This window comes from Lolium perenne, chromosome 5 (genome assembly GCF_019359855.2).
Source record: "Lolium perenne isolate Kyuss_39 chromosome 5, Kyuss_2.0, whole genome shotgun sequence".
In the NCBI taxonomy this organism is placed as follows: domain Eukaryota; kingdom Viridiplantae; phylum Streptophyta; class Magnoliopsida; order Poales; family Poaceae; genus Lolium; species Lolium perenne.
The window spans coordinates 132,090,143-132,151,953 of NC_067248.2; the positions used below are offsets into that span (position 1 = coordinate 132,090,143).

Sequence of the window (61,811 nt, forward strand, 5' to 3'; positions counted from 1 at the left end):
ATGGGAGGCAGAAAACAGGCTTTGGAGGCTGAGAAGAGAAAGCTAGAGTATGACATATACGATCTACTTCAAGTGAACTTTGCAATCAAGGACAAGCTCAAGAGGATCAGGGCTACTTGTGAGGAGTGATGAATGTGATGTCGACGTACTGTATGAGAATTTGAATGTGGCCTAAGTACAATCTGTAATGTACCCTAAGTACCACTCGTAATGTACTCAATTTGAAGTGCCAATTGTGTTGTTTCTTGATTGAACTAGACCAATGATTATACCCTGGGATCATAGTATGAGGAGATGATTGATCAGAACCTATGACATGACTTAACATGACCAAGCCATTGCTTCTGTTCAAACACCTCCTACACAGTGACAGAGCCAGGATATTAATTATGTGTAGTCATGCTAAAATTGTGTAGTCAAATACATGTATTTATATAAATTTTTAATTATTTTTTACACACTTTAAGCTTGTATTGCCAAAAAACTGTGTAGTCAAAAGACTACACAGACTAAATGTGGCTCCGCCACTGCTCCTACATATGTCCTCAATGTATGAGGCCTCTGATACCCTGCTTTACATGTTTCTGCTTCTTCAGTTCTGCATTGGCCAATGATTCAACTATGGCAGAACGACAAATATGGTGTTGCCCTCAAACTTAGTCATGTGTGCCGTATAACTAGCACACTAGACTTAGTTTGGGGACAGTCTCTCTGCCTGCCATGTGATCCTACATATGAGGCCTCGTTTTGCTATGTCTGGTGCATTGGCCAATGATTCAACAAAGGAACAATGGAAGGCAAGGCGGTGGCCTCAAACTTAGTCATGTGTGCCACTGTCCTAGCATACTACACTTAGTTTGTGGCCACTCCCTATGCCTGCCCTGTGAGCAACCGTATGAGGTCTTACTAATGTTATCAACGTCCGTTTTCATCTACACTACTTGTGAGCACGCACACCTCTAATTGCTTGTGTTCTTCTGGCAGACTGATAAGATCATGCTTGGGTCACCTGCTGAGGTTCCCGGCGAGGGACCGGAGAAGATGCGTCAAGGAAGGCCGGCTAAGGTCGACCACTTCCACGACGAGCCAGGGCCAGACCACTTCCTCAAAATATCTTCAAGCCCACCTTCGGCCGCCTCACGATCCCTAAAGCTTTCGTCAAGTGGTTTGGAGAAATCCCTTCCAACATCATCGTCACCACCAACACCGGATGCAACTAGAGGATGACTACGAGGAGAGAAGGCGATGACGTATTCATCGACCAGGGATGGTCGGCCTTCGCCGTCGCCCATCAGCTAAAGGTAGGCCAGTTCGTCACCTTCAGAAGGGTGTCCTCCTTGGAGTATAGTGTGGTCATCTTCGACCACACTTGCACTAAGGTGGTGACGAGGTGCCCGTACCATGGCGATGACACCAGGTGCGTCGTCTCCGAGCACCATGTCTGAAGCTAACCTGGTGTCATGTCGTGTCTAGTTGTTGCTCGTGTCTAGTGTGTTGAACTATGATCCTGTCTGCCGTCTCCAGAACTATGATCGTGTCTGCAAATTGTTGTGCCGTGAACTTGTGTCGTCTATGATCACTGCTAAGTTATCTTTCGTCTATGATTGTGTTCTTATTTGTTCTTCCTTGTGCTGTTGATCGCTGGTAACCTTACCACTGAAGGGAAGAGGTTACCGGAACCGGATTATGGGTTGCAACCAAACAGCAGGGGCGCCATTCTGGGCTGCTACAAGGCCTGAAAACCGATCTACCAAACGGCCAGAGTCCAAATCTCCACGGGCCGAAAAATCTCCGTGGAAGCCACCAAACAAAGTCGCTTTTATGGCCCATGACCCGTTTTGAACGCGCAGGGGCTCCTTCCCGCTGCGCCAGTCCAGGAAATCGGCCGAGGCAATCAATTAAACGCGCCCTTACCGAAATCGTTAAAAAAAGGCCGACCTTCGCGAAGGGAAGGCAACTCGCTCCGCACGCGACAAGTGGCGCGCTGTGGTGGCAGAAAATCGCTGGGAAGTGGTCTCCCTGCTTGCCACGTGTCGCAAGGGGAAGGAAGGTGGGGATGGGGGAGGAGAGAGAAGACTGGGTTGTGTCAGTTTTTCCCTTTTTCTTTTAGATTCGTTTTTTTAAAATGAAATATCTTGAGAACCGTAAGTCCAAATTGCGAACCGTTTTCACTTTTGAGATCCTCGTGTCGAGATCTTCAAAACTAGATCCCATGTTGATAGGTTTGGAAATACTTTTTTTTCGTACTTCCAATAATATTATGTTTGTACCTGTGGTGTGTACCTAACTGTACTCGTGTTTCAACTGATAAGTACTTCTGTTTTTAGTGTATTTGGTGCAATTTTCCCTTTACTTGCTAACTGTACTCGCCCGTGTGCGGGACTGTACCTGTATTTACGCTCGACTATACCTGCTTGTGTGCGCCACTGTACTTCTGTACATGTACTTACTTGTGTTCACGACTGTACCTGCTCGTATGCGCGTTTGTACCTGCTCGTCTGCGTGACTGTACTTGTACTCGCTCGTGTGTTCAACTGTACCCGTGTGTTGTGCGTGACTGTACCTGCTCGTGTGCACGACTGTACCTGCTCGTGTGCGTGACTGTATTTGTACTCGCCTGTGTGTTCAACTGTACTCGTGTGTTGTGCGTGACTGTACCTGCTCGTGTGCACGACTGTACCTGCTCGTGTGCGTGACTGTACCTGTACTCACATGTGAGTTCAAATGTACTCGTGTGTTGTGCGTGACTGTACCTGCTCGTGTGCACGACTGTACCTCCTCATCTGCGCGACTGTACTCGTGTTGTGTCCGTAATTGTACCTTCTCGTATGCGCGACTGTACTCTTGTTGTGCGCTTGTACCAGTAGTTGATAAATTAGGAAAAGAATAACCCTGGCTCGCTAAATGCATGCCTGATGTAATCGTTCCACGCTCGTGGGTGCATTCTTAGCTGGTCGCGTACTCGTTCGATCGTTGGCCGCGCGCGCTGGCTGGACGCGCGTACTTGCTCGTCCGTGCGGGCGTACTCGATGTGCAGCATGCGCTCGCTCGCGGGGCCTGGTGGGTTGACTCGTTCCCGGAACGTTTACCAGATGTGTAGCGTGCGTACTCGCTCGCTCGCGGGGCCGCGTGGGTTCGCTCGTTCCCGGAACGTCTGTCCTACGAAGAGTGGCCCTTCGTAAAGGTTGGTCTTTATCTAGTGGTACCCCGCCCTTACACTTTTCCTTTTTTTGCGTTTTCTCAACACAGAAAAACCCAAACTAAGCGGCGTTGTATGTCCAGCCAACGCAGAGGGGAGGGGCTTCCAGCTGCAACTGACCTTGTCAATGAGCTACTCGGTCATGAACGGCAGTGGCGCTGTAAACAGGCGAAATCTCTATTTTACGGGGTCACCGGAGATGCAGCCTGAAATACTACTGGGAAAATAGCCAAGCTTAATTCAGCTCAACTCGACAAAGCACAACGCCAGAAACTATTCCACTTGGCGGTTGAAGCAACGCTCCATTCTCAGAGAAGAAGTCAAATTCCCTTCTTTTTTGCGCCGGCTAGGAACATCCTAGAGCATGTCATGTCCACCATACTACCCCAGTTTTTCCTCTATATAAACTTGTCAAGACACCCATGACTGCAAGACACTAACGAGCAAGCTTCAATAGCAGACAAGTAAAAAAGTACGAGGCTTCAGTAGCAGAGCAAGATCATCAAGATGGACCTCCGTTCTCTCCTCGTGCTGCTCCTCGTCTGCCTGGCAGTCCATCTTGAGGGCGCGAACGCCCAGTATGGCAGTTCCCCAAGCAATGGTGCCGCAGGGGTTGCCGGCGCAGGGTACTCCTCTCTAGGCATGGCCACCGCACTGCTCGCCGTCGCAGCGCTCATTTTGAACTGAAGCTTACCTGATCTTATGCTTGCCTTGCTAAATGTATTATGTGCCAAGTACTATTGTTGTGAATGTGTGATGTTCTTGAATAAATAATGGGGATTGGATGTCCGCAACTATGGACGCGTTTGGTAGCCTGGGTGTCCCTTGGCTCGCATAGGTCTAGCAATTTCGATCTGTTTGGTTGTCTGAACTCACTCGCGTTTTTGCATGGCACGAGTCTTAAAGCACCCGAAATAGTATGGGCGATCCTAGCGGGCCTGTCCTGTTCTCGCCGCTCCTTGGCTCGACGGATGCAACCGCTACACGTGCTCTTGGTTACACTCAGTGTCCCTTACACTGCTCTACGCACCCTCTTTTCAAATCAACACAAACATACCCCGAATCAAAATAAGTTGTACACGAAAAAGATGTGTGTCGATGATATGAATCAATTCCCACAATCGGTTTCGGGTTTCGTCGGTCGTAAATCGTCAATTTCGTGTATGAAGTTTTAAGCGAATATTTCCAAATTCGTCGCACACGCTCAACTGTTTGAAATTTTCTTTGAGGAGTAGGTTCACCTTACCATTCCGCGTGATTTTCATGTGTCGGTACGTGGTTGTCGGTCATGAGGAGGAACATGGTTCTCCTGCTCCTCCTCCACACTGGAAGTAGCGGTAAATAGTCTCCATTGATCGTCGGAATGTGCTATGGATCACTCTAAACCTCTGGTTGCGACCCACAACATGATGAGACAGTCCTCTCTCTCTCTCTCTCTGAACGTTTTGATAAGTGAATAGAAGGGGCTCTTCTCATCCGAAGCATCTGGGTTGCCTCTACATCGTGCAGTTGTATATGTTGTTTAGGTTTGTCATCCTCTCCTGATCTTGTGGTAACATTGAATTGTAGGTGAGACGAGGAAAGCCAACACACCTGACTACTCTATTCTCTAGTAGAAGGATCGAGGCCTAAATGATCGCGATGAGTGTAGCGGCGTGATGCAGAAGCTGGATGTGCTTGTCCTAATCAAATTGATACAGCCCCGCTCAAGGACGGCACTACATCATGGCCAACTTATCCCCCAAGTGGAACGAGGACTCGAGCCCGAGTGCAAACTACCCATGACTAGGTGAACTCACTCCTCTCTATGCTTGACCTAGACACATACCCGAATGGAATGCTACCTCATGTCAACGCTCCATGTGTCATTAGGTACATGGTTCATCAAGGATACGAGGAGGAGGAAGCCCCATTGCTCATGGGAGAAGAAGAGAAGATCAAGGGAGAAGAAGGGAAGAAAGAAGAAGGGAGAAAAGAGGAGAAGCAGGACCGGCCGCCCCAGCCGGTCATACCTGCCCTTACCGCAGAAGCCTGGCCGGAGACCAGGAACATGAGCCGGTCGGATCGGCCCTGCCAGCCGGTATGATCGGGTCCCCCTGGCCGGTCTGACCGGGCTTCCCTGGCCACGTCTACAGCAAGTCCAGGAGCTCGGGCCGGTCATACCGGGTCCCCTAGCCGGTCTGAATGGGTGGCCTCGGGCTGAAGCCCTTTGACCTCATCTCAACCATCCATTTAGTCATCTAGGGTTAAGTTAACTTGTGTGTAATGTCCCTTATGCCCTTGGACGAAATCTGAGCTATATGTATCTCATTCCCCTCCCCCAATTAGGGTTAGACAAGATTTGGCTTAAACTACTTTGAGATTTATCTCCCTAGAACTATGTTCTTTGTATCAAGGCACTCTTGAGGGATTTCTACTCTTCATGGACGATTCAAGGCTACCCCCTATTTCATCCAAGTTCTAGTTGGATCTCCATCACCAATCTCTCACTTCTTAGATTCTACCCAAGGGTCTATCTAAGAAGTGGTACTTTTGGCTTGGTTTAACCTACCACGGGAGTAAATTTGGTTTGTATTGGGTTGTGTGTGTTTTGATTTGAGTTTTTGTGTGTGTTCTTCCCCTTTCCCATCCACACACTTGTCAAGATTCTCCCTTGACAGATCATCTCGTATAGATTCAAGAGTTGCCGTGGCAGCCCCTAATCTTCTCATGTGATCCCCACTGTGGCACTTTAATAGTTGCACAAAAATCATCAAAGGGAAAGTTGATAGTTTTATTGTAGATTTTATATTGAACCATGGGGTTAGGTTGGGACCAATGGAATTCAAAATCCTGCACAACTGACATGGTTAGTTTTGCATATTGGTAAGGTTCACCAACAACAAAATCCTCTAACCCTGCATTAGAAATTAGATTTTGAACATCCTGAAAAATTCCTGCACTCTTCATGAAATCGGTGCATGGATAGTAGGAGGGAAATACCCCCTCTTCATGATGGACTCTCATAACGTCATGCACCTCCAATTCATGTTGGTTGAGTTGGTGTCTATTCCACTCCATTTTCTGAAAATTTTCAACAATCATTATAAAAGTTGATTTTGAGACATATAAATGAGGGAGACTACTATAGGAACTTGATAGAGTACTAAACATGCTCAAAACTAATTTCTACAACTTAGAAAAATCATGCAAACTCACTTAACATGTCACCTACAACAGCAAAATACTCAAGATATACTCAACCAAACAAAATTCTATTTGGATAATCGGAGGAGTCACATACCGGAGAACAAATGCCTCAAATCTCAGCAGCAAAGATGGGCTGAGCAAGGAGATCGAAAATCTCGAGCAAGAATAGCAAGAAACTCGGGTTTGAACAATGGTGGTGCGTTTTCCCGTGGAAGAGAGTGGAGTGGTAGGTGGATGATCGAGTGAGTGGAGGGCCAGGTGGGGCCCTCCCCACAGGGTGGCGCGCCCCCCATGCTGGCCGCGCCGGCACATGGGGTGCAGCCCTGGGGTGCCCCACTGGTCAGCCCCAGGAACTCCCAGGTTGCAAATTTAAAAATAGGACCAGTGGTAATATTTTTGTAAATTTTTGAAAACTTCGAAAAATGCACATTTATGGGTGTTAAAATAACTGTTTCAGGGCAGAGAAAGATTTTCAAAGTTTTAAGCAACTAAAGTATCTTGAAAAACAAGTAGTATTACAGAAAATAAAACAAGTGTGGAGAAAGAAAGAAATGTTGTTCAGCTCTTCCATGCATTTAAAATGTACTTGTTAACAAGGTTGATCAAATCTTGCCACCAAATAAATTTTACATGACATAAGAAGAAATAAACCTCAGATCAATCAAGTTACCTTATATTGTATTGATATGGACCCAATCATAATATTTTGATATCCTTCTTTAGGCTCATATATAGGACAATCAATAACCCCCACTTTGATAGTTCTCAAATTAGAAATTGTATTAACTCCATATACTTTATCAATCTTCTTGGGAAAACAAACATTATGCTCCTTGTCATCAACATTGAAAGTAACTTTTCCTTTATTGCAATCAATAACAGCCCCTGCAGTGTTAAGAAAAGGTCTTCTTAGAATAATAGACATATTATCATCTTCAGTCATTTCCAACACAACAAAATCAGTTAATATTAAGCAATTATTAGCAACTTGAACAGGAACATCCTCACATATACCAACATGAACAGCAGTAGATTTATCAGCCATTTGCAAAGATATATCAGTTGGTATCAACTTATCTAAATAAAGTCTCTTGTAAAGGGAAAAAGGCATAACACTAACTCCTGCTCCCAAATCACATAGAGCAGTTCTAACATAATTATTCTTGATGGAACAAGGGATAGTTGATATACCTGGGTCTCCCAGCTTCTTTGGAACCTTGCCATTGAAAGAGTAATTAGCAAGCATAGTGGAAATCTCCTCATTAGGAATCTTCCTTTTGTTAGAGACAATATCTTTCATATACTTTGAATAAGGAGGCAATTTAATAGCATCAGTCAAAGGGATTTGCAAGAACAAAGGTTTCATCCAATCACAAAATTTATTATAGTGTTCTTCTTCCTTTGATTTGAGTTTCTTAACAGGAAAAGGCATTTGCTTTTGAACCCAAGGTTCTCTTTCATTACCATGTTTCTTAGCAATGAAATCTTCTTTAGTGTACTTTTTATTTTTAGCATGCTTTCCAGGTTCATCTTCAACATCTTCTTTATCAGAAACATCATTCTTATCATTATCTTTATCATGTTCATTACCACTTTCAATTTCAGCATCAGAAATAGAAATACTATTAGGATCATTAACAGGCTCAGAAGATTCTACAATAGTTTTATGTTTCTTCTTCTTTTTTCTTAGAAGGAGCACTAGTTTCTTTAGTTCGTTGAGAATCTTGTTCAACTCTTATGGGATGCCCCTCAGGATATAGAGGATCCTGAGTAGAAACACCACCTCTAGTTGTTACTTCATAAGCATGTTTTTCTTTAGAAGTATTTTTTAACAAGTCATTTTGCACTTTAGTGAGTTGATAAATTTGAGTTTGAACCATATGAAAATGTTTAACAAGCATCTTAACATCATTGGAGGTTCTCTCCTCAATATCATGCAATTTATTAATAGCTTGATAATTTTCCATTAAATGATTCTCTACTCTCATATTAAAGTTATCTTGCTTAACAACATAATTATCAAATTCATCTAAACATTGATCAGGAGGTTTTGAGTAAGGAATATCTCCTTTATCAAAGCGTTGAAGAGAATGTACCACAATTGTGGATGAAGTATCTTACATAAATATTCTATGGGAGGTAAATTCTTCACATCTTCATATTTAATACCTTTTTCTTTAAGAGATTTCTTGGCTTCCCTCATATCTTCATCATTTAATTCAATCATACCCCTCTTCTTCAATATTGGTTTTGGGGTTGGTTCAAGTGTAGTCCAATCATCATGATTTTGGATTATTCTAGCCATTAATTCTTCAGCTTCGTCTGGAGTTCTTTTCCTGAAAACACAACCAGCACAACTATCCAGGTATGCCCTAGACTCAATGGTTAGTCCACTATAAAATATATCAAGTAAGTCATGTTTTTCCAAATCATGTCCAGGACGAGCTCTAAGAAGAGAGCAAAATTAACCTTGCCCAAGCTTCAGGCAATTTCTCTCCATCTTCCTGGTCAAAACTATAAATTTTCTGCAAAGCAACATGTTGAGCACTAGCAGGAAAATATTTTCGAAAGAAAACATCAAGCAAACCACTTGGACTATCAATAGAATCAGGAGGCAAACTATTATACCAAGTTTTAGCATCATACTTTAATGAGAAAGGAAAAAATTTAGCAACAAAATAAGTACGCTTCTTGATATCATCAGGAAACAAGCTACTCAAAGTAGAAAGCTCATTCATGTGCTCTACAGTACTTTATTTTTCAGTACCACAAAAAGGTGTTTTCTCAACAATAGATATATGAGATAAATCAAGAGAAAAATCATAATCCTTATCCTTAATGTTTATAGGAGATGTGGCAAATTTAGGATCAGGAGACAGTTTATATCTAACAACATGTTGTGCAAGAAGCTTTTTAATGTTACTTGCACCAGTAGTAGCATTACATTTATCAATAAAATCATCATCAAGTTCCACATAATCTTCATCAAGATCATCACTAGAGTGTTCAATAGACTCAGGTGAATTAACAGGTGTAACAATATTTTCATTAGGAATTTCAGTATTTTTAATTTGTCTAGACCTAGCAATTGTAGCATCTAGAAAAGGACCTAATGAACCATTATCATCAAGAACAGTAGAAGCATCATCAAGATTATAAGAGGAATTTTCAGATTCAACAGAACTACCAGCATGTGAAGCTTGTGGTGGTGAAACAAGTTGACTTATCACAGATGGTGAATAAAGAGAAGCAGAGGTACTCAGAGTTGTACCTTTTCTTGTAGTGGATGGTAATATGGCGAATTTAGCATCGCGAGGTTTACCCATGATGGAGGATTTGCAGCGAACAATATCAATTCAGGTGAACTTGCAAATAAAGCTTTGCTCCCCGGCAACGGCGCCAGAAAATAGTCTTGATGACCCACAAGTATAGGGGATCGCAACAGTCTTCGAGGGAAGTAAAACCCAATTTATTGATTCTACACAAGGGGAGCCAAAGAATATTTGTAAGCCTTAACATCGGAGTTATCAATTCAGCTGCAACTGGAAACAGACTTGCTTGCAAGAGTTTATCAGTAGCAACAATTTTATAGCAGTAGCAGTAGTGAAATATAAGCAGCAGTGTAATAAAGACAGCAGTAGTGATTATAGTAAACAACAAGATTAAAATACTGTAGGCATAGGGATGGATGAACGGGCGCTGCATGGATAAGATAACTCATGTAATAATCAAGACAAGTGACATAGGCATCCCAAATGGGCCTGCCGAAGATAGTACCCGGGGTTTACTGAAGGCCCACTACCCGAAGAATAAGAAGATTCGGGAGCCCAAGATATATCAAGGAAAGTCAAGAGTTGTAATAGGAAGTGTTATTTTGTAATCTGGCGGGATGAGTTAGAAACCGTCCCGGACTCTGTAATTTGTACTACACGAATCCCTCGGCTCCACCTCCTATATAAAGGGGGAGTCGAGGGACGAGGAGATCATCGAATCATTATCTGCAAACCCTAATTTTCATAATCGTCGAGTACTTTTCGGCTGAAACCTTCGAGATCTACTTGCCCTCTACTTCTAACTAAACCCTAGCCTACAATCCATAGGCATTGACAAGTTGATACCTTGTCAATTGGCGCCGTCTGTGGGGACTAGAGGCGTAAGGATCTGATCTCGATGGCACGTTCAAGATCTTCGACATCATCAACTGCAAGCAATACAATGGATCGAGGTAAACAGGTCGCTGCTGGTCTTGTCGATTTTGTTCCTCACCCACCCTCCCGTTTGGATGCATATGCGTATCTGGCGGAGCCCATGGAGATGACGTTCGGAAGGTTTCACTTTCGCGTCGAGAAGGAAGGATCGTATCGTGTCGAGGTTCCGATTTCGTCGGGATCGTCGAAGGTCGATTCCGATTTTTCAAGCTATGCGTCGTCAACCGAGTCAGGAGAAGAAGAAACTTCGGCGACACGCTACATCAGCACCAGAACAAGAGAGAAACTCGCCAAGATCTTCAACGACATGTCGTTTGAGTCATCTGCGGACTCATATATAAGCGATGGCTCAAGCGATGTCGACAGTTACGACTTCATCGACAAATATATCACAGTGGGCAAGGTCTTCATCAATCTAAACGATGATGCCACCAAACCCAACATAGATCTGAGTACAAAGTATCATCAGATTTATGCCATTGAAGAGGAAACATCTGAGGCTTTCGACAGTTTGGGAAATCCATACGTCGATCCCTCCAATCTGCGCCAAGGCCTGGGCAACAAATACGTCGGGCCAGAGCCGCGAGATAGAGTTCAACTTTCACAAGCAGCGTGGGACAGAGCCGCGAGAGCTATGAACGGTACAGAACCAATGGCTACCACGGCCACACCAGAGGAATTGCAAGCATATCAATATAGGCTCGCACGAGCTGCGAGGGAATTGGAAAAACAGACAGCTGAGTTGAACAGGAGAAAGGAAGCAGCTTCTGCATCCAGCAGGAGAAGGGCAGATCAGAGTCGACAATCTAGAACTTCGGGTGATAGCCACAAGGAGGCTCGGAACAGAGGAAGATCAAGGTTACAACACATACCCGAAGCAGAAAGAGAGCACTTGGTTCAAAACCTCGACATGTCCTTTATGTCGATAGACACAAGAGGAAACATTATCCCTAAGACACCAGAAGCTGGGTATATGGCGACACAAGCTTTTATCCTCGCGTCTAAACCACCTCCAGGTGATCCAAGGGAAACACTATACAATATGGCGATAGCAGGAGTTGGAGCTATGGGGACAGCGTTCGTTTCAACGCCTCCCGAAGGAACAGCAAGGCAAAATAGTCCACGACCTGCAGCAGCAACGGCGGCAGCCCCTGAAGGACCAAGTGGAGCAAGAGATACGGCAGCACAAGCAAGAGTCGACAGAGCACGACAAAGCAGAAGGGATCATCGGCAATCTCCGGAGCTTAACGAAGAAGATATGTGCGGCTTGCCATGCTTCACGAGGAGAGTCCGAAAAACTCGAGTCCCTTCAGGATTCAAGCTACCCGACAATTTCAAAAAGTTCGACGGCCTTCAAGATCCAGAGGATTGGCTAGTCGACTATTTGGAGACAGTGAAGCTCACGGGAGGAACCAGGGCAACAGCCATGCAAAGCATTCAGGTGCATTTGAGTGGAGCCACACGATCATGGATAAAGAAACTCACTCCAGGATCTATAGACAGCTGGGAAAGTTTCGAGGACGTGTTCGTCAAGAACTTCAGATCCACGTGCAAAAAACCTGCGTCGTTAGAGGAGTTGAGAGCATGTCGACAAAAGCCAGATGAGTCAATGAGAAAATACATTCAAAGATGGAATATCATCAAAAACTCGGCAGAAAATATATCTGACGAGAGAGCAATAGATGCGTTTGTTGCAGGAATCAGGCGTGGAGATTTTGTCGAGGACTTGGGGAGAACCAATCCAAGAACAGTATCTGCGTTAATGGAGATAGCAAACAAATGGGCAGATGGAGAAGATGCTGTCTATAACAAACGACACAGGTCGCCAGAAGAGGACCGGGGGCGAAACTATCAACCAAGGCGACGATTTCCTCGGCAGTACCAGAACTACGACGCTCCAGGACAAATTTCGGCAGGTTTTCGGACAAATACAGGAGGAAGCAACAGAGATGATTACCAGAGAAGCAATGAACAGCGAGGTGATAACAGGGATGATTCACGCAGCAGGCAAAATAGCGGGCCCAGGTTCCCAAGACCTTTCGTGTCCCCTGAAGAGATGATGAATGGACCGTGCCAGATGCACTTTTTCCTCGACAAAGAACGGTAAAAGACAGTCGGGGCACTTGCGTAAAGACTCGTCGAAATTTTCGAGCAATGTTGCGGTATGTGAAACGCTAACGCGCGGGCAGCACAGAGAAATCCTCGAGAACCTAGAAGCGAGATTCACTTGCCGCCTCCTCCCGCGATCACAGACGACAATCGGCATCAGCTCAGAATAGCGGCAGCACCTGCACCACCACCTTATGTTGATCCTAACTCCAATGGAGCAGTGTCGATGATTCAGAAGGGAAGGCCGTCCAATAGAGCTCAGAAAGTAATCTCACGATAGGTGTTTATGGCAGAGAAAATGCCTCCACCAACAGTTGAGTACCTTAATTGGTCGGACAAGATATCGGCTTCACAATAGCGGATCATCCGCAGCAAGTTCCTCGACCAGGGGCGATCAGCACTTATTCTCGCCGAAGTTATCGCGGGATTTGATGTCTCTCGAGTGTTCATAGACGGCGGCAGTAGCTTAAACCTTATGTATGCAGATACATTGAGGAAGATGAACATATCCTTAGCAAACTTGAAACCAACAGACACAAGGTTCCACGGCATCACACCGGAAAAACCAAGTTATCCATTGGGGAAGATCAATCTCGACGTTCAGTTTGGGACCCGCGAAAATTATAGAATCGAGAAGCTCGAATTTGAAGTCGTAGATTTTCCGTCACAATACCACGCTCTGTTGGGACGACCAGCATATGCTAGATTTATGGCGGTGCCACACTATACATACCTGTTGTGGAGGTTGCCTGGGCCAAAGGGACCAATCACAGTCAGAGGAAGCTTTGCCTTAGCCGATAAATGCGACAAGGATTTTCACCGGCTGTCAGAAACTTTCGGGATGCAAGCTGAGTACTTGGCGTCAAAAAGCATGACTGATTACGACGTACTACCAGACGTTGGAAGGCCAAACAAAGAATCAACTTTCAGTACCGAGAAAAATTCAAAAGAAGTGCAGATTCACCCGACAGACCCGAAAAAGACGACATCTATCGCAAACGACATGGATATCGCATAGGAAAGCGCGCTCATCGAGTTCCTCCGTGAGAACTGGAAAATCTTCGCATGGTGTCCAGCTGACATGCCAGGAGTACCCAGGGAACTTGCCGAGCACCACCTAAACTTGGATCCAGTAGCGAGACCAATCAAACAACCTTTGCGGCGTTTCTCGGAACCAAACCGCAAAGCCATGCTGTCAGAAATTAATCGACTACGAGAAGCTGGTTTTATCAAAGAGATATTCACAGAAGCCACATGGGTAGCAAATCCTGTGCTGGTGCCGAAGAAAAACACTAAGGTCCTTCGCATGTGCGTCGACTTTACGTGTCTCAATAAACATTGTCCAAAGGATCACTTTCCCCTCCCGAGGATCGATCAAATTATCGACTCCACGGCTGGATGTGAACGTCTTTCCTTCCTGGACGCATATTCTGGTTATAACCAGATCAGATTGAAAGTAGAAGATGAAGTAAAAACCGCGTTTATTACACCTTACGGCGTGTTTTGCTACAGAACAATGCCCTTTGGTCTAAAAAATGCGGGAGCAACATATCAGAGGATGATGCAGAAGTGTTTGGCGACACAGATTGGGAAGAACGTGCAAGTATACATCGATGATGTCGTCATAACATCAAAAAAGGGGGCAACGCTGATCGAGGATCTCAAGGAAACCTTCGACAACCTTGATAAGTTCTGCCTCAAACTGAACCCGACGAAGTGTTCTTTCGGCGTCCCAGCAGGAGAACTTCTGGGGTTTCTAGTTTCAGCAAGAGGGATCGAAGCAAATCCCGATAAAATACAAGCTATCGTAACAATGAGGAAGCCAACAAAGTTGAAAGAAATACAACAGCTAACTGGGCGAGTCGCAGCTTTGAGCAGATTCGTCGCTAGGCTGGGTGAAAAAGCGTTACCATTCTACGCTCTGATAAAGCAAGGAGATAAATTCCAATGGAACGAAGAAGCCGACAGAGCTCTCGAGGATTTAAAGCGCACAATCTCGACACCACCAATTTTGGTGGCGCCAAAAGAAAGGGAACCTCTCCTGCTGTATATCGCAGCCACGCCCCAAGTGGTGAGCACGGTGCTAGTTGTCGAAAGAGAAGAAGAAGGAAAACTCCACGGCGTGCAAAGGCCAGTATACTTCGTTAGCGAAGTTTTATCACCCTCAAAACAAAGGTACCCTCAGTACCAAAAGATAGCATATGGAGTGTTCACAACAGCACGAAAATTACGCCACTATTTTTCGGCACACCCGATCATAGTGGTCAATGAAGCTCCCTTGTCAAATATATTGAATAACCCAGAAGCTACGGGTCGTGTCTCCCTTTGGGGAATAGAACTTTCCCCTCGGGACATCACGTATGAAAAAAGAAAAGCAATCAAGTCGCAAATACTGCCGGACTTCATTGCAGAGTGGATGGAGTTGCAAAATACAGGACCTCCAGACTTGTCGAGAACCTGGACCATGAACTTTGACGGGTCCAAAAGACTAGAAGGAGCTGGCGCAGGAGTAGTACTCATATCACCTGAAGGCGACAAGTTAAAGTACATCCTTCGGATGACGTTCCCTAACGCATCTAACAATGAAGCAGAATATGAGGCTCTCATACACGGGATGAAGATGGCGAAAGCCTGCGGTGCAACTCGACTAAAAATCTTTGGCGACTCACAGTTGGTGGCTCAGCAAGTTATGAACCAATGTGACGCAGTCAATGATAGCATGATGGCATACAAGGAGGTGTACAACGAGCTCGAGAAGTTGTTCGATGGATGCGAAGTAAATCATATTAGTAGATTGAGCAACGACGAAGCCGACGTTCTTGCAAACATCGGGTCGCAATGCCTTGCAGTCCCGCCAGGTGTATTCTGGGAAGAGATAACAGAGAGATCCACCAAGTCGACAAAATCAAAAAAGAAGGAGAAGAAACCCTCGGGGGCTACCAAGGAAAAGCAAGAGGAAGAAGAAGAAGATCAGGACCTGGTCATGGTGATACAGATACCGTGGATGCAGCCGTACATATCATACATCCTCAGGAAAGAAATACCCGATGATCCAGTTGAGGCAAGACGAGTAATTCGACGCTCCAAAGCTTTCACGGTGGTCAAAGGAGAATTGTATAAGCGAAGTATTTCAGGCGTCTTGCAAAGGTGTGTTACACCCGAAGAAGGAAGAATAATTCTAAAGGACGTACACGAAGGAATATGTGGCCACCACGCGAGTAGTCGAGCTATTGCAGCCAAGGTCTTTCGGGCAGGATTCTACTGGTTGACAGCAACCGAGGACGCCAAGGACATAGTAAGAACTTGCGACGCGTGTCAAAGGTTTGCCGCAAAACCTCACTCTCCAGCAGCAGAGCTAGCACCAATACCATTGTCATGGCCCTTTGCTCAATGGGGACTTGATATGGTGGGAAAGTTACACAAATCCTGGCCAGGAGGAAAGGAGTATATGCTAGTAGCTATCGACAAATTTACAAAGTGGATAGAAGCGAAGCCGATAAATTCACCAGACGGAGCATCCGCGGTAAAATTCATAAAAGGCCTCGTTTTCAGATTTGGAGTGCCCCACAAAGATCGTCACGGAACAACGGAGTAACTTCACATCCCACGAATTCAAGGATTATTGCGAAGAGGTGGGTATCAAGTTGCACTTTGCGTCAGTTGCACATCCTCAAACCAATGGGCAAGTCGAGAAAGCCAATGGCATCATCTGCAATGGCATCAAGAAACGCTTGTTAGGACCACTGGAAAAAGCTCGGCATACCTGGCCAGAAGAATTACCAAGTGTGTTGTGGAGCATCCGAACAACACCAAACACAGCAACACAGGAAACTCCGTTTTTCTTGGTTCATGGAGCAGAAGCAGTACTACCAATCGAGATAGAGCACAACTCTCCACGTGTCGTCGAATATGACGAAGAAGTGTCGAGAAAAGCACTAGAAGACGACGTGGACGCACTTGATGAAGCCCGAGACGAAGTATTGTCTCGGGTAACCAAATACCAACAGGACTTGAAGAATTACCACAGTCGACGTTTACGGCCAAGATCTTTTCAGGTGGGAGACCTAGTTCTTCGGCTCACGCAAAAAGTCATGAAAAACTCGAGTCACCATGGCTTGGCCCTTACATTGTCACGGAAGTAATCGGAGGAGGAGCATACAGGATAAAGGACAAGAAGACAGGGGTGGAGGAGCCAAACCCCTGGAACGTGGCGCAACTCAGGCGGTTCTACGCCTAGAGTCGAAATATAGTCCTTGTAAAACTTCAATATACTGAAACGCCCGCGAGTTTTCAGACGCACTCTTTTCCTTTTTTGGGGCACCGAGCGGGGCCGGAGAAGGTTTTTAATGAGGCGGGCTCGCGGTGCTGCAATATAATAAAGATAGTGTCAATATACCTTTCTCTTTATCGACATGTTCAAAGTCTTCACTCCGACGAATTTCAATATAGTCCATCAAAAAAGAAAAAACCTTGCCTTGGTATTAAAATACCTCGTGAGTCAGTAAAAATACAAAATAGTACTCAATAAAGAAGCTCGGGGGCTCATATTCGCCATAAACATATAAATGCCTTGTTCAAAACCTCGCAATATATAAATACAGTAAAGAGTCACCGAAACACTCGGGGGCTAGACGAACAGAGAAATATAATGATTGCTTTACAATATAGTCATGGATTACAAAGAAGAAGTATCTACAAGAGGAAAATAACTAGTCTTGATTCAATATGTCATCAAGAGTAACTCTGTTTTCTTCAGGAGCAGCACCAAGAAAATCGGCATAATGGCCATCGGCAAAAAAGTCGGCGTCCATCCGAAGAAGGTCCTCAATCATTTCTTCGGCTATAGGCGTAACCTTCGTGTTAATCCCGTCAACACCAACTCTTCGACGTTTTACCTTTTGATGAACTTTCGCGACAACTTGGGTAAGGTCAAGATTCGAGTGGCAGATCTGGAGCATGATAAGAGCAAATCTGGCGCCAGCTACCAGTTGAGCTTTGACAAAATCATGGATACTGCGAGCATCCTTGAACCTTTCCATCAATTCAGAAAGAGTTTTTGGTTGGACGTTCCGAGGAAACATGGAGTTGTAAACCATGGACAAGGTCTTGGTACAGAAGTCAAGGAAATCGCGAGTTTGAGAGGTGCGATCTTGAAATCTGACAATTTGGCGGGTCCTCTCTGGGGTAGCCCAAAACAAAGAACCATGGTCCAAGGAAAGATTAACAAGGAGGTTTGTCCTAGCATTTACCCTCTCTTCCTCGGCAGCAGCATCAGTAAAGGCACCTATCAGAACAAAGAAGTGGAAACCGTTAAGAGACAATAGCATGAAGATGAAAGATATCAGAGGATGAAACAGGCATACCCGACATATCTGCACTGGCTTCATTCATTAATTCGAGCATGAAATTTTCTCGAGTAGTCGCCTTTTCAGCCTCAGAAGCAGCAATTTCCTTAGCAGCCACGGCCTCGCGAGCTTTTCAAGAGCAACTTTTTCGGCTTCAGATGATTTACGAGATTGCTCCATCATCACAAGTGTTTGCTTCTTCGCATACTGAAGTTGCTGTCGAAGTTCATCCAGTTCTTGAGACAAGGTATCGTCGACAGGAGCCGTACCAGCAAAAGCTCTCCTCGCGCGAGAAGAAGAAGGCGAAACATTGGAAGGAGCGGAAGATGGAGTATAGTTATCAAATATCAACTGAAATTTAAACAAGACAACATCAAACAACAAGCAAAGATAGAAGTTTTCATTAATCTCTTGGAATAATTACAAAGGCATTACAGTGGAGCTAAGGAAGTACGTGTCGCCAAATGACTACTTTGGCGACAAGAGCAAAAGAAACAGAAAGAAAAACAGAGGCATGCAACTAGACCTCCGGCCTTGACGAGCTAGGAGTCGACGATGGCTTAATCCCGAGATAGGCCAAGATCTTCTTTGTGTTGGGCTTGGCTGCCTTAATCAGCGACTTCCACCTTGACTGCTCTATTTGCTCGGTGTCGCCAACTTTCATCCAGTCAATAGTCTGTCGACTGTCAGCAACCAACGCGACAGTGTTCTCAACGGCAACCTTCATATTTTCTTGGCGCATCTTCAGTCCAAGGTCTTCCGGTGTATTGAACATCTTGGCAAGGTTGAGGAAAGTCGCAGGCTCCTTTTTCTTCGGGAAGAAGTAGGGGAACAATGCCGACAACACTGCGCTAGCATTCGACACACCTTCACGAATCTCGGATCCATGAAGCTCCAGATAGGAAAGTGCGTCAAGGACAGGGTCATTGACAGGATTCGTCAGATCAAAATCCTGGTTTGTTTGGGCTGTCAAGGAAACAAAGCATTAGTGAAAAGACAAGAAACAACGATTCTCATAAAAATAGAAGGGATCGGCAAAATTGCGAAAGTGCGGCGACTCTGAGTTTTCGGGCGCTTGAGGATTCCTTCTTCACGAGAAGCTTGCGCAGCTTTGTGCTCATCCAAGGCAGTTGTAGCATCCTCAAGTTTTTTCTGCAGTTCCTCGACACCAGCAGCTTTCGCCTTGGCTTCATCAGCTTCGGCCTTGGCTTTGCTAGCAGCGAGTTCGGCTTTCTTGCGAGCCGCCTCACTTTGCTCAAGTTTTCGAGCAAGTGCGTCGGCGCGTTCGTTGGCCTCTGCAAGTTTCTCTGTCGAGATATGGAAAAGAGAGAGAAGAAAGATCAAAATCGCGAAAAGCAACAGGAGTAAAAAATCAAGGAAAAACAGCAAGTATAAAAGTCGTTACCTTCGGCTCTATTAGCATATTCGCGGTATCCAATAAATTGGGAACCGATGCGGAGAAGATCTTTGATCATAGGCTGTTCAAGGTGAACACAGCAAGAGAAACATCGGCATGAAAAAGAGAAAAGGTGTGAAAAAACAAAATAAGGAAAATATAGATGTCGACAAGCTTACATCATCTAAGAGCAGAGTCGACGAACTGCCCAACTGAGGGGCAGGTTCAACAATCTTTTCAACCCTTGTCCTTTTTGGTGAAGGAGCAAGGGGGCTTGATGGTGGAGTAGTGGTGACGACGTTTTGTTGAGGAGGCGAGGTTTCTTCTCCTTCAACTAGCGTGTCTGAAGCAAGTACAGTACGTGACGTGCTTGTCCGAGGAGCCACGTCAGTAGTTGGTACTTCTTCCTCGTCATCACTGTTGATCAAAAAATCGGCAGCATAAAAAGCAAGACAAGATAAATATTTCGAGTACAAAAAAAAAAAAAAAAAAAAAAGGGAGAAATAAAGACGACTTACGAGCTGACGAGGGATTCAACATAAGGATCGTAAGCTGCCTTCGGATGAGAAGGAACAACTTCTTCAGCCTTAGAGGTGCCAGAATCCTCGGCATCAGTCCTTTTCCTTTTGTTCCTTGGAGAAACAGCAGGAGGAAGGGATTGCGTCGACTCACTGGCTTCAGACTCAACTTCTTTTTCGTGAGAAGCCGCAGATTTGTGAGAACCCGCGACTTCACTTTCAGGAATAGAAGAACCTTGAGTATCTTCGGCAACGATGGCCTGTTCTTCGACTTCTCCACCCTCCGGAAGAGGAGGAAGGGAGGTCATAGTAGGATGGTTCTGTAAAAAATAGTGACCAAAGGAAAATTAAAGAGATGACAATACAACGAGATGCAGAGAAAGTGCGGAACAAGATAAAAACTCGGGAAGACAAAATACCTCGGGGAGTGGATTGGCGGAGCTGTACGGCTCCACGCGACAAGAGGAAGGAATTGGATCTTTGCCCAGGCGAGAAAGTCTTCGAATCAACTTCTCCAAGTCCTTGGTGGAAAGATCACCGGAGATTCTGTTGGCGTCATTTTTACCAGAATACGTCCAAAGGGGATTTTTGCGAGCCTAAAGAGGCTGCACTCTAATCCTAAGGAAGTAGGCAGTGATTTGAACACCAGACAGCTCTTTGCCTCGAGTGTTTTGAAGCTGACGAATACGAGACATGAGTGCCTCTGTCGTCTTTTTCTCTTCCTCGGAAGCTTCGGCATCCCAGGAGCGGCGGCGCTGAATCCTGGCACTTCCGTCGAAAGGAATTATGTTGTGCTCAACGGAGTTGGCGCTTTCTTCGTGAATGTAGAGCCACTTTTTGCGCCATCCTTGGACAGAATCAGGAAACTTGACGTCGAAATAGTCGACATCAGTACGAACACAGATAACAACGCCACCTATGTTATAAGTGGCGTTGTGAGAGCCATTACGGCGGAGGCAGAAAATGCGTTTCCACAGAATCCAATTAGGAGGAATTCCGAGGAAGCATTCGCAAAGTGTGATAAAAATGGAAATGTGAAGGATGGAATTGGGGGTCAACTGGTGCAGTTGAATCCCATAAACGAAAAGAAGGCCGCGGAGGAAATCATGAATTGGGGCCGACAGGCCGCGGATAAGGTGATCAACGAAACTAACCCGATACTCCATTGGAGGATTGGGGTAGCTCTCCTCGCTAGGAAAGCGGATGGCGTCTTCTTTCTTCATGAGGCCAAGCCTCTTCAGCGTATTGACATCCTGGTTGGAGATCTTGGATCTCTCCCACTCAAGATCTTTGGCGGCCATCTTGGATTCTGGCGTGCTGTGGCGAGTAAGTCGTGTGCGCGGTGGCATCAACGGCAATGGGCAAAGCAGTGATCGTGAGTGTGGAAGAACAGAGAGAGTTGGGCGCAGGGGAAGCTTTGCGAAGAGAAACAGATGTGCGGCGCAAGCGAGGGAGTGCACGGAGGTTGAAGAAAGGTTTATATAAGAATCGGGTGAAGCGATGAACCGTTGGATGAAGAAATCGTGTGGTGACAGCAAATCTTCTAGATAAAAGGGTAAAAAGGTATTTTTACTGAGATAAGCGTTACCGTACGTGCGCCAGGAAAAGCGGAGGACGTGTGTCCCCCACTTGCACGACGTGTCAACGTGGAAGAAGCAATGGACCCACAGGGCAGAAAAATCACGACTGTTAAACAGAGATGAAGTAAATTTGAAGCATGCCGACAAGAATTCGAAAAGATTGGCGATAAGAGGAGTTATTTGAATACTTCGGGAGCCTTTGACCAAATACAAGTTTTTGCCCAAATGCTCGGGGGCTACTTCGAAAAAAAAAGTAAAATTTCGATTATGGCAATATAGAAAATGTTGAGCCTACAACCAAGCACAAGTCCTTGGCTGTAGCCTCGGGGGCTACTCCCATCGGGAGCGCTGTTCGCGCACCCGAGAGATAAAAAAAGAAGAGAGAGATCATATTGGGAAATAACGACAATATAGCGACAAGGTGGACTAAAATGTCGAGCCTACAACCAAGCACAAGTTCTTGGTTGTAGCCTCGGGGGCTACTCCCATCGGGAACGCTGTTCGCGTGCCCGATGAAATTAACAAAGGAAAAGATAGAAAAGCAAGAGAGTATATTTCGAGTTATAATTAACTCTACATATACTCCCATCGGGAGAGCAATATAAGTCATATTTGACTCGATAAAATGTGCCATTCCAACAGCCGGAAAAGCACTCGACAATATATTCTCAGAACACCAAAGTTGCGATCAATTTCTGAATGCCGCAAAATTTGCGAAGGTAAGACCCCAGATCCGTTCTGCTGGGCGTGGCATCGCCAAAGACTGCGCTCTGCTGCTTTTATCCGTATCAACAGATACGAAGAAAAATCCTAACGGACGCGTTAGGTACCCGATAAATTTGACTGGGACTCGACAGAATGGTAAGACCTTAAGCGGCACCTGTCGACGTTTACACCAGTATCCCGAGATCATGTCCAGGGACGTGATCTTGAAGTAGGTTTTTGCGGATTGCCACCAGAGCAGTTAACTAGTACCTGATCCGTCAGATGAACTAGCCCCAACTACCATTATCCTTGTACAATATAGAATTTTATATGAAGAAGTATAAAAAGGTTAAAGCTTTTGAATAAAAATAAACAGTGGAGATTTTCCCTGATTCTACGATTCAAGCAAAATCTCGGGGGCTACTGACATAGGCATCCCAAATGGGCCTGCCGAAGATAGTACCCGGGGTTTACTGAAGGCCCACTACCCGAAGAATAAGAAGATTCGGGAGCCCAAGATATATCAAGGAAAGTCAAGAGTTGTAATAGGAAGTGTTATTTTGTAATCTGGCGGGATGAGTTAGAAACCGTCCCGGACTCTGTAATTTGTACTACACGAATCCCTCGGCTCCACCTCCTATATAAAGGGGGAGTCGAGGAACGAGGAGATCATCGAATCATTATCTGCAAACCCTAATTTTCATAATCGTCGAGTACTTTTCGGCTGAAACCTTCGAGATCTACTTGCCCTCTACTTCTAACTAAACCCTAGCCTACAATCCATAGGCATTGACAAGTTGATACCTTGTCAACAAGGCATTTGCAGATAATAATAAAACAGTATCCAAGTACTAAATAACCATAGGCATGTGTTCCGTATATAGTCGTACGTGCTCGCAATGAGAAACTTGCACAACATCTTTTGTCCTACTAGCCGGTGGCAGCCGGGCCTCTAGGGAAACTACTGGTAGTTAAGGTACTCCTTTTAATAGAGTACCAGAGCAAAGCATTAACACTCCGTGAACACATGTGATCCTCATATCACAGCCTTCCCATCCGGTTGTCCCAATTTCTGTCACTTTGGGGCCTCGGGTTTCGGACAGCAATATGTGTATACAACTTGCAGGTAAGATCATAAAACAATGAATATCATCATGAATCAATAACATGTTCAGATCTTAAATCATGGCACTCGGGCCCTAGTGACAAGCATTAAGCATAGCAAGTTGCAACAATATCATAAAAGTACCAACAACGGATACTAGGCACCATGCCCTAACAATCTTATGGCTATTACATGAACAATCTCATCCAATCCCTACCATCCCCTTCAGCCTACAGCGGGGATTTACTCACACATGGATGGGGGAAGCATGGATGGTTGATGGAGAGGCGTCGGTGGCGATGATGGCGATGATCTCCTCCAATTCCCCGTCCCGGCAGGGTGCCAGAACGGAGTTTCTGATCCCAAAATAGAGTTTTCGATGGCGGCGGAGTTCTGGATGTCTTCTGGCAAATTGGCCGAACCCCCCTGCGTTTTTAGGTCAAAGACTTTCAGTAGTCCAGAGGGGAGCGTCAGGGGCTGGTCGAGGCGGCGTCCCCATATGGCGGCGCGGCCCAGGGGCCCATCGCGCCGCCATGTGGTGTGCGCAGCTCGTGGCCCCCTCCGTCTCGTCTTCTGGCTCCGTAGGTCTTCTGTGAAAATAGGCCCATTGCAATTATTTCCGGGGATTTTCCTGAAAGTTGATTTTCTGCACAAAAATAAGACAGTAGGGCAATTCTGCTGAAAACAGCGTTAGTCTGTGTTAGTTGTATCCAAAATACATAAATTAGAGGCAAAACAGTAACAAAAGGGTTCGGGAAAGTAGATACGTTTTGGACGTATCAATCATCAACCATTAACCTTTCACTTACACCTCGTAGTATAGGCACCTCTCCCCATGAGCTTGGCCTCCCGGTGATAGCCAACTGTTATCCCGGGAACTGCACAAGGCTTGGGTCGTACATTCACCTCTTTTCACGTCATTTCACTTTGAACGGAGGCAGCCTCGGCATAACCTCTATGACGCTTGTTTAGAGGGAACCCATACTAAGACACATAAATTTCCAGCTAAAGCCTTACCCATAATCAGGTATTGTGGGGGTACTCAAGAATTGGAATGGTATCGCATCCAACTCAATCATCAATTTTTATCAAATTCGCCAAGTCATTCAAGTCACATTCACCTTCAACATCTTTCAATGGAATGACTCATTCATTCCAAGGTTTTCAAGTCAGTTCAAAACACATGTTCCCATCTAGAGTAATCAATTTTATTTTTTAGCACTAGCAGCTAGTCATGAGGGGTGCTAACTAGCTTTGATTGCTTTAGACTAAATTTGATGCTCTTGTGCTACTCTAGACCAAGTGAATCATGAATCAAAAAGTAACTTTGATAAATTAAATTCAATAAAACTTGTAAAGTAAAGACTTGGGATAGGGCCATTAAGCATAAAGTAAAATGGGGTGATGCCTTGCTCTTGTAGAGCTTTGCACTTTGCAAGAATATTAGCTTGCCTTGGTTGGTGTATTGATCAAAGTGGTCTTCTTCTCCTTGGAAGTAGACCTCCTCCTCCTCTTGATACTCCTCGGTACTAGCGTCTAAAAACGAATACGATGTACACAATCACCAAGCAAAACTTAAAGGCTAGACTAAGCACACACATGAGTCACACAAGCTAGGATAGCATCACCATATTAGTATTATTTTGGGTTGACTTTGGTTTCTTCTTAAGAAAAATAGTATCGTCTCATTACAAATATTAATTAAGATTTCTATTAACTTCTTTGGAGAAATAATTTCCTCTCATTGAATCTTGTTAAGGTTTAATTTCCTCATATGATAATATATGAACTCATGTTGACCAAGGTCAACACTTCATAATCCTCATTTGGGAAAATGATTTAAATGAGGTGCTACATCTCATGCAATTTAATACTATCATGTAAGTGATTTAATGTCATCAAATAATTTAACATGAGATTAAGTAGACCATGATTACTACCTCATGTTGAGTTACTTGAGACAAGATTTAAATGAGAGAAAAGCTCCCATACATTTTAATAAATAATTTTGATCAATTTAAATGAACTAAAAATAGCCATAGAGCCATTATTTAATCTAGACCATGATCATACAAACAACTATGTCATATTCTTACATATTCTGATAGAAAAAAGGAAATGTGATTTTTCAGAGTTGGAGTCAATCAAAAAGCATTTTTAGTTGATTTTTAATAAATGTTTGAAGTTTGAAAAGTCCTTGACTTGTTATTTTTATCACATTAATTCTACAACTAATTTCGAGGTGAGACCAGTGGGGTTGGAAAGAGCTTTTCACAAGATTTCCATCAATACCAAATTCATCAAATTTGATTGGGTATATTTGATTCTATTTAAATTTCAAAATGGCATCTGTGAGCATATTTGATTTAAACCAAAAAATCAAATTTGAACTAACTGGGCTGGCGAAAAAATTTAACGGGCCAAAACGAGGGAGAGGAGGTTGGGCTGGCCCAGCTACGCGTCTGGCGCGAGCGGGCCACCTGACATGTGGGGCGAGGCTGTCAGCGAGTTTAACTCACCGAATCGGTACGATGCGTGCGAGGCGTTGGATTAGACGAGGATCTGACGGTGGAGCGTCATCATCGTCATCGGCGAGAAGCGGGTGCTGGCACGGTGGAGGTAGGGGGTCGACGGCGATCCTGGGCTCCGGCGATCGACGGCGTTGATGTAGGGCGATGTTGCGGACGACGGCGAGGCGGCTGGTGCTGACGGTGACTCCAATGGTGGCCGAAATCGACGGCGCCCTTCTCAGCACCGCCGCAGGCTCCGGCGATCGATTGGATGGCTACAGTGAGGATTGGAGAGAGGAAAGAGGTCGAGGGAGCTTAGTGAGATGAGAGGAGGTGAGTGGTGTGTGAAATCCGTCGCGGGAGGGCCTCCTTTTATAGCTCCGGAGGGAGGCTAAGGCGCGGGAGTGAGGTCATCGTCGACGACACGTCTACAGGGGAGTTGGTGGACTGGCGATGACGCGCGCGAGTTGGCGGAGTCAGTGAGGTCACGCAGCGCTTGACGGCTGTGAAAAAGAGGTAAGGACGAGGGCAGGAGGGTGACAGAGGCGCTCAGTACCGTGGCGGACGTCGGCGATGCGGTCGTCGTCTACATCGTTCCCGTGGGCTAGTGAGCGTGTCCATGGCGTTGCTGAGGTCACGCGGGTCCTTCTGGCGCAGAGAGAGAGAGGGGAGGGGTCAACGGAGTTGGTCGGGCGACGTCGTGCCAGTGCGCGTCTGTGGCGCTCGCCGTGCACGCTCTGGCGTGGCATGGCACGCCTGGGCGTGTCTGGGCGCCGCGTGTTCTGGGGCGTGTCGGCTTCTTCTTGGCTCGTGAGCGTGTCCAGCGTGATCAGTACGACCAGGGGAAGGTGAAGGACATGCTGATGCAGGGTTGAGGTGAAGGGAGAGGATGATGGCATGGTCATGCCGTGCTCACCTCGGCATGGCCATGTTCTGGTCACCATCGCCAAGGTACTGTGGTACAAGTGCTAGGCTTTGTCTCCTGGGTGCTAGAGGGTGTTAGTGATGACCTCAGATTGAGGGTTGAGGTGATTACATGTTGGATATTGCAATGTATGTAGTTGGTAGAAGGGTGCACACCACCTGTTCGACACAATGGTCGCATGAACTCAAGTTTTAAATTTTTGATTGAATTTTGGTGGGTTGTAATCATACAATATTTGAAGTCTACTGGTGGTGGTGGTGGTCAAATTTGAGTTGGTTTGCAAAATCTCAAAATGGGTATGATCTTAGTTTTTTTTCATTGTTGATACTTTGCTTGATCCTCATTTGAATTTGAGCAAGAATTTGCAGGGTGGTTTTGAGCAAAGTTATTCACCTTGATGTTGTCTTGGATGAGGTGCAAAGAGTTGGCAAGGTTTGGTTTAGAAATCTCTAAATAACATGGCTCAAAGTAGGCATCAGGTTATAAATGCACATGTGACCATTAGTGCATGTGAGTTGCAAAATCATTTTATTTTCATTTTGTTTTAAGTTTCTTTGATTCCAAACATGTTTATAAGTTTTTGGTAACCATCTCCAACCAATGGTGCAAGTCAAAATGGTCTAGGTTCAAGATTTGCAAAAATGGCATAAACCATATGTGAGGTTTTGTGATTTTCTAATTTTATTCTTTTCTTTTGGTTTTTGCCTTTCTTTGTGATCACCAGGGATCAAGGGTAGGGTTTTAGTATATTGGTAAGAGTTGCAAGCATTCATCATGGCAAGATCACACAAATGCACACACACTATGCATAGCACTATATGCCAAATTAAAGTTTTTGTTAGTTGCTAAATTTGAAATTTGGAAACCACCATTCTCATTTATAATATTTTTGGGATGTTACATTAATTTAAACTAGATGAGATACTCCCACACAAATTAAAAGATAGCACTCCCTCCGGCCCCATTTAATAAAGGGGGATTTAAACTAGACATTGCACATTATGTGTATTTTTTAGAATCAATTCTAGACAATCTGGGTATTATGGAGGTCTGTTTGTTTCAGATTCTAATTTCACAGTAGCTAGAATCCAAGAATCAAAAATTTAAGCCCAAACAAAGGGGTACTAAAATGTATGGGTAGCAATAATTAAATCGTTGAAAAGGGAGTAAGAGAACTAGTTTAGTTGAGGAATGACAACACCTTGATTTTGGATCCAGCAGCAGGAATTCATCTATCAGAAAATGTCTTAGTCAACACTCAACAACAAGAGATGTCCACAACTCCTGAAAATACACAGACATCCTGGTTAGAAATTTAGTACACCAAATAGACCTACAAAACATAGTCAAAACAAGCACGAAAGTGAGGATTTTTCACATAATCGATTGGCGAGTGGCTAGATGCCAGGCCTGAGGACTGTACTCCTTCTCCAATCCCCGTTTTCTAGCAATAGACTGTTTGAGAACGATGTTTAACGTGAGCGAATTAGTAGATGGAATCGAATGGATAATATTTGTAAGCGAGGGAAGGGAGAAGAATCTGGAAGGCTCACCGTGCCTGCTAGTGTGCAAGATGTGATCTTGATCATCGATATTGGGGGCGCCCTTCTCCACCATTTTCGGGGCAATGAGCAATCAAGCAGGAAGGGGATTAATGGAGCGGCGAAGGCGGCATTGATTTTGGTAAAATAAAGCTGGAGGCAGAGCTGAATACGCTGCGTGCGTGAAGTTGAGGAGAAATGCGATGGTGAGTCTAGATGCCGTGGTGGGCTTGGTCAATTGCGTAATTCCCACCACGCATTTTTGGGTATGTGCTGCCCATTAGACTACTCATAGTGGAGAGTAAGATAGGTAGTAACATCAACAACATGCAATGCCAACTAAGCATTTTGATGACATGGCATGTTATTAATTGAGAAAAGAGAGGTAGTGGTAACTAGCTATGTTACCATCACATCACATATTTCAAAACAAGATGAGTCTACAACTTAATAAATGTAGCATTTTATGTTACTACACCTATGATACTAACCACTATGAAGGTAGTAACATAGAGTAGTAACATGTGTATGTTACTACCTAATGTTACTCTCCACTATGACTAGTCTTATTTGTTTCCTCGTACAATCGGGTGCCACTCCCTCGAGGCCGACCTTTCCGAAGGTCCGGCTGGCGTACGTACATACGACGCGTGGCATCGTTGTACTCCTTCGACCGCGCCACTCTACGCGTCGAACAACTCCGCGTGAATGATTTCCTAGACCAACGTAAGTACGTAACACCCACGCGCACGAAAACAATAGGAACGGAAGTACAACGCGAATATCAGACGTACGAGTACAACTTACCTGTACTTCGCTCTTACGTACGAGTACAAGTAGTAAAAACACAGGTACTGTTAGGAAACACACGCGAGTACAATTACACGCAACACACGAGTACAGTTACGTTTACCACACGAGTACAATCACGTACACGAACGAGTGCAAGTATAGTCGCGCATACGAGACAGGTACAGTCGTCAACATAAGACAGGTACAGTCGCGCACACGAACAAGTACATGTACAGTCGCTCACACGAGACAGATACAGTCGCGCACACGAGTAAGTACAGTCGCCTACACGAGCGAGTACAAGTACAGTCGTCCACATAAGACAGGTACAGTCCCGCACACGAATAAGTACAGATACAGTTGCTCACACGAGTAAAGGGGAAAATGCACTAAATAGATTCAAAACAGAAGTATTTATCAGTTCATGCACGAGTACAGTTAGATACACAACACGAGTACAACCATAGTAGTATAGGAAGTACAAAAAATTATATCTCGAAACCTATCAACATGGGATCTAGTTTTGAAGATCTCGACGAGACGATCTCAAAAGTGAAAACGGTTCATCATTTGGACTTACGGTCCTCAAGATATTTCATTTAAAAAAAACGAATCTATGAAAAAAGGAAAAAACTGACACAACCTAGCTCTTCTCTCTCCTCCCTCATCCCCACCTTGCTTCCCCTTGCGATACGTGGCGAGCAGGGAGTCCAGGGATTTACTGGCACCATAGTCTGCCACTTGTCACATGCGGAGCGAGTTGTCTTCCCTTTGCGAAGGTTGGTTTTTTTTAACGATTTCGCATACATTATACTACTACATGTACGTACATGGGCTGGCCCCTGCACATTGGGGGCCTAGGGCGGTCGCCCTGGCTGATCTGGCCCAGGAACGACCATGTTTCCAATCTCCTTAGGTACTCTCGTAAGAAAAATAGTACGTAAAAAACTAGTTGCACCGATAACAACCAGGTAGTTACAACGTTATGTCATCTAGAAAAGTTTGCGAAAGGAAGCTAGAGGGTGTTCATCAACCCAGTTATAATTGGTTTTTGAGAGAAAACAGTCCCTAGCTATATCATAAGCCACTTTATTCAACTCTCTTCCACAATGATTGAATTCAACCTCCCCAATCAAGCCAGCAGTATTCAATGCGTTTCTTGATTTGAACGCATAGTCTTACTCCGCTCTTAACTTATCTCTTTGTTGGACGGACGGAATGTAAATCTTTTTTTTCCTTGCAAGATGAAGCAAAGAACATGTTACCTTTTTTTCTCGCGGGAAGAAACAACGCGCGACGGAGGAAACATAAGAGCGGACGGACGGACAAACCACGGAAACACTTTATATTTTATATTCACTGTTCAAAAGAGTTAATTTGAAAAAACCATCACATTAGCGTGGGAATTTTGAAAACCCACCACTATGCAGTGAAATTGCAAAAAAACACTGTTATTGTGTCAATTTGTTGCAATGTGCACTGATTCGGGTTTTAAGCCGTGCTAATGATGTTTCTGACAACTGTCAGAGGTGATGTGGTAGAAAATATGACGGCTAAGGACGACCAAGGTTAGACATCTAACTTTTAGGTAGGTTTTCGTAATTTTTTAAGGGAAATACTGTACAAGTCAACCACTCTTTTTTCAGTTTTTTTCCTCTTAATCCCACATTACAAACCTGCATCCCACCACCGGACGAGGATCCAGTGCCTTGCCGTTCACGAGGCACGCCGTGCCTTGAGCTCCACATCCACCGTTCAAACAAATCAAACGGCTACTAAGCGATGAACACAAGTCAACACGGACCAGAGCACACAACGCCTCCCAGGTTCACTGGCCGACGGAGAAAACAACCGTGGAGTTCATCCTGTGCAGGTCGCCGCTGCCGGAGAGCAATGGGATGACGCTGTAGAGGAGAGGAAGGGGCCACCGCGGACGGGGGGAGTGCACCTGCGCCGCTGCCGCGAAGATGAAGGCAGGCCGAGGCGCCGCGCCGGCCAGCAGGGCGGAGAACCGACAACGCCAGAATGGACAATGACCGCGCCACTGTGGAAGATGCCCAGCCGAATTGGGAGAGAAGAATACGGCGCCTCCACCCTCCCGATGACCTCCACCACCACCACGAGATGATGTAACAAGCGTCATACAATTGATTTTCAGCTCACGTGCTGTCTTGCTGTGCACTTGAGCAATTAGACTTGGTATACAGAAATTTGCTCCGCAATTTGATACAATATGTGTAGCCAAGGTTCAATTCTTAGTTTTTCTGAACTTGTGCTCTGCAATATGTGTACTAGAAAATGCAGAGAGTGGACTTGATCACTTGATATTTTCTAGACTGTGCAGTTAGTCTTTTGAATCGCTGCTGGGCTCTGCATCGTGGCTAGCATTGTTGAATCCCGAGGATCAACTAGTGTAGATCTAAACCAGTAGTTTCTATCTCTGTAACAAAAGGTGTTCATGTACTGAGAGTGGGAGCGAGATGGCGACGGCGGCGCGTCGGTGAGGAAGTGATGGTGGCGGAGCTTCCCGTCGGCACTGTGCAGACCTAGATCGGTAGGTGTGTTTGGTGGGGCGAGTGGCACTCCAGTCAACCTCGTGATCTATGCCACCGCCCCCACCACTCTATATATAGCACAGGCGATAGGGGTCCACCAATCAGAGATGCGGTTGGGCGCCCCCGATCAGGGCGCGGACGAGGTCAAAGGGTCGTGCCCGATCCGTTGGGGTTCGACCACGTTGGAGATCATCCTAACCAGCAGCTCCAGGATGCTCTTTGTATCGGAGCAGGCCGCCGGAGGGGTGCCATCGGAGGCGGCACAGGGGCGTCGGAGGGGATGGAGGGAGCCGCCGCTGCAGCAGAGTAAAGCGGAGGGGGCGTCGCAGCTACACGGACAAGCTTGGCTGCGGAGGAGCTTGCTGGCGCCGTTTTCTCTGTCTCCATCGCCGTCGGAGTCGACGGTTCCCCGATGGTTTGGCTGTCTCGCGACTAGTGAGGGAGATGGCGTCATGGCGATGAACTGATTCATTTGGCCTTGGTTGACTAGAGTCTAGAGGCCGCTTGATTTGTTTGAACGGTGGATGTGGGGCTCAAGGCACGGCGTGCCTCGTGAACGGCAAGGCACTGGATCCTTGTCCCCCACCATCACCACCGCCGGCGCCGTCCTTGGCCACCGACGCCCTCGCCCGCGTCTCGGCAGATGGAGTCGTCCCTCCCCACCCCGCTGGCCCCAGGCCTCCTACGAGCCGATTCCCGCTGTCGTGTGCCTCCTCCTTGTCGCGGGATCGACCGACGGATGTGCAGGGCGTGGCGACGATCTACGGCCGGCGACACAACGCTGGGGACAGAGGAGCGGTGGCGAGGCCGGCCGCGAGCTCGCCGAACATCTCCGGGAGGTGGGAGTGGCGAGGCCGGCGTGAGCACGTTGAGTACTTGCTGCTTCATCGATGTGCAGGGGACATCGATGGCGACCTACGGCCGGTGACACAGCATCGGGTGACGGAGGAGGGGGATGGGGAGAGGCAGGCGCATGAAAGATGGGGATGGGGAGAGATCGCGCCGGTGGGTGCTCTGGTCGGCCAGCAACAAAGAGAAGAAAGGGAAAAAAAATTAAAAAGAGGAAGAAATAGAAAAAATGTAAATAACTGACGTGTGGGCCCCCTAAATTTACAGAAACCCCCCTATAAATTACATGCCTCATGTTGGTCGTCCTCAACCTTCGCATCTTCTGCCACGTCACCTGGGACCCATTGTCAGAAACATCGTTAGCATGGCTAAAAACCTGAATCAGTGCACATTGCAACAAATTTGAGCAATAACAGATGTTTTTTTACAGTTTTACCAAATAATGGTGGGTTTTGAACTTCATGCGGTAATGTGGTGGTTTTTTGGAATTAATTCTATTCAAAAACTAGGATGAACCAGCAATTAATAGGTCGATTAATCGTTACTAGGGGCTTGACTGTTTCAATCGTTTGTGTTAAACCTTTAGCCCAATTAATTGCTTTGACGACCCGATTACTAGGAATTTTCCCAATTAATTAGTCCACTTTGGTTAATAAAGTTGCAAAATTTTCAACGAAGATCTCCCGTCCAACCTCTACCTCGTCTGAATCAAGTAGTTTTACGAAGCTTCAACTCGATTATCGCCTCCAGGAGCTCGATTACCCCCGTTGTTGAACAATTGCTCACCGTTGCCGTCAGACCTTGGATGCAGGATCTCCATCGCCTTGAGGAGCTTGTCAAAGAGCTCCAGGACGCGTAGCTGATAGGTGGGACAATTGTGAATTCAGTAGGTCCCACGGCTACATGTGGACCCGACGGGAATGCCACCTGGGACCCACCAAGATCTGATATACGGGCCCCACAAGTTCTGACATGTAGGGTCCAAACTCTGACAGGTTGGGCTCACCAAGCTCTGACATGCGGACCCACCATGTTCTGACATGCGGGGCCCACAAATCTCTGACATGCGGGACCCACCAAAGCTCTGGCATGCGGGGCCCACAAGGCTCTGACATGCGGGGCCCACCAAAGCTCTGACATGCGGGGCCATGCGTCCATAATTGACGGCAAGCAGATACTTGTGATCGCACGTGCGCAAAAACATTTGTCATGGGAACTCACATGTGGAGCCCATGTTGATCGTACTGACAGGTCTGGTCCACTTCGCATGCCTGGAGGCTGTCGGAACGGTGGCCCCACACAGGAGGGTCGTGTCAGTACCTAACATGCGGGTTCGAGTTATGCAGGTCAGGTACATATGTGCGGATAGTGGTTGTCTCCCTTTACAAATATGGATCCTAGTGTTGTAGACCTTGGACTGTTGTGCAGGCAGATAGAAAAGTACATGAACAAAAACATGCAGAGTGTGGGTCAGGTGTGCCCACTGGCTCGAAGCCCAGCTCTTGTGACGACCCCTGCCGACTCCAAATTCGGGGCGTCCACCTCCCGCGGCGGTCATTTCTGCACTATTGACGTTTAGAGCTCGACCGTCACTAATTTTTGGGGCCGAGTGGCCCAAAATGCGACCTGTGACGCGAAAACGCGGTACCGTCATAGAAAAAGACTTTCGCTGACGGAATTTTCAAATGCCAGCCCTGTACCGTCATTGAAGCCTCAGTTGTTTGTAGTGATAGGGTAGGTGTTTGATGTGCAAGAGGGGCATTGGGTAGGTGGTGGGAGAAGAGAAACTTTAGAGGACAAAGGAGGAGAATCAAAACGATGGAGCATGGTAGCGGATGGTGGCTACTTTGTCGCTCATAACCGAGAAGATTACATCATGCATGTTTTAATGGGATTTTGGACTTTAGAGTAGGGTAGGCATATATAAATACCCATATACTATTTTGTTTCTTTCTTATATAGACGTGTTTTTCGTGCTAATTTGTGTAGATTGCACCGATAAATATCTGACCGATTAAATCAGTTAATCGTTCAAATTTCGATTATTTACTACTCCCAAGCTGATCGAGAAGTTAACGATTGCCATTTTTCCTACCATTAATTTTAGGGAAAATTTTCCACAGGACACCGTTATTTTTGGCATTTGCTGAAACACACCACCCGATTGTGTCTTTGCTAGGTACCATTACAATTATGTGACACATTTGCCAGAACACACCACCTGACTAAAAACATAAAGTTTTGGCCTTTGTCTTCAAAACTAGTCATCCTAAGCAAAAGTGCAAAACTTTCCGTTTTTAGTTAGGTGGTGTGTTGTGGCAAATGTGCCACAAAATTGGCAAAGACACAATCGAGCGGTGTATTTCAGCAAATGTCAGAAAATAACGGTGTCCTGTAGCAAATTTTCTCATAATTGGTACTAGGTATAGATATAGATATAACATCGAAACCTACAGATCTAAAGGGATGATAATAAGATAGCAGATTTTACCATGTAAACGAAAGCTCTAATACTAGATGATATGCACGAACCCGTTGGAGGAGTTCACGTTCGATGGTTCGATGGTGGCCCGATCTTCACATTGTAGGGTTAAATCTGGGAGGATAAGCAACTGCAAGCAGCCGATGATAACTAGCTTTAACCTACCAAGGTTGGTTGCGACCCCCGTACGTTGGGGATGGTTGATCGAGGCTACAGGAACTTCAACTCGCTGTCCGAATAATCGCAGAACCACAAACCGGGACTAACCCAAACAAAATGGCCAGAACCATAGAGCACAAGGTAGCGGGAACCGGAGGCTCCTTGTCCATATCCGAATGAACTCACAATTGCAAAGATAGTAAGGATCTCTCACATCTAGAGCAATCTTGTTGCATAGGTTGTAGCTGAATGGTTTGACAAAATGCCTCTAAAAAATGGGGGAAATGGGGTTTATAGCTGGGACAACCCTCTTAGTAGGTGTGAAAAGAGTTGAAAATAATCAACATTTGCATGGCTTCCTTGGAAAGTTGGAAGAATAAGCAGTCAACTTGGAGAGTTAGTGGAGAGCTCCTTGGAAATTCGTATCTCATGCATGCAGCTTCAAAAGCTATCGTTTTGAATTCAGAACAATTAAAAAATTCAAATAACAAAGGAAATTATATCACTACTTTCTTCAGGATAGAAGCCAATTGACAACAATATATTGACATCAGAAATTCCATGCTTCACTGCTTTATAAGACAAAGGTTTTGAAACAGTAAACAAAATATAACAGAGGTTACGTCTCTTTAATCTGAGGGTTTCTCCTTCCATTGATAGAAAACACTCAACCCCTCTAGTAACCGTTCATCTAAGTATCGACTCCCAGAACCAACTCCTTGAACTGACTTATGCAGTCCATTGCCCGCTGGAATTCATCGCTCTCCAGAGCAAAGGTGAACCGGCAATAGTCTGGTATCCCGGTCCATGTGCTACTGCTTATACACAGTCCGGTGGATCCAAGAATGGCTTCTCTGATGTTGCGGCCATCCAGCTCGCCTTTGAAGCTGCCGACCTTTAATGATTTGCCAATGTAGGCCGTCGGTTTCGCTAGCATCGAGATACCGCCATGACAGCCAGCAGCATCCCAGCCACAGCTCTGAAGTGTCTGTTTATCGCAGAAAACAACAATAGGAGGGGGGCAAACGTCAAAATATGCCTCGCAAACTCCACAATGTCAAATTCAAAGCTCTTGCAGCTCTGCAAAAATATGTCTTGTCGTAGTTATATCATTTTTTATGTGATTGCATGGATAGAACTAAATGCTGGATAGATTGACTTCCAACAAGAATCCAAGTCACTTTGAATTAGGTTATGTGCAATCTTTCTCCACGAACTAAGATGTAAAAGGGATCAGACCTCATAAACGAAATGAAACGGGGATGGCAGTTCAGAATGTTACAAAAGGCTCACCTTGATCAACTGGTTGGCCTGATTCTTCAGTGTCTCCTTTTGCTCCGTGATGAAATTGGAGAAATGCTGGTCCCTCCGGTTCTTAAGACCCAACAATTTTCTGAAAGTGTACTTTAATGTGCTATGTGGACGACTCAAGCTTGGGAAACTATACTCAAACAAGGAAATGTTATTCAAAATTAGAAACCCAAAGTCAAGACCAGCCGTACTCAGCCCAAGGGACAGCTCTCCGAGCAGAACAACAGAAAGACTGGGGTCTAAACAACTAACAGCACAAAGACATCTTTCCAAATCCCACTGATTCCGACCAATGGTTTGGAACTCCATACCAGAGAAGGAGGTATCTATCATTACTCTAGCTCCACAACTAGCACATATAGAAAGCAATTGTTCTAACTCAAAGTTACTGTACACAAAACCAGAAGGGTTGATTGTGGGACCAGATATAAAAACCCATGCCCGAGATCCTCTCACATTGTCGATTGCATCAGCCAGAGCCATTGGTTCAATCTTGAAGCCTGATTCTACATTTGTTGGAACAGTAACTGTACGTGCATTCATAAACTTCGCTGCCGAGACATAATTCCCATTGGTGCCCAAGGGGAAAATTAAAGTACCTTGTTCTTGCATGCAGCAAAGAACAAGTTTGCTGAAGAGTGCAAGGGAGGTGTGGCCATAAATAATTTCAGAACGATCATCTGCTGGAACACCATAGCTATCTTTCAACAACCGTCTAATACTGGAACGAACATCGGTTTCAGAATCAGTAATGTTCTGCCTAACAAAACTTTCAAAAATGGAGGCTTTCACTGCAGAAGGTACTGGCAAGAAGCTGCGATCTAAATCCATATGAATGACACCAGCTACCTTGGATTCAGGAACGAAAAATTCAGCTTCTTTTAGGGTAGACACAGCTGAATTACAAAATCCTATCATCTTCTCAGGTATCACTTCTGCAGGTTGTCTCTGAAAATAAGTAAGGAAAAATTAAAAGGAAATAAAAACACAAAGGTCATATAATATTTCATAGGCCCCCTTTTTCGAAGTGGGATATTCCATAGGTCCTTGCCACATTAATATTTCTACTCAAAATTAGACATAAGATTTTATTAGGAGAGGCCACAAGCAGCCTAGCCAGAATATTAAAGATAAACGTTAGCTAAAACTTCAGTACTGTAAGAAATTAGACAGAAGATGAAAATCATAAACCAAGCATTCACATTAATACATTTAGCTGGTCGTCCTGACTAGGTGTTATCAAACTAAGAGATGGCTAATCCAAGATTTGATGCTGAGAATCAGAGGCACGTCCTGTTTACCTCTTGTTGTCGATGCCTCTCACTAATTTGAAAAGCCAGCAGCTCATGGAAAATACAGCCATAATAGTGTTGGCTGATTACAGAAGTACGCCCTTCCAGTATCTCAATAGTTTGTGATAGTGCCTTGCAGACAGCTCTATCCTCAGAAATGGCAAAAGCAACTTCAAGATCAGAATATACCTGAACATTTTAATACAAGTAAGATAGATCCGACGCAAATGAAAAAAATTATGAACTTTTGTGAAGTATATGTAGGAACATGCAGAAGCTCAGATACAGTTCCACTGGATGGAGTCAAATGACGTGGTGAAGTTACAGTCACCTGATTCTTTACTAAACCACACAGTATAGCCGCATGGGAAGGTAGGTAGTTTCCAGCAAGAAATTTCAATACACCATTAGAGCTTGGCAGACTGGACAACTCCAGATGCTCTGATAGATCCAGGAATAACCGAGAACCAACATCTTTCGTTACGCTTAGCATATTCAGAAAAGTGGCACTTGTAATAGCCTCAAACTGAGCCATGCCAGTAACAACAACCTTAGGCTTCAGTGTCCTGATCAATTCGATCAGCAAATCTGATTGGCATGGTGCCTCAATTACAGTGACAGTTTCTTTACAACCTGCTCTTCCCTGAAATTTCAAAAAGTAGCAGCATCAACGTTCTTGTATTATATGAAATGAGTGTCCTGTCACCATCCTCAATTTTTCCACAGAGTAGACATGTCTTTGTACTGTTCCCTTTAAACGAGAGTAAAAAAACGAAAGGACATGACACTATTAAATAGTAGAGAACTGGAGATCAGATGTTGCATAGAGGAAAGGTGATGCATGACACACACAAAGAAGCAGAAACATGCTATCATATGTTGCATAGAGGAAAGGTGATGCATGACACACACAAAAAAGCAGAAACATGCTATCATGTGTCTCAAAGCGAAGATCAATGCTCATAAACAGATAGAAATGTACCTTCTTCGCTACAGATGTTAACCATTGCTTGGGCAGATATCTGGTCAGATGTTCATCAACAATTGCAAGGGAAGGTGAGAACAATCGAAGAGCATTTTCTATTGCCGTGGCACGGGAAGGGAATACAACAACATTCTAGTCACCAGACAAAGAAATAGCATCAGATATATCTAATGAATTTCTAGTAAATGGACACAACTGTAAAGGCCGCAAATACCAAGTCTTACATCAGAAGTCAGTGGGATGTGGTGGTAGCTCTTCATAAATCCAGCAACAAGTTCCCGGAATTTTAGACATCCAGCTGGAGGCTCACAAGGATTGGATTTATTCTCTTTCAAGAAACTAGCTAGATCTGCTAGGAAGGGAAGTTTTTCATCCGCAACAGAATTGTCATCAAAGGATAAATCAATGGAGCTGCTGACTTCATGAAATCCATCTCTAAGAAACTCAAATATTTTCTTCACCTGAAAGTTTTATCTGAGTTACTGCTGTTCCGCCTTTGTGATGTTACTTTATTATGTATAAAGAACAGAAATGTACCTGGTCAGGATTGCGAAGTTGACAACTATACACAGATAAAGCATGTGAAATGCGGCCACCAGATTTCATGTATGCCCAGGCTGTCCGTGCACAGACAGGCTGATCCCCGACTAGATCCATGAAGAACTCAAAGCGATGTGGGCTATTTTCCTCAATTTCCACTAAAGCAGATATGTCCATGTCAGCAGCCTGCAAAGAATGACATTGTAATATATAACCATAAACTGGTCACCAAAAAAGGTAGGTCCTACTATATGCTGCTGTTCAACTCAAAGTGCATATAGATATCTCAGAAAACTCAAAGTGCATAATGTTGACCAAATCAGCACATAATGCTGGTATGGAGCGGAACTAATTAATTAATATCTGGTTGGCACAACATGACTACCTGCATAATTTTTGTTTGCCAGAGCTTATTGATGTGAAATCCACGGCGTAGAAATAAGCGCTCACAGACACCTTGCCCTGGCCGACCACCCATGATGAATACCATGATACCCATAGGCTTTATGACAGCTATCCCTTCTTCAACTGCCCGAGAAATCAATCCAAGGCCAAATTGGTCCTCAACAAAACCCTAGATGCAGTAAGGCATACTATAATTTTGGTCAATTGTTCGGTTTTGCTAAGTTATGCAATAGGTTCACAAACATAACAAGTGAACAAAAGGAATCTGCAATAGTACGACCAGGCATTATGGGAAATATTACCTTGAGTAAAACCATGTATAATATTATGGTTTAAAAATTAGCAAATTCTTAGGAACTGAGCAGAATACCTTTATTCAAACAGACAAAGTGTAACACTGCTAATAATACCGTAGTCCAGCAATTATTTCCTATAGGAAAGACTGGAGTACTTATAATTGACCAAATAAGTTTCACCACAGAAAAGTTATGCAATAGGTGGAAGTTGAGGTAAGAAATTTCGTAGACGGATTACTTGTTTACTACCTAAACAAATAATCCCAGTATCCAACATTTAGTCAGCTTGTCAATATCAAGACAGCTTGCACTGGTGGAACAAAATTGACCGTACAGATCATACATTATCTCAAAACATGTTACGATATCAGCACAAGAAATGATGCCTAAAAAGAAATGATATATGTTGAAACACAATGTTTTCCTAATCTGGTCGTGAACATAACTCTAAACATTTAAACATTGAAGACAGATCGCTAGTATTATTTAGTAAACTGAATGGCTTAACTTTAATTCATGATAATACATTTTCATTCTAGTGATGAACATGTATAAGATGCCTCTGAACTTACCTGAAGAGCACAGTAGTTGCTCAAAGAGTACAAGAACTCCTCGCTTGAATTTTCAGTTATAATTTTTGACATGGCCTCCGGATTGGGGTTAATAATCTGAAATGTAGATTTGAGAAGTTAAGCATTTCCATTCGGGTGTACTGTAATTTCTTTCCACCAAAATATGGTAGCAACCAAACATACCTGTGGTATGCATCCAACAATGCAATCCAGTTCTATCTTGTGGTATCTACAGTAAGAAAGAAGATCAGATTCATAGAATTCAACTCTATCAAGCAATGTTTTTCCCTCCCCATCGTAGATTGGATGACCATCGTCGTCTAGTGCATTCAAATAAAGGTTTATCCATGCAATTTTGATAGCTCTTGGGTTTATATCCAGACCGTAGACCTACAAAGAAACAAAAATGCAAGTTTGGATTCTGACAAAAATAATAGGGTGGACTATTACTGTGATGTCAATTTGGGTGCCAACAAATTTGAGCCCGTTCCCAGTGTGTGTTTCTTAATTAGCACGTTATCATAGGGAACCTGTTGATGTGGCACTATAGTTAATGAAGAAAGAGAACAACATTGTATCTTAGCTAGCACGCGGCTCTTGCACGAAATCATAGGCTAAAAAATTACTCCTCCAATCCCATGCAAGCATGAGCCCCAAATCATTAAATGCAAGTTTACTTAGAAACAACCCTTAAGAGACAATGCATTGGGGTGGTAGTATCTTAAAATACACCACTACCTAGGATAACATGCTAAGAACAAATGCATTGGGGGAGGCCTGGTATACAGGTATGTGCATCTCGAACTACTAAGGTGCATTCTATTTTTCCTTCTCAAATGACAGGACTTTCACCATAGTCGCAAAAATATGTGGTATTAGATTAGAGCCTTTTGCTCAAAACATGGGAGCAAATTGCTCATGAATATTGTTTGCTGAGATCTACCAAGAAAGTCAGAATATTGGTGTATTACGAAAAGTCTAACAAGTGTTATACAACATGTAACATGATTAAGCATAATTGCTGCAGCTCGCACTTCTTAACAACAGGATGACAAATTGCCTACCTTCAGCGGAGACCACTTTCCTGCAAGTGCAATGGATATCCAACCATTCCCACATCCCAGCTCTGCTACTATCTTATCCCTAAAAATGGAATCTTGATGCCGATTGAGGCCCTCATAGGAAGTAAATGACCAATCCTCAGGAATGAAAATGCTAGGTATCTCCATTATAATTATCTTCTTTGTTTGCTGGGATCCTAGAAGCAGTTGATAAACTTGTCAAACAATGAAAACCGATGAAAAGACACTAAAACAAGACAAAAGTTTACCTACATAAGAGAACAAGACAAAACTTCATGCATCAGTGATTGGAAATAATTTAATATTGTGCTAACTATAGGCAACAGTTTACATACACACAAAGAATGACAGAGAAATCATGTGAGGTCCAGACTGCAGGTAATATGAGAATCTTATAATTATGATCGTTCCGGCTTAAAGAGTATTTCTATATACAATATTAACTAAAGATATGGCGTATATATATATGATAAATTAGTCAGCCTCATTAGTCACTTTTTGTTCTTATGATGATATGTTGGAAGGAGTTTTTTTCCGCCTAGAGTGAAAAGTCCCAGCAAACTATCAAGCTTACACAGTAGAAATGCCTAGAGCCCATTAAAACACTGTTACAAATGAATCACTTAATCAATGTCTTCATGTATCCTCGTCTCAGAAGAATTTCCCCTTATCATTTCTGATTAATAAACTCCACAGGCCAATATTGAAGCCTACTGTCCACATAAATTAAATCCCTAGAGGCCATCAAAGTACTGTTCTAAATGGAAAAAAAAATTATCAATGTCTTGAAGTTTTCAACATCTCATATTTGCATGAAAATAGCCTACTATCCTCATTATGTATGACAAGAAAAACTAAAAGCATTTTTGTGGTTTACTTTCTTGCTCACCTTAGCTCTGGCTCAATTCGATTTATTTTTACCAAGTTACGAATACTGTTTCCCTGTTATTTTAAATGTTTATATATTTATTTATTTATAAATGATATGTAAGGAATCTCTTAACGAAGTGGTATGAATCAGATATCCTGACAAAGCAAGCCTCAGATAAGGAGACACATGACATACACATTGTGCTGAAGCAAATTCTGAAGGAAGCCTAAAAACTATCAGCATCAAGTAAACAATGAACCAAACAGAGAAACTCAATTATTCAACAACCTGCCCGGATATGGAGTAATTCAAGGATTGTCATCGAATTACCGAACGAAGTAACCGGATGAGAAGGTAAAATTTCACCAAAGGTCGCCCAAGCAACCAATGGTAATAATAGGTCTGCGGGAAAGGTAGGATATGGGACCTTGGAGGTTGGGGTTGAAGATGATGTCGTGGATGCGGAAATGGAAGGTGGAGATGCACTCCTGCCCGGCGGCGGGATCGGCGAAGCGGAGGCGGACGGCGCCGAGGAGGCGGCGGGCCTCGGCGCGGGAGTCGGGGTCCTGCAGGCGCTCGAGTATGGTCTTGGCCGCGCGGTACGCAGCGTCGCCGGACTCCGCGCACGACGCCAGGAAGGCATCAACGCCCTTGCTGTCCTGGCTCACCGGTGCCGCCATTACACGACTGGTACTGTCTTGTGTGCAGGATGGGTAAGCAGGTGGGTTCTGTCTTCTGTGTCGTGTCTATATATCTGTGCAGCTCGGGTAGGGGGACCCAAACGGGCGATCAAATAGTCTGACTCTGTGGCCCCGTAGATAGAATTTAGGTCGTGGTTCGGTCTGCCGGGCCAGCGTCAACAGCCACCCGATCCATACGGCCCGGGGTCCATTTGGTTGGCCCTGTAGATAGAATTGATTATTTGGCCCGCTGACCGCAGATAAATAAATAGACTGAATTTGAATCAAGTTTAAAACCGTGGGAAAATTTGATAAATATTTTATTCATTTAAATAGAAAAAATAAACCCTAATTCCAGTGCTTCATCGTTCGAGACGAGGTCGATTAACGACGGAGGTGCCCACAGCCCCGGGTGCGCCCAAGCAGGACCGGCAATGGGTGCGGCACATACTACGGTGGATGCGACGTGTACTGCAGAGGAGGTGACACCATTTGGCCATCCCACTCGGCCAAGGGAGGCGCTTGCGGCGGCAACGGTGGTATGCGATGTGGTCCGCCACCATGGCCGTGAGATGGACAACCTCATCCAGTCTGGGCCGCTTAGAATTTTGAAACAACCGGTGACCAACTGACCATGGTGCATGGGAATGGTTCGTCATCGAGCTCGACCGCGGCCAAGCTCCAAAGCCACCTGTCCGAAGGCGTCGGCGGTGGCGACAAGCCCCCCCAGGTGACAAGGTATCGACTTGTCAATGCCTACGGATTGTAGACTAGGGTTTTCAGGGAAGTAGAGGGCAAGTAGATCTCGAGGATTCAGCCGGAAAAGTACTCTACTGCTAGAAAATTAGGGTTATGTTGACAATGAATCGATCCTCTCTTTCTCCCTCGACTCCCCCTTATATAGGAGGCGGAGCCGAGGGTTTCGTGATGTACAAGTTACAAAGACCGGGAGACTCTTTGAGTTCGTCCCGTAATAGTTACAAGTCATTATTCGTAATACAACTCTATCTTTCCAAACCATCGCTTAACTGGGCATCCGGGCTTCATAAACTTCGGGTCATGGGCCTCCAGTAAACCCCAGGTACCATCTTCGGTAGGCCCATTGGGGATGCCTATGTCACCAGGCACCCCAGGGTCATCAAATCTTTGCATGAGCTCGACGGCCTCGTTCCTGCCATTGCCGATGTCGGCAGGGTCAGCGAGAGGTCGGACGTCCTCACTCTCTCTGCTGGAGGACAACAATGGGAGGCCTTCCAGTGCTCCTCCTGCATGGGCATCTTCATCACCGAGGAGGAGCTCAAGTGCCACATACGGTGCTGCCACATCCCTCGCAGCTGGTGTTGGGCCAAGGGAGAAGCACCGCCGCCGCCACGGTCTGTCCAGCAGAAGCTGTCGCTGGACGGCCACGGTTCCAGCTCCACCCATACTGAAAATGGAGGATCGTCTCTGGAACAGCAGCAAACCGATGAGGCCGCCGCAGTAGAACCTCCGGCGCCGAGGCCCGCCATCGATTTTGCGTTTGATCTGAACGTCCCGGCACCAGAGGTGGTTGAGGAGGAGAAGGGATCCAGTGGCTAGCTAACTAGGGCAAGTGTTTGGTCGATCGAGCTTGTGTTGTGTGTGCTCATGTCCCTCTGTTGTTTGTTTATTGTTTCACTATGTTTCACTTTATTTTCGGGACTTAACCATATCGATTGATCAAGAAATAAATGTTGGGATATATATTTATAAAATTCATGTTGAATTTTGAGAATGACCATCATAGTTGCAGGTACTCTAGTAGACAAACAAGTTGTTGATAATATGCATTAGCAACTTAGTCGGACACCGGCTATTGAAATCCGACTTGGATTTGGATGTCAGATGCGGTTAATATGTGAGGGTTTGGTGAAAAACGACGTATTAGGTATCGGCGGAAAATGGCATAGCATATGACACTCAACAAGGATGAGCACCTAGGTATATAACATGGGCTACTCACGTTGGTTAAAAATATGTTTTTTTTCCTTTTTCCAAAATAAACTATTACTCGAATGGATTCTAGCGATTTTGGAATAAGAAGATAATATATATTTAATAGATATTTGAAGATAGGGCGGAATATATATATATATATATATATATATATATATATAGGTCTGCTATTCTCGAACCGGTTCGAGAATAACTATTCTCGAACCACTTCTGAACTTCCTGGTTTTTCCTAGTGAACTTCTCGACGGAATACCAGAATTTCTTGTTTGTGCGGACAGTATCTTCATGTTAATTCTCGAACCACTTATCGGATTGATGCGTATAATATACCGTTAGATTCGTACGGAAATTTCGCAACTTTTTCGTGTTCATTGTTTTCCCAAATTCTGTATTGTTTAAAACTAATTTTAAATATACAAAACAACATTTTCGCGGATTTCCCTCTTTTCGTGCAGTTTTGGGGGTCTAATTTTCAAACGTTTTATCAGATTTATGCTTATGATATGGCGTTGGAAAGCTGTTGACTAGGCGCAAATTGTTCATGTAGGATGTTTTTCCAAATTCTCTATGGTTTAGGAGCAGATTTGAAAATACGTGATTCCGCTTTCCGATTTTCTCTGTTTTTCGTACTGTTTTTTGGAGCTTATTTTGAACCACTTGTCGGAATGTTCCAAATGATATTGTGCTGAAAAGATATTGATTAGGCGCAACTTTTTCATGTTAAACTTTTTTTGAAATTCTAAACGGTTTAAGTTTAATTTCAGAAATACACACAAGCGGACATAACGCCGACACAAGAACATTTTGAAATAGGCTCATCCAGATTGATTAGATGTGGCATTGCGGTGTGTTGGAGTATTAGTAGAGTTATATTAGTGCTAATTGTACGTACCTCCGGTCGATTTGCTCAATAAGAGGTCGTACGAAGGATTTCTATGTGTATGATTTCCGCCCAGAAAAAAGAGTACATGAGCTGCTCGATTATGGAAGTGAACTTCCCGATATGTGTTCGTGAACTTCCGACCACGTTATAGAAGTTACAAGCATGTTCAAAATGAACTTCCTACATGGTCAAAGTGAACTTTCTCCTCGGAACAAAGTGAAGTTTGAGAAAATCAAATTTCCGGCATGTTCATGGTGAGCTTTCTCCGCTTACAAAGTTAAGATTGACAAAAATATATTTCCAACTTATTTAAAGTGAACTATCGTTTGGTACAAAATAAACTTCGCCCGACCAAAGTGAATTTCGACAATGTATAAATTTTCATCATGTTAAAGGTGCACTTCCACGTGGTAAAATGTGAACTTCCATTATGACAAAAGTTATTTTGTCTTAACCAAAGTTAATTTTGTCCAAAAAAAATCCAGCTTGTTCCAAAGTGAACTTCCACACAGTACAAAGTAAATTTTTGTCTTGACCAAAGTTAATTTTGATAAAGAGCAAGTTTTCGGCATGTCAAAGGTGAACTTCCATGCAGTACAAGGTGTACTATCCAAAAAGAAAGTGAACTCCACGTGGACTGATTTTGTCAAATTCTTGTTGCATGAACAAGTAAACTTCCTCTTCTAGACGAATTGAAAATACGGAATAAAATAGTGGACCACTGTAGTCTACTGAATGAACTCCAGGTAATAAAAGAAAAGGTGAGTTTTCAAACAATTAAAGTGAAGAGCGGAGTGAATTCACACATAAATGTTCCACCGCACCAATCAAGTGTACTTTGCAAGCTCAATGAGTGAACTCCTCAAAGTTAATAAACATAAAGAAAAGCACCAGCCAAAACAAAAGCTTTGCAACAAAAGAATATGAAATCCCCAAGTTGGACAAGCGGACTTGCATTTTAAATGTAATGGAACTTTACACTTCTCTGTGTACGTGCTTCAACTGAAATCAGTAGATGAACGAACTTCCAAACAAATGTAAGTAAGCTTAATGAACTAGCGAGGTGAACTTCTATATATTTTTGCATGCACTGCAACCATCCAAACTTTGCTAAAATACAATGCTAAAAGACAAACTTTATGAGAAAAATAATAACTTTCTGAACTGGTGGTGCTCTTTTTCTTAAGTGCAGGTAATTCAACACTGGCAAGGCAAGGACACTGGTGTTCCTCCAATCTATTGTGTGCTTTGCTGCATCTGCAAGGGCAAGCGGCTGCTCGTAGAACCTGAGAAAAAGATCAGATAAACCATCAGTGAGCCATCTTTGGGTTATGAAACAAAGCACGTGGCCAACTTAGTAACAACCTATACGCCAATAATGAACTTCTCAAGGATACAGAGTAAACCTCCAAATATAAATTTTAGCATATCATTGAGAGTTTATGTTTACCGATCATATCATTGGAGTGCAACATCTACTCAAATTCACAAGCATAAGAGACAAATTGAACTTCTCAGGAAAATAAAGGTTAACTTCCACGCATTCTTCGTTTGTTTAAACCTCAAAGCAGACAAAAGAACTCGTTGAACTAAACTTCAGACAAGAAAATATTGAACTACTTGCTGCATGAAACAATCAGGAAGATGAAACTGCATAAAACCACATCAACTTCTTCTCGACTGCAGTTACCAATCTCTTCCAGTATGCTACTTTTGAGCCCAGTACGGATAAAACTTTACTGTGCACCACACCGGAAGCATCAAATTCATTACATACGGAGAAAGCTTCCACTTATCTTTCTCCACATAATACATGAAGGAAGCATCATAGCACGGGCAGTTCATAATATCATTTCATAACAACATAAATAGGAGGTAAGAAGTGAGCTACCCGCACCCAAGTGTATTCCCCAGCAAAGAAAAGTTAACTTCCAACAGATGCAAATTCCTTGTGGGCAACTTGTTTGACATAATAAATTGAGTGCACACAGTACCATAATAAATGGGTTCACGTTTTGTACATAGAGAACATACAAAACTAATCTTCCAATGTTTATATAAGGCATAAATTGATGTTCGTACAGAGAGCAGCAGAATAATCGAGTGCACACAGCAGCAGTACAAATTTCCCACGCACGCACAACCATAGAAATCAGAGAACAACACGAAGAAGAGAGAGAGACAGAGCATTATTCCAGAAATAGAAATCAACAGTTCACAAACCTGAAGATGGAGCTGCACATGCTCCCTGCATAGAGCAGTATGAACTTTCGTGGCGGTGCATGTGAACTCCTGCGAAAGCGTCTGTCCCATGGACGGCGGTGGCTATGCGGAGAGCTCGAGTTCAGAGTGGCACCGCCAAGAGTCTAGGCATGACTAGCAGGAACTCTTTTGCATAGATAGAAAAAAGAAAGATTAGTTCAGAACTTTATATCAATGCAGTTTACAAATAAATCCAATGTAATATACTGGATTGTTTTTAGAAAATGAGTAAAGTCCTGTTTGTTTAATCGGTTGAACTTCCTAGCAAATAAAATTGAACTTCATAACCACATCCGCATTTTTTATCTTACAAAAATGAATTTCGTGCAAGAACCAAGTGAGGTTCCGAAAGAAGTTGAGGTGAACTTCCAGGACTATTTTTGCCACAAAAAATGGACCTCACATATGTACAAATAGAACTTCCCTGGAATCACAGTTTAAGTACTCTCCAAAAAACACAAATGTAATGGCCGAAAAATACAAGTTCACTGCCCGAATGTACAGCTTTGCATCCTGTTGACCAATACAGAAGAAGTGTAATGTATGTAATAGAGAATGTGAAGTTTCTAATTTTGATTTTACATGACTTTGAACTGAATTTCAGAAGAAATACTAAACAGAACTTCGTAAGAATACAAAACTGAACCTCGGGAATTTTGAAGCTAATAAGCTATACTCTGTTGAGCTTCTATTTTTTTAAGCTAACAAGCTACTGTTGTTTAATAAGTGGACTTCCTTTTTATGGTAAACTAAATTTATTTGTGCAGGTTCAATCAAATTCTTTCAACCAAAAGATAATTTATTTAGTCAAAAAAGGGGAACATCCTAGTAATTTAAACCCGAACTTTTCAGAGAGACAAAGGTGAACTTCAAAGCAATGTAGCTTCTCTGTTTCGCTTTTGAACTAAAGCGTCAGTCAGAAAATGAACTCCTAGAAAATATCAAGTGAACTCACACTGGTGAACAATGTGAACTACCTTTCTTCCGTAGAAGGATCAACCTCTGTCTCTATATCAAATACATACAGGGGAAGAAAGGAACCGTCCCAAGAGGTGATTTAACTAAGCAGTGAACTTCGATGGCGTCCATCTGGAACTGCTCCTTTTTCATTTTTATGGGTGAGGTTGTTGCCGGTTAGATTTGTGTCCCAAATAACAGAACTTTTGAACCAAACACTGCAAGTGTGATGTTTAAAATTTTTGTTAGTGAATGACCAAATGTTCATCAAGTGAACTTCAGATGTTCATCATCTAAACTTCACTATGTATCGATGTTTTCCACAATATATGTAACACCGTGTGATTCTGATATTGGAACAATATTGGAACAGTGTTCTGCCTATTTATACACACCTGCACTTCCAACAAGGGGGTAGGACTCTGGCGTACGCAGGGGCAACGCGCGAGCTCTGAGCACGGTGGACTTCCAATGGGGGCACGGTGAACTTCCCGGATGAAATCACCTGACATAAAACAGGAAGAATTTGAGTGCTCATGCCCTGTGAAGGTGATTTTTTCATACATAAGTAATAATATATGAATTGGCACACACACATGACATCTTATAGCTTGTGAATACTGAATATCAGGACAACTAGTAAAATTAAGATAGTTAAGCCATGCACACTACCAGATGACAAATTGCAGCGAGACAAACACAAGATGAACTTCTAGCATGAGACGAACTGGACTTCACTTTCTAAAAAGTTCAGAACTTCTGAATTATCTTGATGCTTACTACGATTTTATTTTACCAACAACTATCACAAAGGCATAGTGTGCATGACCTGGTCCATGGGGGCAGCAGATTTAAAAGAAGTTCCCAATTTCTGACATATTAGACAATCTACTACATGGAAGTTTAAAAGAAAACGGTAACATAGCTGAATAATGTTATATCAATCACAGAGATCAATATCATGAACTCCTAGCACTCAAATTCATAAGAATATTAGACAAACTGAACTTCTCAGGCAAAATGCTAAGCATTTTTTCAAATCAAACAGTGACAGAGAAACATAGCAGGAGACAAAACAACCTAATACATGCTTCCAGATTGCATAATAGAGAAGCACACTTACATAAAACAAGCAGGTATCGATTGTTAACGTGTAACTTTGTGTATATTATGTTGAACAAATATCGTATCTCTCTTTACACAGAAAATAGTGATGGGTATGTGCTTATTTGCATTGCGATCAGAAACAAATCAAATGAGTAGGTTCAACAAGCAGCAACATATATTATGCAAGTAAGGCAAGTACCATGCTACGAAGCATTAAAAATTGGCAATTGATAGAGAGAACTGTGACAGGAGAGAGGAGCTAACTTCTTACCAGTAGCACAACAAGAATGGAACCTCATCTACACACGGATCCAGTAGGAAAGAAGTGTCTTTTTTATTTTGATTTTACTTACACGGTAGCATACCTTCTTGGGCCTAACGAGTGCATAACTCTAACTTGATAGAAGTGTACTGCCAGTGATGACTTTTTGACAACTTCTACAGAAAGTGGAGTCTACATGGAGCTATGAAACAAAATATAAGGAGAATAGCTGGTTCACATGTAGTTGTGTTTTGTAATTAACTGAACCGTGCTGTTGCTAGCTGTTAACCATGTTCTTGCTTGCTGTGCACTCCGCCGCTGGCAGAACCTGCTTCCCACTCTACCGGAGAGGCAAGCTATGGGTGCACACCCTACTGCCTAACCTATGCCATGTTTAACCTCCAGTTAGCTGGCATCGGCGCAGGAACTTGGAGCATGCAGAGAACGAAAATGGATAAGGCTAACTCCCAGGAAAAAAGGAGGTGAACTTCAATCATGATTATAAAACAAACATCAACAGATTCCTATATTTTTTTACCTCCAGAGATGAAAGTTCACAGCATACGTAACAAAAAAAAATAAGACGGCAGCCGCAATACACTCATAGCAGTTTACTATTTCAATAAGCGAGTTCGAGAGCAACTTAGCCTGGGAGTGAACTAAACTGAGAGCGAACTTGATAATTTATGTAAGGTGAACTTCCACTGTACAAACAGAGATATTTTTGTTTTTCTGTTTATATAAAATGGATACTTTTATAGTAAACAAAACACCAAACTTCAGCATGCAGATCAACTGCATTTCACGATTAAAAACATATACTTTTTCAAAGAGCTGGTGTTTGCTTTTAAGGTTGAGGAAACAACACTACGTGTGCACTTCTCAAATGCAAATAATGAACTTATAAATATCAAAGAATGAACTTTTGAAATTTCTTTTAATGCTAACGTCCAAAATTTTCCCAAACGAAACAAGCACACACAATCTATAAAATTATCTCACGCATGCATAACCAACAGAAATTGAAGAAATACTCTACGAAGTACGAAGTTAAAATATTCGGTAGTTTCTCGCGATTTAAGTGGTTGTGCCTGTACTGCGGTGCATCGGCAGCAGCAGGGGATGCAACAATGAGGTTTAGAAATATAAACGAAGAAATTCAGAAGGGTGGGGCAATACGAACTTCAAAACAAAACTAAGTAGACTTCATATGTGCATATGGTGAACTTATATTTTCAAAGCAATCGTAATGTTCTATAATCAGTACATGAAAATGGTAAGTTGTCCTCTAAACTGTTTGCATAAGCATACATATGTAGAGTAATACAAGGAAATAAACAAGTGAGCTTCCCCTCATAGAAGAACTGAACTTTTAGCAAACTCTTGAATGGATAAGTATTGAGAGGAGGAGCAGCTATGGTGTAGCAAAGATACTGTGCTTTAGATGATACGCTCGAATACAGAGCGTCGGCGCACCTCCCCGCACAACAACACCGGCGGCCCCTATCCGACCTCCCATCCACCACCGCCTGATGCAACTCGAAATCTGCCTCGTGCAGCTCACCGTGCAGTAGTTCAGAGGCAACGCAGGAAGCCAGACTCTCTGCCCTGCAATGTTGACTTTTACATGAGCTTAATTTTTGTTTTACATATTTGAAAAGAACTGAAACCGAACTTCGTACATAAAAAATGTGAACTTTCTGAATTCGTACGTAAATTATAAATTGCAGGAGATAACCAGGATCTATGAATATTAAATGAAATGATTCAACAATGATTTACCTAGCAAGCATTTACAATGTTTTTAAGGAATTTCAGCAGAAGTTGAGACTGGGACACCACAGGAATTTGTAGTGGCAACACACTTGAGTCCCCATGAAAAAAGAAACAAGGTGATACATCTCTGAGTTTGGATACCGGCAATAACCTTTAAAAATTCATAACAGGAGACAAAATAAAACGAACTGAATTTCCGTGATAAAATAAGTGAACTTCATGAGAAGGAAATGCAAACTTTATGAGAGAGAACTTCACAAGCTGCAGGTCTATGATTTTTAACTAGACCCAACGCATATGATGAATTTCCAACTTTGCTATAGTGAAATTCTCTAAATTTGGAAGGTGGTAGTATTATTACTGTAGGCTCCCACATCTGAACTTATCATGGACTCCACTAGCCGAGCAACAAATCGAGAATGACCGTGTGCTCCCCTAACTCATGGGAATATAAAAGTGAACTTTGTCAATACAAAAAGTGAACTTGAGTTATTTTCCTATTAGACACACATCGATAGCAAAGGCATATATTTCATGTTCTATTTTTCCAAAAAGACATCGTCATAGAAACAAGTAATGAACTTTTCTCATATCGAAAAGTGAACTTCTGAAATTATTTTGTGTGATGTAATTATCCAAACTTAGCCTATATAAATTTCAGACACACCTAAGGTAGTTCAGAAGCAATACAACCTCAACAGCAATTTTAAAATCAACCAGCACCAAATCAATCAAAAAATGAAGTGAAATTCTAGGCCGGAATCTGTACCAACAACTTGATTAAACTCTCAAACGATTCTCCACACAACCTACAGAATTACAAGAAAAAAGGACGCCGATTCAACGAGCCATCATGAACCAGGGCCCTGCCACCATGGACACAGATCAAGAGAGATGGAGGCCAGGCTAGCATTTTATGGAGGCACTGTTTAAGAAGAAATAAAAGAGAAACAAGGGAACTAGCATTGTGTCTCATAACGAGCAAACTAGCATTGTGTCTCATAACTAATCAGTTTTAAATCCTTTTCATATCTCACAACGTATCAAATTGATACAGATATAGTACTAGAACAATTCCAAGACTAGTAATAGTTCAGTTGCAGGCTCACACGAGTTCATATCATAGCACTGCCAAAAATGGAACTGAATTTTAGAGCAGAAATCATCAACCTTCAAGACAAGTGGACCTCTAGCCTGGAGCATGGCATCCTGCAGCAGAAGGTCGTGAAAGTCTGAGAAGTTGGGCGATGACTCGTCCAGTGACGAGGTGAACTAAACAGCACTAGCGACTGAACTACACTTCCCGAATAAACACTGCAATCAGAAAAGCAATGAACCGAACCTGGATGAGGGCGTCAGTGACCTGGAGAACGCCATCGTAGCAGAGAGCAAGCCAGCATCGCAGCAGGAGTAGAAGACCTTGCCGCTGCAGGGGCACCAGGGCCCATCGAGGCAGTTCACATCGGGGGAAACAGAGACCGATCGTGGCGCGTGTCGAGGCAGGGACGACGAACTCTAGGGAGGAGTGGCGCCTGTGGGGTGACTCCTAGCCGGCGGCGGCCGAGAGCACAAGGGCGGCGCGGATTCCGACGCGTGGTCTACAGGGGACAGGCCGGACGATCCCCTGGTCATCATCGGTGCATGGTCTCCACGGAAGGGCGTCCGAGGAGTCCGTGTTCTCTGCCGGCGCCTGTGCATGTTCTCTGCCGGCGCGTGGTCTGCAGGGGAAGGGCTCCGCGCGAGCTGCAGGGAAGGGGAGGGCGGCGCGCCAGGTCAGGGTTTGGGAGCGGCGGCGTGCATACTGCAGGGGATGGGATGGGAGGCTCAAGATCTGTAGGGAAGGAGATGGGTGGCGCGCGAGCTGGGAGGAGGGGCGCCACCGGGCTTCTACGTTCGCGGGAGGCGGCGCCTATGTGGTGGCGAGCTCCCGGCGCCGGCGAAGATGGGGGCAGTACGGCTGGGTGCCTCGATTTTTTCCAGCGCGAGTGGTCGGGAGCTACGGTCGGGGAAGGAGGCGGGCGGTGGGCGGTGGGATGAGGGCTGCCGCCGGGGAAGAAGGTTGGGCGGGAGTTAGGGCCGGCCACCGGGGAAGAAGGTTAGGCGGGAGTTGGGGCCGGCCGCCGGGAAGAAGGCGGGCGGGAGTTGGTCCGGGCGGCGCGGTTCCTCTCGATAAGGAATAAACTGGGGGAGGTTCACGTTCGCGTCGGTAGGTTTCTTCAGGCCGAACGGAAGCTTGTGGGTGGTTAGGTTGGGCTAGGAACTAGGGGTTCGAGAATAGCTATTCTAGAACCCCTCTTAAGGGGGGTTCGAGAATAGTTGGGCTCTATATATATATATATATATATATATATATATATATATATATATATATATATATATATATATATATATATATATATATATATATATATATATATATATATATATATATATATATATATATATATCAACGCGGATTTGCTACCCGCATGGCTAGCTATGCACCCTCCCTTGACCATCCGATATAGTGAGCACAAAATTGAACGGAGCAAGATTTCCATGGCTGCCAATGGAATCAACTAACGTCAGCTACCTCCTGGTTTGGAGACGTTAGCCAGCTGCCAATGCTGCTAGCTGTAACTGTAATACACTTTGTAATACATATGGAAGTCCTTCCAGACGGTGGTTCGTTCAAAATTGCATACATTTTGTTATACAGTTTTAAGTGCAAATGTATTTGCAATATGATTGGTAATACAGTCAAAAATTCGTTGAATATTACAGACACGTCTATCATTTGTTTTGTAAGGATCCGTATGATTCGTAGATTAACTTACATAGCGTTGCTCGTAAAAATGAGTGTATTTCCAGTAGAATGAGTGTATTTCCAGTAGGTTGAGTAGGTTGAGAAGAAAACGAAGAAGCAACGAGTATTATATTACGGTTGCAAATGCATTTGGAATTACCATGCTTAAACGTGGCGTCTGATCAAAGCTGTCTCACCTCCTGTACGTGATTGTTTTGCTTTGCTAGACTAGTTGTTTTACAATGCTGAATGTAGGATTGCAAATCCGACCTTATGCATACGAATCATTGAAACTGCAGCTGAACCGACCAATCAATTGAAGAAAACGTGCAGGTGAACAATGCGGCACAACTCTCTTCCTCCAGGTTCGTTTCCTTCTCCATGATCCAATGACCAAACCACCAACAAAAATCCAGCTGCCCAATCTGGATGGCATCTAAGAACTCAACGTTTGCACAAAGAAGCATGCACTCCGACGGTTCCCTTGCAAGATGGAGTGAAGGACAAGCCCCTCGGGCATGCAGATTCCCAGATATTTAGTACTCCTAACAACTTTTTTTTGCTCGTGACAATAGAAAACGAAAAAGATGAGAAAACAGTACATTCAAGGTCATGTGAAATCATCGCTGGCAGATCATGTGATGGACGCGAACACATCTTGAGCTCGGTGGAAGAAAATGACTAAGAAGAAGAATGAGTAGAAGACACCCAACATGACACCTCAGTGATCAACGCTCAGCTGCGGCATAGGAGCCGAACAGCAAGCACATGCATGCAACACGCCGATTCAGTTCATCGCCGCGAATGCCTGCCTGCGGCTGCATATGAAGAAGGCTCCAGCAAATGCCGAAGCGACAATGCATAGTCCTGCCAAACGACGCGATCTGCAAATTTTGTTGAAAGCGGTCGATTGCATTTTAAGGCGCGTGATATTTATTTTCATGGCACCGCACTAATCCATGGCGTTTTCGTAATCTGGGAAAAGGTGCATCAATGTGAGACAGAATCTAGCAGGAGATCAATTACCTTTCCGAGTTCCGCTAGCCTGAAATTTCTCTTAGGCCTGTCGAACAAGGCAGGCACTGGAGTTTCTCCTCCCTCGAATGCCTTGGCCATTATTCATAAACATTAGACTAAGGAATAGAAAAGTCAAATTGTTTGGCCATTCAGAGATAACAAAGGATGCGGCGATCAGCACACTGGATCGGGTGGATTCCACTCCTCTTCGATGGAGATTTTGCCTTCACAAGTGCCGTGGATATTCACCACCTCATACATGTAAAGCCACCAAGCATGATCTCTGTAATTGTTACGGACAAAGCAAAGCCATATTTAGTGGATGGCACAAAGCAATTCTGCAATTGTTATATCCACGATTCCCCTACCTGGAGGTGAATACTTTGCATATCATTGAACTTGACATTGGTAAACGAGTGAACAAGAGGAAGAAAATCCAAAAGATACACATGGATCATGATGCTCCACATTATTAACAGCTCTGACTATTCCTAAGTTTAGTAGAGATTTGCGCTGCTAGATTCAGATACATGAATAAATTCGTGACTGAAGACAAAAAATAATACAAGGCTTCTGCTACATCATGAATAGATCCAAAAATCCACATAAGCAAGCATTATCAGAAACAGGTGTGGACCATCGAGGCAATCAACTACTGGAATCCAGGAGCAGGAGAGAGATATAAGATATACTGAATGCGGAGACCAGCAGCACAGACCCAATTTCGCCCAAAAAATACAGAACACGAGCAGTCCCTCCTCCCTCCTGCCTGTACGACACATCCGGTGAGCCGCTCATAAACTCCGTACTCGCAGCTCGCAGCACGCCGCGGCTGGAGTAGGGCTCCTCCCTTCTCGTCGATATGGGAGACGCAGGGACAGAAGCCATGGGGGAGGAGGATGGAGGGGTGCCGGGCGCTGTCGGGGGAATGCGGCGAGGGCAGCCCTCTGTCCCCAAGGAGGCACGGCGCCGGCTGAGCTCGAGACCCCACGGCAAGGTCAACCATGGAAGCACCCCACGGCAAGATCCATCGTGGTTACAGAGAGAGGGACGACTGCATATTTGGATCCAAAATTATTGAGGCTAGAATACATCAGACACCAATTTGATTTTTTTGTCCAAAATAGAATGTCCAACAAATACGTTATCCCTGGAAATTCCAACGGAAATATTGTGCACTTCATCTGAATCAAGAACATGCTCGCACAAGAAATCCCAACAGAAATAACAACTTTGATCTCGATTGGGAACACGCCAAGTATAGCAAATCAACATGGACCTGATTCCCCCAAAATAGTGAATCAAAACTAGATCGAAGAAAAATAAAGAAAAGAAAGAAAACCAGATCAAGAAACGGGCCAAGACCAAACCGCACAAACAGCAACCCATGCCAACGGCCGGGGAATCTTCACTGTCGGATCGGGGATCCTGCGTACGCGCGAGGACTGAGCTTCGGCTCTGGCTCCCTCTCCATCTCCGGTTGGGCAGCAGTGGTGGTGGATGGGGTGTGGAGGGCAAAAGTGTACGTGTGGAGGGGTTGAGGACGAGGTGAAGAGTGGCTACCTCTGCGTTGAGGATTAATGAGCGTATATGCTACTCTCGCTGTAATGGGTTGGCGTTAAAAATGGCATGGAATGTTGTGGGTGTGACAGCCTGGTGCGTGGTGCTCTCGATAAAACGGCGTGAATGAGATCCGTTAGAAATCGGTGCTCTGGCAAAATGATTCCATGATGTGTATAGCAAATCGGACGGCTCTAAGGGTATGCATAGCTAGCCATGTAGGTAGCCCACTATTTTGCATATATATATATATATATATATATATATATATATATATATATATATATATATATATATATATATATATATATATATATATATATATATATATATATATATATATATATATATATATATATATATATATATATATATATATCGACGCGGATTTGCTACCATGGTGGCTAGCTATGCACACCATGGCAGCCATTGGATATAGTGTGCTGGAAATTGAATGGATGAAGATTCCTACTTGTAGCAATAGAGTGAGCTGACGGAATCTTCATCAGGCGTTACAACCGTTAGTGGTTCTGGCCGAATTGTATAGTTGCATTCTACAGTGTATAATCTTGGTTAGAAGGTGAAGTGTAACTTCGACTGTACTACACATATAAATACAGTTCATATTGCACACTATTTCTACACTTTTTTCTACAATTACATATAAGACTTGCTCTGTAGTTTGCATAGCAGAAAGTTACATTTGATTGGAAATCAGAGGGAATCAAAAATACTGCTGCACTGCTGTATCATATACAACAACTAAAGATACTGATGCAGGATACATCAGAGGAAGCATAAAAGCAGTAAATTGCAAATTTGATTGTTAATCCAGAATTTGATTGGATGGATGCTAGAGATCAGTCCAACAGGTTTGTTTCTTACTTCTATAATCTGGTAGAGTTTTAAAATTAGAACTGTCCGTGTTATAGTAAGATATGGTAGCAGTAGCATATAAACAGATCTTAATGTGCATTACCTTTTTAGCAGCATGCCATACGGTACTTGCCTTCTGCGTCCTGGAACTATGGAGCTGTGGAGAGGGCTCTAAGAGAAGCATCTGGCAGGGGAGAAAAATGCATATTTGAGCCAAGCATAGGACAAGTGTTTCAAACTTTGGAGGAAGCTTACGAGTTTTTCAACATGTACTCATGGGAAATTGGTTTCGGAATTAGGTATGGTAGGAGCCGGATAAATACATCAAAGCTGAAAAGCAGACAGGACATAGTCTGTTCATGTGAGGTATGTTATTATTGTTCATTTATGTTACCTAGCAGATCTAGTATCATGTTATAGACATATAATGGTGATAGTAAAGAGTTTGAATGTTTTTTTTGCAGGGCAGGGACACGTCAGATCATAGTCGTTCGTCCAGGTGTGACTGTCCTTGCATACTGTCGTTGCTACGGTCAGATGATGAGTCCTGGTATGTTAAGAGATTTGTATGTCAGCACACTCACCAATTGTCTGTTTCGTGCGGTGAAAAGCGTCGGTGGCCTTCACACAGCCGTATCGATGGTAATACTCGTGAGCTGGTGAGGCACCTAAGAGCAAACAACGTGCAACTGTCAAGGGTTTGCTCAATAGTTGGGACAGTTCACCAGTCTGATTCTTACGTCCCATTCAGCAGGCAATCTGTCCGTACCTTGTGTGCAAAACTAGCTCAGGAGTCTATAGAAGGAGATATGACAAAGACGCTAGAAAACTTTGCTAGGATTAAAGCTAGGGATCCTGGTTTCTCTATATGCATGGACCTAGATGATCAGAAAAGAGTAAGGTCCTTGCTTTTTGCGCACGGTTCCAGTAAGATTGACTATGCATCTTTCGGCGATGTTGTTACGTTCGACACCACATATAGGACTAATCTATACAACCTGCCTTTCGGACTTTTTGTCGGTGTCAACAACCACTTTCAGAGCATAATTTTCGCTGGTGTGCTGCTAACAGAAGAGACTATAGAGGCTTTCAAGTGGACATTCCGCAACTTTGTCGCCCTGATGGGGAGAGATGCACCAACAACAATTCTCACTGGTACTTTTTGATTAGAGATGATTTTAATTCTAATTTTTAGTTCAGTTTTTTAAGATATGTTATGACATATGTTTGTTGCTGAAAATATGCAGATCAGTGTCACCAGATGCGTGTGGCCATTGAGTCAGAGTGGCCTGACACTCGACATCGGTGGTGCAAGTGGCACGTGCTTCGTAAAGCAAAGGAGTCATTAGGGCCAATATACAGCAAGAACTCGGCATTTAAAAGAGATCTTCATGAGCTGCTTGACCAGGTAGTTGAGGTTGAGGAGTTTGAGACACGTTGGGCAGAAATTGTTACTGAACATGGGCTTGGTGAAAACGAGTTCTTGACTAGAGCATACGAGAACCGTGACATGTGGGCTAAACCATACTTCAAAGATACATTCTGCGCTGGTATGACAAGCACACAAAGAAGCGAGAGTGCAAACCACGTGCTAAAGACTTATATACCGCGATCAGCACCTATGCATCTTTTTGTTACACAGTTTGACAGGCTAGTTACAGACCGTGTGGCGGACCAGGGAAGGGAAGAGCATGCAACTAAGCAGGTTAAAGAAGTCAGAATTTAAGTACTTTTTGATAGCATTAAAAATGTCATTGTTTAGTTTGATGACATTTCCAAACATCATTATTTATTTTAGGTAAACTTCCTACTCCGTGCCGGCGTCCCTATAGAGAAGCATGGTAGCAGAATATACACTAGGAATATGTTCGAGCGTTTTTACAGAGAATTATTCAGGTCTGGATCTTTTAACTGCACTGAATATGAAGACGGTGGGAGGTACATTATTAAGTATGCAAATGCTAGGGCTGAGTTTGCCTATGCAAGGAAAGAGTTTGTGGTTGTAGTAAATTCAGACAGAACAGACTTTGTATGTGTCTGCAAATCATTTGAACACTCGGGCATACCATGTCGCCACGTGCTTAAGGTATTACTCTCAAGTACTTAAATTATACATTTTCTTGTCTATAGATATTTTTTAGGCATGCACATATTGTTTGGGTAATAGACAACATCTAAAACCCTAACGCTGATACGTTTGCAGGTCCTTGTGCATACAGGAGCTGTTTGTATACCTGAATGTCTTGTTATGAAGAGATGGACAATATCTGCAAGGAATGGAGTGCAGTGCTTCATACCAGGTTACAAAGAATCTGTCTCTCGGGGAGATGACGCTGCTTCCATGCATGGTTTATTGCACGCTTGCGCGATGGAGCTAGTTGGTTTGGGATCAACATCGAGGCAAGCATTCGAGGTAGCGGTTGACTATGTTAGTCAGGCGAAGGCTGTAATTTCGGCAATGACAGTAGATGATCCTGCTAGCAATGGTGTCGAGGCTACATCTTTACCAGAAGAATGTTCAGAAAGGCTGGTGTTCGACGCGGCTTGCGCTGCTCCTCCACGTGTAAGATCTCGTGGTCGACCTAAGGAGCTGAGATTTAAGTCACCAATAGAGTCACCTGGGTCTAGGAAAAGACCTGTTGCTTCAGGTTGCAATGGACAGGCTGTTGACGACGATATACCTCGTAGATCAACAAGGTTCCTAAAGACTGGTGCTTACACAGTTGAACATTGTGGATCCTGTGGTTCTACTCAACACAGCACATCTGCTTGCCCAGTTAACATTGTACATAGCACAGGGACTGCAACACAGCGCAGGTGCAAAAGTTGTGGGGAGACTGGGCACAACAGGTCTACCTGCGGCCGAAAATCGACATATGTCGCAAAATAGGTTAATGCGTGGAAGTAATTCATATTATCCTAGATATGTATCAATTTTAATTTTACCAGTATTGTATACACTGCTTGTAGTGCTACTCCAGCTAATTTGTGGTTTCCTATGAATTACGAACACTTTGTGTAAGGTAATTTTTTATCCAGTACGTTGGTTTGTTGCTAATTTGTTGGTCTGAGCTCATTTTGAAAGTTACAATTTTGTTTAATCACATATGATCTTGTCGGAATGAAGAAAAAAAACTCATCCAACCACACA

General features: G+C 43.9%; 1 protein-coding gene and 1 long non-coding RNA gene across 3 annotated transcripts; both read right to left on the reverse strand.

Annotated features, from left to right (window-relative positions):
* Nucleotides 1–35,687: 35,687 nt before the first annotated feature.
* LOC127299903 (methionine S-methyltransferase) lies at nucleotides 35,688–43,254 on the reverse strand. Of its 2 annotated transcripts, none has more exons than XM_051329934.1 (12): nucleotides 42,949–43,253; nucleotides 41,633–41,826; nucleotides 40,752–40,958; nucleotides 40,569–40,664; nucleotides 39,681–39,869; nucleotides 39,293–39,481; nucleotides 38,980–39,216; nucleotides 38,753–38,887; nucleotides 38,102–38,413; nucleotides 37,780–37,959; nucleotides 36,461–37,426; nucleotides 35,688–36,155 (listed from the first exon to the last, which is right to left on the reverse strand). In XM_051329934.1, exons 1-12 carry the CDS (start codon nucleotides 43,199–43,201, stop codon nucleotides 35,859–35,861), a joined length of 3,255 nt encoding a protein of 1,084 aa, XP_051185894.1. In that variant the 5' UTR covers nucleotides 43,202–43,253; the 3' UTR covers nucleotides 35,688–35,858. The 2 variants fall into 2 exon arrangements, with proteins under 2 accessions (XP_051185894.1, XP_051185895.1); XM_051329935.1 differs by having other exon boundaries at nucleotides 35,954–36,247; nucleotides 42,949–43,254.
* Nucleotides 43,255–46,995: 3,741 nt separating this feature from the next.
* On the reverse strand, nucleotides 46,996–49,776 carry LOC127304811 (uncharacterized). The gene is made up of 2 exons (XR_007853543.2): nucleotides 48,282–49,776; nucleotides 46,996–47,344 (listed from the first exon to the last, which is right to left on the reverse strand). It is a non-coding gene; the product is annotated as an uncharacterized lncRNA (long non-coding RNA).
* Nucleotides 49,777–61,811: the final 12,035 nt, after the last annotated feature.

Excerpts from the sequence above, each read along its gene's own strand:
- LOC127299903 (XM_051329934.1), bottom strand. The coding sequence starts at position 43,201 with ATGGCGGCACCGGTGAGCCAGGACAGCAAGGGCGTTGATGCCTTCCTG. Across the intron at positions 41,827-42,948 it reads CTTCAACCCCAACCTCCAAG|GATCCCAGCAAACAAAGAAG; the intron begins GTCCCATATCCT and ends AACTGCTTCTAG. Across the intron at positions 39,482-39,680 it reads GGCAAACAAAAATTATGCAG|GCTGCTGACATGGACATATC; the intron begins GTAGTCATGTTG and ends CATTCTTTGCAG.